General features: G+C 45.5%; 1 protein-coding gene and 1 pseudogene across 3 annotated transcripts; both read left to right on the top strand.

The window, feature by feature from the left end:
• The first annotated feature begins 19,545 nt into the window (after window positions 1-19,545).
• aldh1l1 (aldehyde dehydrogenase 1 family, member L1) lies at window positions 19,546-54,856 on the top strand. Of its 3 annotated transcripts, none has more exons than XM_056604838.1 (23): window positions 19,546-19,678; window positions 20,287-20,428; window positions 23,239-23,473; window positions 23,559-23,724; window positions 25,984-26,085; window positions 29,849-29,938; window positions 30,135-30,272; window positions 30,651-30,776; window positions 31,182-31,273; window positions 31,866-32,013; window positions 32,708-32,827; window positions 33,661-33,788; window positions 34,055-34,205; window positions 47,529-47,599; window positions 47,999-48,104; window positions 48,193-48,280; window positions 48,480-48,573; window positions 49,699-49,798; window positions 49,902-50,000; window positions 51,003-51,168; window positions 51,781-51,886; window positions 53,451-53,650; window positions 54,391-54,856. In XM_056604838.1, exons 2-23 carry the CDS (start codon window positions 20,302-20,304, stop codon window positions 54,444-54,446), a joined length of 2,709 nt encoding a protein of 902 aa, XP_056460813.1. In that variant the 5' UTR covers window positions 19,546-19,678; window positions 20,287-20,301; the 3' UTR covers window positions 54,447-54,856. The 3 variants fall into 3 exon arrangements, with proteins under 3 accessions (XP_056460813.1, XP_056460822.1, XP_056460805.1); XM_056604830.1 differs by lacking the exon at window positions 19,546-19,678 and adding an exon at window positions 19,686-19,835; XM_056604847.1 differs by lacking the exons at window positions 19,546-19,678; window positions 25,984-26,085 and adding an exon at window positions 19,685-19,835.
• A 6,424-nt stretch (window positions 54,857-61,280) lies between these two features.
• Window positions 61,281-70,513, top strand: LOC130390997 (solute carrier family 41 member 1-like; annotated as a pseudogene).
• The last annotated feature ends 1,576 nt before the right edge of the window (window positions 70,514-72,089 follow it).

Raw genomic sequence — 72,089 nt, 5'->3', positions numbered from 1 at the left:
ATTTATTTATTTAATTTCAGTTTTTGAGGAGGTGCTTCAAACATGCAAATGTTTCTGCAATAATCGGGTTAGAAAAATCCAATGGCAAAACTTGTTGGCTTTTTGTCGAGGGAATCCAGGGCGACGCTCACTTCCGGGTTGGCCAACATACGTCATCCCTCCACCACTCTACTGTAAAAACACATGTTCAAGTTGAATGAGAATAATAATAATAATAATAATAATAATTCTGCCATAGTATTTATTTAAGGGGGGGGGGGGGGGGGGGGGATACAAGTCTTTTGGCCATTCGTAGTGTTGATCAGCAGAGAAATAATTTGTCCGCAAAGAAGGTGACGTCTCTTAGCAACGGAAGACGCTGGGGTAGACAAGTCACCGGACTACTACCCATGCAAGTGAACGGAGCGTTCCACGGCATTGAGAAGACCTGTGTAATAAAGGCCTATAATATTTCTGTTTATGGCATAGATTTCTCCTCAGATTAGGCCAATAAACCAATGGTAAAATAAAAAAAAAAACGCTCAATCAAAGGCCCGGCCCGAGTATAGTGGTAGGAAATATCGGCCCGACCCGGCCCGCGTCGGGCTCGGGCTCGGGCTCGGGCAGAGAATCTAAACACTGACTGGAACTACTTAGCAGGTGTCTGTAGGGCTATATCAGGAGTTAAAGGCCCACTATGCAACTTTTTTAGCCAAAATTACATTAATTATGCTGGTTGAGAGTTATTCTGATGGTTCTGCAACCATTTCTGGGTCGTTTGGTGGGTGTGTCATTGCCCCATGTCGCCTCTCCAAGGAAAAGGCGCATATGCAACTTTCTCTGTTCGGACCGACACAATCCGGATGTGACGCAGCGGAAGTATCCAATCGCGCCTCGAAAATGTAGTCAGATTGTAGTTTCGAAAATGCTTTACGGCACAGACACACACCCAAACATGGCACCGGCTAGATATAAACCAGTTGCGAGGCAATTGTTGCATTCATCATGGATCAATCGACTGATAAGGGACCCAAGAGGCGACTGTCGGTGGAACAAAAGAAGAATGGACCAGAAAAGAGATCTGACACGAGTGAAAGGGGAACTATGCAACTTTTTTGGCTTGATTTACCTTAATATAACAGGCTAAGAGTCATTGCGATGGTTCTATTATACATTTTTGTTCGATTGTTCGTTGTTTCGACTCCCCCTTGCGCATCTTGGCGGAGAAAAGGAATATGTTTCTGCCGGCGACCCGTCGCCCACTCTCGCGGGAGTCTCGGGTCTCGCGAAGTAACGAATTGCTTTACGGCACAGACCCCCAACCACGGAACCGGCTCGATATAAACACAAGTAACTAAGGGATTGTTACATTCATCATAGATCAGCAGACTAAAAAGAGACAGAGAAACCCAATGTCGGAGGAACAGAAGAAGAGAAAAGGGAGACTGACCGACAGAGAGGCCAGACACGAGTAAACGTTGGGCAAGCTTTTCAGGAATAGCGTGAACTGAAAGAAAAAGAAGACTGCAAATCAGACGCCGACTTGGCGTGTTGCTTTTGAAATTGAAAGTACCCTTGGGTGAACTTTGTCTTCGTGGTATTCTTGATATTGATAGTCTCTGTACAAATGTGTTTGCTCAACCATTTTGTTGTGAGCCCTGTAAAAAAAAGAATCTCGACCGTTTTGTTGTGAGCCCTGTATGTTTCTAGCTTGCTTGGTTGCAACCATATAAACACCTTTGTTTCCATGGGTGTTTTGCTGTTCGTCTGTCTCGTCCCGCAGATACAGACTGAATCCCCGAATCCAGGTTCTTGTTTATTTAGATTATTATGTTGGCCAACACTCTTACACTGATTGTTCTGTTCAACCTAAGATAAAACCAGGGGCGGAGTGGGACACTAATAGCCACCGGGAGAATCCTCCCCGGTCCGGCCCTTCCCGCCCCCCCCCCCCCCCCCCCCAACAACGGGGTTTTTTGTTTGATTTTTCAGTAATAAAAGAAAGAAAATAAAAATGTGTAAAATAGGCCACAGTTCTGCTCTGTGCGGAAGAGAATTGGCACTCCGAGAATTGGCGTACTTCCTTACAAGACCGGTAACCATAGCAACGCCGGTAAACAAAAGCAAGCAACCACGAACTCTCTCGCCTTCTCTGTCTGACGTGTCTATAGGGTCATTCCATTAGGCGTGGGGCCGCTCATATATCCCCCTACATTTCCGAAAATGGACTTGCCCTGCAAGCTGTTTATTGGATAAACGCATTTCCCAATCCCAGGAGTCTTTGCTCCATTCTACGTCAATTCAAGAACAAACCAATTAAAGTAAACTGTAGTTCGTATTATTTATTTATGGCTATGAAACTTCTGTAACGCCTGAATAATGAAGAATTAAATGAAGTAAAAAAAAAATAATATAAAAAAAACCATGAATGAGACATAGAGAGTAAGCAAGTGGTATAAATATTGGTTGGATGTTCACAATATATATATTGTATATTTTGGGGATTTCGCGGCGTCTTGACGGGGAATAAATTATGTTCAGGGCCGGCTTGCAGACGCTTCGCGGCCGCTCACAACTGTGGGCCGGTCCAACTGACTTCGCAGGCCGCTACACAATTGCGGGCCGGTCCACCTGACCTCGCCGGCCGACCGGGAAATCTCCCGATCGTCCCGACGGCCACTCCGCCTCTGGATAAAACAATTATAATCTAGGATATAAATTCTCCCCGTCAACTATAAAAAAGGATGGATATATGTTTATTGCAATACAAATACACCATTTTAAAAATGTATAACCTTGCCTACACTTTATGAACATCTACTTCGGACATGGCTCCACGCATTCGCCGGCTTCTTTGAAAACAAATGCACATGGCTCGCGTAGAAGTGCATGGGGAAGGGTCGTCAACGAGTTGTTACGACAGTGTTGTAAAATATCTACTATGAAGCTGTGGGGGGCGCTGTGTAGAGAAATGTGCATGCCAAAAACAAGACAGAACAAACAAGACAGAAAAAACAGCGAAGAAATGCCCGAAGTTGCATAGTGGGCCTTTAATGCACGCACTGCAGCCAATCGGAATACGAGTATTCCCCCAGACCGTGGTCTAAACCCTCGGTTCTCAAAGTGGGGTCCCCGGACCCCCGGGGGTCCGCGGCGCGTTGCCAGGGGGTCCGTGAAGAGCTTGTTGTTACAACATAAACATACTGGTATTTATGGAAAAAATGTTGGGCCGGTCGTCATTACTCCCGTCGGCGTAACATTGAACCAATGAACACTCTGCTTTTACATTACGTCCAACTCCCTCAGGCTTTACCTTCACATCTCGCACCTAAATAACTAAATAAAAGCCAATTAAACAGGCGCATTGTGTTCAGCCCTCCCCCTGCTTTAATTTTCGGCCAATAGTAACTCTGTTAACATTGCGTCAACCTGTCAACGCATGCTCGAGTCTGCCCTGCGTTCACACCAAAAGATGCAAAAAGATGCCGCGCAGCATGATCCCATTCAAAGTGAATGTCGAGACGCGTTGCGGGTTTGCTGCCGGACCACTTGCTGCCGAGAAAACCGGCAGCAAAAAGAGTGTTCTCAGACAATTAACGTGCTCCACAAAACGGTGAGAGAGAGAAAGAGAGAGAGGGAGGGACAGAGAGAGAGACTGTATTTTTCTAGCCCTACATATTGTTGCCATGGCGCTGTGGGAGACGGCTGCCTCTCCAGTAGCTCTCCCGTTTTTTTTTAACTTCTTTCTTCTTATTGTGTGTTTAATATATATACTGTACTATACTAATCTATATACTATATACTATAGATACGTCTATTCTATTTTTTTTCTAAAAATGCAACCAAGAGTCAGCTCTCTCACTTACTCAAGAGAGGAAATACTGGCTCTGCAAACAAACGGACAAACGGACAAAACAAACAAACAAAAAACAAACAAACGGACGGGCTGGGATACGACACCCAATCCCAGCGGAGCTGAGGAGGAGACCCAGGGGCTGCAAGGCTGGAGCCAAGATAAAGGCTGAGCTAGCGGATAATCGTAGGCGCTACAAACCATCTATTCCCTTCCGTAATCATGGGGAATGTGAACTCGCTGCTGAACAAGATCGACGAGCTGTCCGCGCTGAACAACCAACGGATCTACCGTGACAGCAGCTTGTTCATCTTTACGGAGACATGGCTAAGCCACCTTGTACCGGATACTAACGTGGACCTGCTGGGATTCACTGCCGTGAGAGCCGACAGAGACACTAAAGCGAGCGGAAAAAGCGATCGTCCCGACGGCCACTCCGCCTCTGGATAAAACAATTATAATCTAGGATATAAATTCTCCCCGTCAACTATAAAAAAGGATGGATATATGTTTATTGCAATACAAATACACCATTTTAAAAATGTATAACCTTGCCTACACTTTATGAACATCTACTTCAGACATGGCTCCACGCATTCGCCGGCTTCTTTGAAAACAAATGCACATGGCTCGCGTAGAAGTGCATGGGGAAGGGTCGTCAACGAGTTGTTACGACAGTGTTGTAAAATATCTACTATGAAGCTGTGGGGGGCGCTGTGTAGAGAAATGTGCATGCCAAAAACAAGAAAACAGCGAAGAAATGCCCGAAGTTGCATAGTGGGCCTTTAATGCACGCACTGCAGCCAATCGGAATACGAGTATTCCCCCAGACCGTGGTCTAAACCCTCGGCTCTCAAAGTGGGGTCCCCGGACCCCCGGGGGTCCGCGGCGCGTTGCCAGGGGGTCCGTGAAGAGCTTGTTGTTACAACATAAACATACTGGTATTTATGGAAAAAATGTTGGGCCGGTCGTCATTACTCCCGTCGGCGTAACGTTGAACCAATGAACACTCTGCTTTTACATTACGTCCAACTCCCTCAGGCTTTACCTTCACATCTCGCACCTAAATAACTAAATAAAAGCCAATTAAACAGGCGCATTGTGTTCAGCCCTCCCCCTGCTTTAATTTTCGGCCAATAGTAACTCTGTTAACATTGCGTCAACCTGTCAACGCATGCTCGAGTCTGCCCTGCGTTCACACCAAAAGATGCAAAAAGATGCCGCGCAGCATGATCCCATTCAAAGTGAATGTCGAGACGCGTTGCGGGTTTGCTGCCGGACCACTTGCTGCCGAGAAAACCGGCAGCAAAATTTGATTTGCGGCGCGGCAAGATTTGATTTGCAGCGCAGCACGCCCGTGCCCGCGCTGCAGGCGCGTTCACGTATTTTGCGGCGCGTCAAATGCTGCTCGAGTTGAAATATTTCAACTTTTCAGCAGCAAACGCGTGATGACAGCCAATCAGCGTTCAACAGCGTTGCCAAAGCTGTGTTTTGCGTCCCCTTCAAAGCTTCATCCATATATGCATGGCATGCCAAGCAGGCGATTTGTTACGATGGACCATTGGTAACAGTAGGTAACGTGTTTACGTGGGTGAATAATTTAACTGTTTTGCACCACTTTACTATCTCTCTTGTAAACCAATCCTTGCAAACATTTGGAAATAAACATGTCCTCTGCCGTTGACCCATGTCCATTGTGACAACATTGGGCAATGTTGCCGTGTCATGTTTTTGCTGGTTTTGTTTGGGTTGGGTAGTGTGTGTGTGTGTGTCTGTGTGTGTGGGCGAAATTTTTATACACACATTTATAAAAAAGTAAAATCTATTTACATATTGTAAAGTTATGCCAAAATACAATAAAATGCTTATTTAACACTATTGTGGTATTAGCACTGAATGATTGAAGCATAAAAGAGTTCAAAAGCATCTAACAGAAAAAATAGACATGAGCCTATATGATTACATTTGTGTTGTGGTTATGAGGGGGTCCTTGAAATAATTTCTGCCCTATGGGGGGGTCCCCGGCCCCATATAGTTTGAGAACCCCTGGTCTAAACAATATTATTCACGAGTTATAATCAACCCCTACACTTCAATATTAATGATAACCCTGTGGAAATTGCAATAAGTGAGAGATACAATTTCGCACGTTGAGCACACAGTTGTGTGACTCGTTTATTTAGTAAGAGAGAAACAGGAAAATTGCAAGTAAACAAATCCCGCATGGGCTCTGACGTCATGAGACGCTCGTAATCCTTAAAGGGACAGCGATCCCTGAACCACCAAGACAGTAAACGACATGCCTAACACAATTGAAAGAACAACGCATAACAAAATACTGTAGGTGAATTATGTTACACTCACAACAACCCATAAAATACGGTATGATTTCTAGATGTCATGGCAACGTCCGCTCTCGACACTGGACTTGCGAGGCATCGACGCGGACGTTCATTCACATAGCCAAAAACAAGAGAGTAGATGGCTAGATAAAATAAACATCAAGAGATACAATTCTAAAAAGAACAGTTGACGCAGCTACCCTTTTTTCCTTCGCGGTTTGCCTACAGAGCAGCGCACCTGCATTTAATATATCCGTGTATTGTCACAATTTCTCAGTATCAAAGGTGAAAGTAGAAACGGGTGGCCAAAAGCTGTCATATTGTTAGTTATCACAGACAATTTTAAGTAGAAAAGGGTGGCAAAAAGCTGTCATTTGTTAGTTATCACAGACAATTATCAACAATGAATGATCTGTACGGAGCTCCATAAGGGACATTAGGGAGAACGCTCCGGGACAGAACCTTAGTTTGGAAGTCGTGCTAGTGACACGACATATTTAGCCTACTTCCAATTGAAATACAAAATTTATAAAATAGGCCTACGTGTCCCTGATCACGTTTCAATTGATTAAATAATAGTAATAATAGTATTTTCGTGAGACCAGGTTCGAGCGTGTGCATGGGTTGAATTGCGTGAGTCTCACGCCGAATGCGTGAGACATGAGAGCCCTGTACTTACGTGACACAAACCAGCACCGCAAACGTTCTCTCCCGCTTGAGATTACGTCTTTCTTTATAGGTTCATGGGTGTGATGCACCGATTTCCCATGCTGATATCTCCGGAGATTCTCGGGCATCTTCGACAATTTGGCTATAGATTGTCTCATTACATGCTAAATAATATAATTATATAGCATTTGAGGTTTTGGCATAAACATAACTAGGGTGCACTGTACTATCTGCGCACACCCTTTCTGAAGCCTCTCTCTCGCTCTCTCTCTCTCTCTCTCTCTCTGTCCCTCCCTCTCTCTCTTTCTCTCTCTCACCGTTTTGTGGAGCACGTTAATTGTCTGAGAACACTCCCATTCAGAATGCATGTGTAGCACGAGAAAAGTCGGACTATCGTGCTCTGGAACACGCTTCAATAGATTAACGTTTGTGCGCATGAGCACGCAATCGCGTGATACCGGGAGACCTACGTAATTTTCATAATATTGTTAATAGTCTAATATTAATATTTCAGTTGCGTTTGTATTTCAATTTAATTTGCTTGTTTAGCTATGGATGACAGTTAACAATGTTGGTGTATTACAGTTCATATTTTGGGTAGGCAATTCCAGCTGGTCGATATGTAACTATTAACTTTTATGTAAATTATTGATTGCATTTTTCGTAAATAGTTAGTTGTAAGGAATCTGTTTCTTTAGCAATAACATTGAACTGTATTTTTCTAGCCCTACATATTGTTGCCATGGCGCTGTGGGAGACGGCTGCCTCTCCAGTAGCTCTCCCGTTTTTTTTTAACTTCTTTCTTCTTATTGTGTGTTTAATATATATACTGTACTATACTAATCTATATACTATATACTATAGATACGTCTATTCTATTTTTTTTCTAAAAATGCAACCAAGAGTCAGCTCTCTCACTTACTCAAGAGAGGAAATACTGGCTCTGCAAACAAACGGACAAACGGACAAAACAAACAAACAAAAAACAAACAAACGGACGGGCTGGGATACGACACCCAATCCCAGCGGAGCTGAGGAGGAGACCCAGGGGCTGCAAGGCTGGAGCCAAGATAAAGGCTGAGCTAGCGGATAATCGTAGGCGCTACAAACCATCTATTCCCTTCCGTAATCATGGGGAATGTGAACTCGCTGCTGAACAAGATCGACGAGCTGTCCGCGCTGAACAACCAACGGATCTACCGTGACAGCAGCTTGTTCATCTTTACGGAGACATGGCTAAACCACCTTGTACCGGATACTAACGTGGACCTGCTGGGATTCACTGCCGTGAGAGCCGACAGAGACACTAAAGCGAGCGGAAAAAGCAAAGGTGGGGGTCTCATCATGTATGTCAACAACCGCTGGTGTAACCCAGGACATATCTCCGTAAAGACAGTCATGTTGCCGGGACCTCGAGCTGCTTGCTGTTAGCCTGCGGCCATATTATCTGCCGAGGAATTTTAGTCATGTGATCACCGTCTGTGTTTACATTCCTCCGAGAGCGGACGCAGCCACCGCCTGTGAGAAGATCCACTCCGTCACAGCAAGGCTGCAGACACAGCACCCTGAGGCATTTATGATCATCTCTGGGGACTTTAATCACGTAACTTTGGATTCTACTTTGGCAGTTTTTTACCAGGTTGTAGACTGTACTACCAGAAACAACAGGACAATTGATCTCCTCTATGCTAATGTGAGGGATGCATATATAGAGCGACTCCCCTCCCCCCACTGGGGAAGTCTGATCACAACCTGGTTCACCTACAGCCACTGTACATCCCCCTGGTCCAAAGACAGCCGGTGACAACTCGCACCATCAGGAGGTGGTCCCCTGAGATGGAAAGTGCCCTGAGAGACTGTTTCGACACCACAGTATGGGATGTGTTGATCGACCCGCATGGTGAGGACATAGAGGGGATGACACACTGTCTGACGGAGTACCTCAACTTCTGCGCAGACGTGGTCTCCCCTGTCAGGACTGTCTACCCTAATAACAAGCCATGGGTAACGCGGGAAGTCAAGGCTGTCCTCAACAAGAAGAAGGCTGCCTTCAGGAGCAGGGACAGGGTGGCCATGAAGGCAGCACAGAAGGAGGTGAAACACTGTGTGAGGGAAGCTAAGGACAGCTATAGGAGAAAGGTGGAGCAGAAGCTGAGGGAGAACAACATGAGGGAGGTCTGGGAAGGTGTGAGGACCATCACAGGTCACAACACAAAGACCAGGGGCCGTATTCACAAAGGATCTTAGGGCTAAAAGTAGGTCCTAACTGGCGAATTTAGGAGTAACTCCTAAAAATAATGGGCGTGTCACTCTTAAATTTAGGACTCCTAACTTTTTTCACTAAGAGCAATTCACAAAGTATTTTAGGACTAAAAGTAGCACCTAAGTCTAGTAGAGCTTAAAAGTCCTCAAGAGGACTCCTAACTCAGTAAGACCTATTCACAAAGAATCGTAAAATGCCTGCGAGACGAAATGTTAGGGTATTCAACTTATTGTGGAGTTAATGCGCGAATGCAATAACATCCCCGACTAACAGGAATAATCCGATTAGTCCCGAAATAAAATGTTATAAAAATTATAAGTTATAAAAAAATATATATAACTTATAAAAAATAAAAAATAATTGCGCCATCAAAAGACGAGGACGTGTTCGTCAATAGGAAGAAAGTGCATTCCATCAACACGCAGGTTGTTTTTGATACAAATTTTAACATAGCCTACTGGATGTTGTTGCAAAGTGGCCTGGATCTTCAGCTACCCATGATTCGCGCATTTTAATGGTGAGCGGTCTGAGGCAGCTTTTTGAGATGTACCAGTTGGGTGTCACTTGCTGGGTGACAGTGACTAAGACGTGGCTCTAGACACCCTACCTCAATCCACAACCGGGAGCACAGTTAAATGTAAGTGATTACGCAGATTACGCTTAGTCCTATGCGTAAAACACATCGTATTGGCTCTTTGCGAGCACACAAACATACACGAAATGTTGTGGAGAGAGGAATTGGGCAGATGAAACGTCGGTTTCATGTCCTCCACGGCGAAATACGCCTCACCCCAGAGAGGGCAAGCACAGTAATCACTGTATGTGCCATTCTACACAACCTCTGCAAGCGGAGGAACATTCCACAGCCAGACGATGATGACGATGATGATGATGATGATGATGGCGATCAACATGACAATGAATTTGGCCGTGTGGAACTGAGTGGACAGGCATTTAGGGATCACTATGAAAACACATTTTAGGTAAACACCTTGGCACAAATCAGTTAACAGTTGGGTAGTTCACAACATTTATTTTCTTTTAAATTTTACGTATTTTTATTGTTTGCTTTCTCTCTCTCTTGAACGTGCAGGCTACAACGTCATTATCGTGGTCTGCACAAAATTGTCATCATGCGTGTATTCTGCTAACTGCACAATAACTACTTAATAGGAATTCATTTCTAGCCTAGGCTATTTCCTTGTTTTTCGGTGATTCAGTGGGCTTGTCTGAACAACCAATCACCGAACTGACCGCCTCTAAACTCGTGCACGAGAATTGACGTAATCCATAGCAACGGCGCGTCACTCTTAGTTCACTCTTAGTGATTTATCCTTAGTAAGAGTAGGTCTCAGCGGCTTTGTGAATGAACTTTTAAGAAAAAACTCCTACGTAAAATGTTTTAGCGCGAGTTAGGAGCACTCCTAGCGGTAAGATAAAATGCTTTGTGAATACGGCCCCAGAGCTACAGGGGGGACAATGCAGACAACGGAGAGGGCGAACGAGCTGAATGACTTCTTCAACAGGTTCAACCAGCCCTCGTCCCCCCCACAACCACCACCACCACCACCACCACCACCATCACCACCACCCCCACCCTCACAACAGCCATCTCTCCTTCTTCCCTCTACACACCTCCCCCCAGACACCACAACATCCCCCTCCCCCCCACCCACCTCAACACAATCCCCGCCTCACATCACCATAGACCAGGTCAGAGGACAGCTGAGGAAGCTCCAGCCCAGGAAAGCAGCAGGCCCGGACAAAGTGTGTCCGAGACTGCTGAAAACCTGCGCTGCAGAACTGGGAGAGCCGCTACAACGGATCTTCAACCTTAGCCTGCGGCTAGGGAGAGTGCCCACGATCTGGAAGACATCCTGCATCGTTCCGGTTCCGAAGAAGAACAGGACCAGCGAGCTGAATGACTTCCGACCGGTGGCACTCACTTCACACCTGATGAAGACGTTGGAGCGGCTCTTCCTCAACCTCCTCAGACCCCAGGTACAACACGCCCAGGACCGCCTGCAGTTCGCGTACCAGCCAGATGTTGGTGTGGAGGATGCCATCCTCTACATGCTACACCGAGTCCACTCCCATCTGGATAAGGGAAGCGGCACAGTGAGGATTCTCTTCTTGGACTTCTCCAGTGCCTTTAACACCATCCAGCCCCCTATGCTTCACGACAAACTGAACAGGATGGGAGTGGAACCCTATTTGGTGGACTGGATTGATGATTACCTCACTGACAGGCCACAGTACGTCAGGCTGAAGGACATCACGTCTGACACTGTGGTCAGCAGTACTGGAGCCCCCCCAGGGTACAGTGCTGGCCCCTCTTCTCTTCACCCTGTATACCTCCGATTTTTGCTACAACTCTGAGCTGTGTCATCTAAGTACGCCGATGACACAGCCATCGTTGGGTGTATTAGGGGTGACAGAGAGGAGGAGTATCGGAGTCTGGTGGGGGACTTTGCTCTCTGGTGCCACACTAACCGGCTACAGCTCATCACCGCTAAGACAAAGGAGCTGGTCATTGACTTTGGAAGATCCAGACCAAGTCCGAGACCAGTCCTGCTAGACGGAGCTGAGGTGGAGGCTGTGAATTCCTACAAATACCTCGGGGTCTGGCTGGATAATAAACTGGACTGGAAAACACACACCAGCTACCTGTATGGGAAGACACAAAGCAGGTTGTACTTCCTGAGGAGATTGCGGTCATTCAACATCTGCAGCAAATTGCTGTGGATGTTTTACAAGTCTGTGGTTGCCAGCGTCCTCTTCTACACTGTGGTGTGCTGGGGAGGAAGCATAAACAAGAGGGACACCTCCAGACTGGATAAGCTGATCAGGCGGGCTGGCTCTGTGGTCGGCATGAAGCTGGACCCACTGGTGACGGTGGCAGAGAGGAGGACACTGGACAAACTGCTGGACATTATTGATAATGCCAGCCACCCCTTGCACACCGTCATCAGCAACCAGAGGAGCCTGTTCAGTGGAAGGCTGCTCCTTCCCAAAGTAAAGACCAACAGACTCAAGAACTCCTTTGTCCCTCATGCCATCACACTATACAACTCCTCACTCGGAGGGAAGTAGGAGGAAATAGTATAGAAGTAATAGAGTAAAGAGGAGATATATAACCTATTCCACTGCTTAATTTGAACTGCTAATTTATTTAATTTAACTGTCAGCCACCCCATGCTCACCGTCATTTCATTTTATTTATCCAATATATTATATGATATTAATCCACAATGTCGTATGTGTATATGTATGTGTATGTATATATATGTGTATGTACACTAGTATAATAATAATAATAACTAGAACTGCAAGCAGTTATGCAGGGGTCCAAGAAGTGTGCATTTCGCCGGCACAACGCGAAAAGAAATGTGCATTTCGCCGGCACAACGCGAACCAAGTATTCAAAACGCTACCGTGAACAACCTGTGGATATAAAGGTTTTGACTGTGAGAGGTTCAGTGTGGGAGTTTCGGCCCCAAACGCATTTTCCGCTACCGTTTAGTCGTCGACGGTTGGATCAAAATAGTTTTTACTGATTTGCAACGCAAAACATATATTCAAAACGCTACCGTTTCGTCAACGATGGTCGGATCAAAATAGTTTTGCTGATTTCTTGCAGTGTGCGTCTGAAGATGTCGTGTGCAAAGTTTGGTGTCAATTGGGCAAGAAATGTGGGAGGAGTAGCGAAAAGGCAGTTTAGCTGTTTTTGCGATTTTGCATAAAGAAAATACTGACGCAAATGGGCCTGGCCTATGCCAAAAGATGCAGCTGACTCCAGTGAATCTTTGCGTATAACGTTTTTGACTGTGGGAGCTTCGGTGTGGGAGTTATAGCCTAAAACGCGTTTTCAGAACATTCCATTGGCCAAATAGGAGATATATTATTTCGTCGTTTTTTGGCGCCGCCCTGTTGGCGAAATTTTCCAAAGACAATTTTCCTTTGCCAAATAACTCCCGCCTACATTATTAATTCTTGGCCATATTTTTTATATAGACTCGGGTTTGCCCCTTGATGGTTCCCTTATAGTTTGAAGAACATTCCTTTGGCCAATTAGAAGATATACAATTTCCTCGTTTATTGCGCCCCCTAATGGCGAAATATTCCGAATTCTTTATTGAACGCCACTAAGGGTAGCACCGACATGTGTCTAAAATTTGGACTTGATCCGACGTCTACTTTTGGTATTCTTTGAATTTTTGCGTTTCGACGTAAAACGTAGCCAATAAACAAATATTCAAAACGCTACCGTTTCGTCGTCGAAGGTCGGATAAAAAAACTGTATATGATTCCTTTGCGTGTGCGTCTGAAGATGTCGGGTGCAAAGTTTGGTGTTGATTGGTCAAGAAATGTGCGAGGAGTAGCGAAAAAACAGTTTTGCGGTTTTCGCGATTTAGCGAAAAATATTCATAGACGCAAATGGGCGTGGCCTAGGCCAAAAGATGCAGCAGACTCCAGTGCATCTGTGTGTACAAGTTTTTGGACTCTGCGAGGTTCGGTGTCGGAGTTATAGCCCCAAACGCGTATTCCCTGGTATAGCGCCACCTAGTGGCCGGCGTGTCTGGATTTTGTCGTCTGCGTAGTCCGAAGAGATCTGGATCTAGTCATGTAATTGGCGTGTGTGCACCATTTACGGTTTGGGCTGTGGTACCACTTTTAGGGGGGTAAGTATAAAAATAATAATAACTAGAACTGCAAGCAGTTATGCAGGGGTCCAAGAAGTGTGCATTTCGCCGGCACAACGCGAAGCATGTGTTCGAAATTGAGGAACGGCGTATGCCAAAAGATGCAGCTGACTCCAGTGAATCTGTAGATATAACGTTTTTGATTGTGGGAGCTTCGGTGTGGGAGTTATAGCCTAAAACGCGTTTTCAGAACATTCCATTGGCCAGTTAGGAGATATATTATTTCGTCGTTTATTTGCGCCCCCTTGTGGCGAAATTTTCCAAAGACAATTTTCCTTTGCCAAATAACTCCCGCCCACATTAATAATTCTTGGCCATATTTTTTATATAGACTCGGGTTTGCCCCTTGATGGTTCCCTTATAGTTTGAAGAACATTCTTTCGGCCAATTAGAAGATATACAATTTCCTTGTTTATTGCGCCCCCTAATGGCGAAATATTCCGAATTCTTTATTGAACTCCTTTAAGGGTAGCACCGACATGTGTGTAGAATTAGGACTCGATCCGATGTCTACTTTTGTATTTTTTTGTATTTTTGATTTTCCACGTCTAATTTAGCTAATAAACAAATATTCAAAATGCTACCGTTTCGTTGTCGAAGGTCGGATCAAAAAAGTGTTGATGATTTCTTTGCGTGTGCGTCTGAAGATGCCGTGTGCAAAGTTTGGTGTCGATTGGTCAAGAAATGTGGGAGGAGTAGGGAAAAAACTGTTTTGCGGTTTTCGCGATTTAGCGAAAAATATTCATAGACGCAAATGGGCGTGGCCTAGGCTAAAAGATGCAGCAGACTCCAGTGCATCTGTGTGTACAAGATTTTGAATGTGGGAGGTTCGGTGTGGGAGTTATAGCCCCAAACGCGTATTCCTTGGTATAGCGCCACCTAGTGACCGGCGCGTCTGGATTTTGTCGTCTGCTTAGTCCGAACAGATCTGGATCTAGTCATGCAATTTGCGTGTCGGCACCATTTACGGTTTGGGGTGTGGTATCACTTTTAGGGGGGTAAGTATAGGAATAATAATAATCCTTACAAAAACAATAGGGATCCAACCTGTTGGCTTGGACCCCTAAAAAGAAAAATCCTTACAAAAACAATAGGGATCCAACCTGTTGGCTTGGACCCCTAATAATACATTTTATTTATAATGCACTTTATATTCAAGAATCTCAAAGTGCTTCAGAGAAAAAAATACCAAAAAAACTATTAAAAAGGGGGAACCTCAAAGAAAGTTTAGCTAAATGCTCTTTTAAGAGATGGGTTTTGAGGTTCCGTTTAAAAAGAGCTGTAGTCTGTGGAGCCCTCAGGTGGTCAGGGAGGGCGTTCCATAGTCTAGGGGCAGCAGCAGAAAAGGCCCGATCACCCATGGTGCACAGCTTCGTATGTCGGGTTTGGAGGGTGTGAGTGGATCCTGAACGGAGTGTACGTGAGTTTGTCGGGGGGGTGAGGAGTTCCTGAAGGTAGAGGGGGGCAAGTCCGTGAAGGCACTGGTGGGTGAGGAGGGAGACCTTGTACTCAATTCTGAGTGAGACAGGGAGCCAGTGCAGTGATTTCAGGATGGGGGTGATGTGGTCATGCTTGCGCACCCTCATCAGGACCCTGGCAGCACTGTTTTGAATGTATTGGAGCCTCTGGATGCTCTTGCCAGGGATCCCAATGAGGAGTGCATTGCAGTAGTCCAACCTGGAGGAGACAAAGGCATGGACGAGCTTCTCTGCATCAGCCAGGGTGAGTGATTGGCGGAGTTTGGCGATGTTCCTGAGGTGGTATAAAGCTGTCTTACAGAGGTGTTTATGTATATGTTTATGTATATGTATATATATATGTATGTGTGTATATGTGTGTGCACGTGTATATGTATAGATACATGTTTATTTATGTTTACATTTATTTATTTACATACATATATTTATTTATTTAAATTAATCCTCTATACAGTTCTCTACATTTATCTTTTTTTATTTTACTTGAATCCTGTTTTACTTCTATTATTATTATCTCTACTTTCTATATTAGCTAAGAGTTTATTGTTTACTGTTTACTGTTTTTGTTTACTTTTTATAGTTAGTTAGTTAAGAGTTTATTGTTTATCTTATATTATTATTATTATAATTATTGTTTACTGTTTACTTTTTGTTTTACTTTTTATAGTTATCTAAGAGTGTATTGTTTATCTTATATTGTATATAATTTAATATTGTGTTGTGTTTCTTCTGTGAGCTACTGGACAATCAATTTCCTTGAGGGAGTCATCCCAAAAGGATCAATAAAGCCTAATCTAATCTAATCTATGTTTACTATGTTGTTGGTGTTATATGGAGCAATCTTATGAAGTTCCCAGATCAATAAAGATCTATCTCTTTTTATTTGAACTGCCTGTATGTCCTATATTATAGTATTACAGTGTGTATCTTGGTTATCAGCTATCATAGAATGGGGTATAGTTAGGGTATAGCTCCCCCCTGTCTGCCGTGCCACCATCATGCCTCATACATCACCTCACAGCGCCCTGCCCAGCTGCATCTTATTCCGTTACTCCAGCTCTTTCACAAAAGTGACAAACATGAAGGTAAAACACACCTGAACCTCATTAATTTAACTATAAGCATTTCCTTTGCTAATGCTCCCCTCAGTGTTCAAACACAAAAGTGCATATATATTTACATGTCACTTGTACTGTATGAAACTCTCCTCCTTTATTTTTAAGGTCTCCATAACATGCCATAACATCTCTGACCTCCTGCAGAACCTCAGCCCACCGGTACTCTCCGCTCTTCCTCCTCCATGCTCCTCACCACACCTCCTGCACGGCTGTCATCCATGGCGTCCCAAGCTTTCAGCCGTACAGACCCACATCTTCAAACTGGCATATTCTGTGTAATTCTTAGTATTTTAGTCTGTTGTTGTTTGCAATGCTTTTTGCTTTTTGCTCTGTTTTGATGGTGTGCAAGTGTTTTCAATCTTTTATTAATTATACATAAGGCGTCCTTAAGTGGCCTGAAAGGTGCCCATAAATAAAATGCATTTTATTATTATTATTATTATTATTAATATAACATTATGGCTCCATCAGAAGCAATGTACACCTGCCATTTACAGTTATCAGTTATACTACCTAGACATCTTATTTGCATACAGTAGGCCTGATTTCCGCGGAACATTTAAATAAAAATATTCTCACAATTGTATTTCTGTAATTCAGATCTGATGAGTCTGTGTATATATTTGTTCATTTGATTCTCGTTTTCAGAAACAGAAATACAGAAAAATATATATAAAAAACGAGTTGTAATTAAGATTTTTGTTTTGAAACAAAAAGTGTTTTGCCTTATTAGGTCAAATTTGACAAACTAATCTAAAATAATAATAAAAATTATATATATATTTTTTTAAATAATTGCTGCCCAGATGGCAGGAGGACTGTAATTTAAAGAGCACATATAGAGAATCATTGAGTGAGTGTGGGAGATATTTCCATAAAGAAGACACTCTTTTTGTGACTCTGATGCGAGCAGTGTTTAGGGATTTCGATGTTTCAAGTCATTTGGGAAATCAGATGATTAGGAAGTCTCAAACAAATGTGAAAGTGGCTTGGTCAATTGATTTAACTTGCAAAGTATTTCATTTTATAATCAGCCAACATAGGTTTAAATCACAGTTTAGACCTTCGACGGCAGCCCAGGAACTTGAATGTGTAACGTGGTACTGTAGCGCCTCCCTGTGGAGGGACAATAACCACAACTCCATAAGAGGGAAATAAAGAGCTGCATAACATAATATTATATATATATATATATATATATATATATATATATATATATATATATACATAATATAACAATCACAGACACATGACAACAGTTTCAGGCGACAACCCAATATGGCCTGAGCAACTCCAACGTCTTTCACATTTTACATGATCCATTATTCATCTTTCTATGTACACACATAATATAGAAGCTCAAACACGGATGTACATCCAACTCAAATATTACTTGACCAAGGTACACACACAAACACTCAAACACGCACAGACACACACACACATGCATCCTCCCCCCCCCCCCCTCCCCCCAAACACAAAAACACACACAACGAATTGATCATTAACTGAGCCACAAAACCGGTCCAAACCTGCTCCCTCAGACAAATTCCAGCATTGTGACCAAAGTTTTAAATAAGTTGATTTATTTTAGAACTTAAATGATTTGCAACATTTGCAGATTTATGAATACTGAAGCCTTCATTCCAATAGTCAAAGTCACTTTGAAAAAAATTTAAAAAGGTGTTTTTATGTCAACGTGTATTTTGTAGTTTGTTGCCGAATCTTTAGTCATTTGAGAGCAAACATCAGTAGTGAGAGACTGATGCACACAGACCCTCACAACCCATTGACCCCCCTGACCCTCATCTTGCAACACTCATGTGGTTTAGTCTGTGTTTCATAACTATTCATCATATTTTACAGACGGAAGGTGTTGTCTGTGTAAGAAAAAGAAGAAGGAGTTGTGTAATGTATTATGAGTTCCAGCAGTACAGCCATAGGGTGACTTGAGAAGAGGAGCTGTGTACCCTATAGTACGTAGGCATCAGCTGCCAGACTCATTAACCTGACCCCCTCTTGGCAGGATGGCTGATAGAAATATACAAACTCATTACACCGACTCATTTAAAAGATTATAATAGTTTACATTTCAGTTAACATCAATTCAGCAGTCGAAATTTACAGTCAAATATGAATGCATAAACATGTAGCATGAAAGAAAGTGCACATTTCATAACTTTTATATATTTTATATTCATTCAGTAAGAATCTCCCTGACACTGTTTTGTAATCCATTATTTTGGTCTTGTTCCACTGCAGACCAAAGAGTGGATTTTCCATTATACTATTCAGGACCATCATAAGAAGAATAAAAAACCTGAATAGAATCGATCAACTTAAAAATTTGGTGAACAACTGTTGGTGTTTAAGCAGAAACTATGGTTAGATGAGCTCTAAATGGGACCTGGGCTCCACAGCCAATGTAAAGTATTAACTCCCCTTTAGAGCTCAACCTGAACAACGTGTGTTAGCTAAGGTACAGAGAGTCCCTGTGTCCTATGGGGACGTCAACAAGACTTCAGTTCCCAAGGTCACCGCGGTTGTGTGTGTGTGTGTGTGTGTGTGTGTGTGTGTGTGTGTGTGTGTGTGTGTGTGTGTGTGTGTGTGTGTGTGTGTGTGTGTGTGTGTGTGTGTGTGTGTGTGTGTGTGTGTGTTTGATGTCGGCCTCTTGTTTTTTAGATTTTTTTTTTTTCTGTTTTGGATGGTATATTCCAATCAATATTGATGTAATGATGAAGTGCTACAATTACGTTTTTGTTGAATACATAGGATAACAATTCTGATAATCTGACCTTCCATGATGTTATTTAAAATTAAGATAAGATTAAAGATTTCAGCAAAGAGGTTTAAGCCTAAATCAGATGTGTGTGGATTGTGATCAGCACAGAAATCGTTTGCACAACAAATGCATAATCATCGTTTTTGCAAGACCACTGTAATCCTGGGAATTGCAGTGAAATCTGCTTATGACAAATGGTGCCCTTTTAAATAGGGCTGTCCTATAATAAACACAATTGAAATTGAAAAATTGCAGCCTTTGATTTGGTGCTTGTAATTTAGTGATCCTGTTAAATTGCCAGTGATAGGCTGATTCACTCCCGGACCCTCCCCTCCGTCCCATGAACCCATGACCTCTTGTTAGGTTATGCAGCGAATTGACTGTCAGGGGTGCAGCTCCTTCTTACTCGGTTACCGGAAAACAGAGCAGCCGTTGACACCGGGACATCGGGGGGCTGAGACGCGGATTCAAATCTGTTCAGCGCTGCAGGGGTGAGATCACTATGGTTGTTATGGGCACAATGCTTCTTTTCCACGTAGTTAGTTTAACTTTATAACTTGCATCATGAACACCCACTCGTTGGTTTGATCCATGAGGACGACGTTAAAGCCATCGCTATTATCGACGTCGATGGACTTTGAAAACACGGTAGACTTTAAATCACTTTGAGTAGTTTGTTTGTTTCAGCTGTGATAATGATCAATTATTGTAGATAAATTGTAGTACAGACTGAGAACCACACGGATCTGACGACTCTTTTAATTTGTGAATTGGTCTAGCGAAGTCAGGCTGGACGGCATGCACACCTTAAGCAACACTTTTGGGACAATAATTACCACTTTATCTATCTAGGTTAAACATAAAGGTATTAAACATGTACAGCATGCACTATGCACCTGTCAGTGGCTGCAGCGGCTCAGAGACCTGATTGGTCGAACAGTAGGCATGACTGAGCTGTGCTGCGTGATTTGCTGCGGCTGGCTGCGGGGGTCGAGTTTATTGCTATTCCTTATCATTCATTGAGAAATTAATAATGAACGAAATAATTAGTAGACATCCGCTGAGTAACAATAATTCATTAATTCATTATTTTCTTCAGGACTTTAATTCCAACATGAGGATTGCTGTGATTGGCCAGAGCCTTTTTGGTCAGGAGGTCTACAAGGAGCTGAGGAAGGATGGCCACACAATCGTCGGCGTCTTCACAATCCCGGACAAGGACGGCAAGGCCGACCCACTGGGTGAGGAGAGCTACAGGGGAACTCTCAAAGAACATGGTTTAAAAGAGGCAGTAAGCCCTGATAAACAGTGGAGAAACTCTTCAGGAAGCAGGGTTAAGAAGAGGCAGTGAACCTGATAAACAGCCTAGCATGGGGTTATCGCACTTCCCATGGGGCATCATAAACCACACATGGAATTACCTTCATTAAACCGTCAAGATTAAAGAGCTCACACCAATGCCATACACGTGAAACATTGGTCACTTTGTATTGCTGTTCTCTACGTTGTTATGGTTTATTTGGTGAATGAATGAAGGAGCTGAACTGAGACCATAACTTTATCAGCAACTGACCAACAGACCCCCAAGATAAGTCTTCTGTAAAACAAAATGCTTGTTGTCAAAGCAGCAGTCCTTTGTAATGTCTTCATCATAAAAGAGAGGCCGCAATACAATGTTAGCTTCTGAGTTTTATCTCCAGTTTTAACAATGGGAACTATAATAGGGCCTATAATTAGACCTGATTTAAAACACTCGCATGCATGAAGGTTGACATGTGGCAAAGTGTTGGGCCAGGCTTCAGTCAAACTATTTATAGGCTGTTTATTATTTCAGACTGGGTCAACCTTACAAACCTGACCCTTTCGGTTGTATAAGTCAAACAGCAACACTGTTTATCAATGGGCTCACAACCTTGTGTTTATTGTTTCTCAATAGTTATTACTCCAAGGCTGTAATTCCAATATTCAGCTGCGTTTAAATGTCTCCCCCCCCCCCCCAATATTATTATATATATATTTTTTTTTCCTTTGACATTCACACCGCCATCCAAAAAAAACACCTCCGTCCGAAATAATCATTAGCAAATCTAATCATACCAAGGCCAAAATTACAATAATTCTTGGGACAGTGGTGCAGTGTATTTGATATACTGTAAATTAGCCAATGTATGATGGATTTAAATAACCACCTAGAATTGTTGTCCCGCCTTCACATTTGCTGTAAGGTAGACCTCCGTTACTCACGCATTGCATTGTGATGGCAAGCTATATTGTGGCGTTGTTGGCTAAAGTGCCTGGCTGACAACCCAAACGCTCCCAGTCCGAAACCATCTGTGTATTTTTTTATTTGTAGAATAACATGAATTACTAGTTGAGATTTGGTCCCCCCCAAAGTTGACTCCAGGTCTACAGCCTTGTTACCCTCAATCATTAAAGACGACGGTCAGTTCTGCTCTCATCATTAATCCAATAAATATCTTTATATGTTGTGTATTAACCATGGCTGGGTATGGCAGATCAATCACGGAAAATGATCACGGTAAGGTAAATATTTCGGATGTCTGTATATTTCATGGTATGACACTAGGAGGCGCTACACAGAAGGGAAACTGGATGCATGAAACATGTTTATATTTTTTAACAACGCTTGGTGCCTTTGCTTCTGATAAGGACCACCCTGTGTCAATGTTTAAACACACATTACATCAAAACCTTCCTGCTACTTACGACAGACTGAATCAGGTCATTGACTCCGGATGTTATTTTATTCCTTTTCTGCGGATCCATCTTCCAGATTAGTGCTTGTGTTCTTTTCTTCAGCACTGGTACTGCAGTGCGACTTCATTGAAATCTTACACAAAGTACCACCTCTGTGTTTCTAGTAAGGCCAGGCCGAGGTAGTCCTACAGCAATCATGTCACTCAGCCCTGCTCAGACCCTGGCTCCCATCGCAGCAACGTCCTTTGTAACCCATCATTTTAGAGAAAAATCCCTCAAATCGACCACCGGAAGGTTGTTGTTCTCTCTATGTATCTATTTAGCTGCTTTCACACATACATGCAAGTCCTGCTTAGCCCGCTATTCTCCCGACTGGCTGTGTATGTGAACTACATATCCTGACATTGGTATCCTGGAAGCATCCTGAAAAAATACTACCCCTGAGGTAGTATTTTAGCCGGAGGAAATGTTAATTACCTTTTTATATGTGCTTGAGCGGTAGAATGTCGGAATTTCACACAATTTGAGTCGGCGTGTTGATGACATTTCGTCTGCATTTGTCATTGAGTGGCACCCTTTTGCCTTTTGTTCACTGAATGTTATTGAATTGTTGGCGCTGCATTTCAGAGTCATTCGTGGTGAACGCTAAATGATAGGTCTTATCGTAACCCTAAAATTACAATAAATTACCATACATGAGATCAGCTTTTTTTTATTATTATAAAAGAAAAGCTGAACATTATATGTTCCCCTCCTTCCACTCCCTGTTTTTCTCTTAAACACAGAAATGAACTATATTTGTCCCAGTGTTTGTTATACGTGAAATTAAGCAAATAAATAGCAGCAACATTTAAGATGATCGTGATGAGTTCTGCCCATTTTGCCGCCGTGCTGTCTGCGGTCAAACCAAAACAAACTAGAGTGACAGCGGCCGTCCTTATCCCGCCTCTTGCGAACCTCGACCCTACGTCATATGCCGCTCCTTGCAAGCCCGCCCGCCCGCCCCCCTAAACCCCCGTTGATTCGACTGATGTCTGAGCGACACAGATGTCCGCATATCGGGTATCTGGTGTGAATGACCATCACAGTCGAACCTCCTGATATACAAATGCGGAGAAAAGACAGAGGGCATGTGGGAAAATGGCTTATCTATCTATTCTATGGCAGCTTTTGTCTCGTGGTGATTTTATCTCTTTGTTTTTACCTGTCTGATCTGAAGTCAGATGCCTTTTATTCAGCATGAGACCCAAGAGGTTGTTCATATAGTAACCCTGTAATGTGTCTACATGATGTCCCCTTGCCTCTTAACCCTGTGATTCCTCCCCTCCCACAGCCGTCGAGGCAGAGCGGGACAACGTGGCGGTCTTCAAGTTTCCCCGCTGGCGCCTGAAGGGCCAGGCGCTGCCTGAGGTGGTGGCCCAGTACAAGGCCACGGGCGCCGAGCTCAACGTGCTGCCCTTCTGCTCCCAGTTCATCCCCATGGAGGTTATCGACCACCCCCAGCACGGCTCCATCATCTACCACCCCTCGCTGCTGCCACGCCACCGGGGGGCCTCCGCCATCAACTGGTGAGTGGTGGGGTCTAAACTGTGTCACATGGTGGTTGGATGTCATGGTAACGGTCACATGTCTGCTGTCCGCCCCCCCCTCCAGGACCCTGATCCATGGGGACAAGAAGGGAGGGTTCACCGTGTTCTGGGCTGACGATGGACTGGACACCGGACCAATCCTGCTCCAGAGGGAGTGTGATGTAGAGGCCAACGACACCGTCAGCACCATCTACAAGAGGTTCCTGTTCCCTGAGGGGGTGAAGGGCACTGTGAGTCTGCTGATGGAGATCAGCCTGTTGGTTCTTCTTCTGCTGCTGCTGAGCCATATGGCACTTTTCCACCGGCGGGTACGCTTCGGACCCAGAACGCCTCAGCCCAGTAGTGAGGGGGCTGCATATAGCCCAGCTCAGTTACGGCTCGCGTTTCCACCCGCCGACAGTACTCTCATGGTAGGGTGGGGTTTAAGCCGTATGGCAATAGCCGCGGCAGCTACGTAAACATCTTGACCTCGTAGCAGCCCCACACAGTGTAGACCAGAGCCTGCTACAGCCTGCTAATATATCCAAGGAAGAAGAAGAACGCACAAAATGAACAAAGACCAACCAACATTTTTTGCGCGACATTTTCTTCAATAAACGAAGATTTCGCCGTTGTCCAGAAATACCTCGCGGATAATGTGTTTGTTTGTTATTATCCCCCTGTCGCACGGAAGTGCGATTCTGTCGACCAATTAACGGATGGCGTGTGTAGCTCGAACTTGCCGGCATCCTTTCAGACGTCTCAGTACCCCAACGGAGGAGTACTGCGTCACGAGTACGGCTCAATACGGCTCAGTCTGGGTCAGGGCCCCTTTTGGGGGGGGGGGGGTGGAAACGCGACCCGTGCCTCACCTTTGCAGACTGAACCGACCCGCACCGGTTGAAATGCGCCATTAGAGTCCTGAACTCAGAAAACATGATCTGATCTAGTCCGTTAGTCATCACGGACTATGGAGTATGTTTAATGTTCTTTAAATAATATAAGGATAACTAATTCATAATGGAGTGACACAAGAATGCAGGTCGAGACGTTGATATCCATTTTAAGTCGGATTTACTCGCACCAGAATAATGTTACAAGTTATACCTACGATACAGGTGCTGTATAGCGCCCCGAAGGCATGGGAATAACAATGCAACTATCCATTGCATACATAACATTATGAATTGAGTGTTATCCAAGTTATTTTATATTTTATATATTTGACATGGCTTTTGGTGTTGGATCTTTTCGTTAAGAATAAAGTCTGTCTAACACAAACATCCAGTCAGAAAGGTTTGAGACTGCTCTGACTTGTATCCTCTGGACTCACTGCAACCCCACTCTACGTCCTCGACAAATACCCTTAACTGTTCCTAAACCATTTAAAAACCATGGTACCCAGACCTGGAACACTCCTCTCTTGATAGTGACGTTGGTATAGCACTCTGTTCTGCTTTCATGTCTTTATGTGTCTGTGTTATATTGTATTATTATAGTTTTAGTTAAAAAAACCTCTGTGCAAAAAAACACTGAGCACCAAAGTCCAAACGTTGTGCACAGAAACAAAATCAATGATGTCCTCATCAAACCAGGCAGGACACGCCTCCTGTTTCTCTAAATGTAGAAACAATTCCTTTTACTAATGAAACATTTTAAATACAAGGTTCACATGGAAAGACTGGATGATTCTGCAGTACCCCCCCCCCCCCCCCCCCCCCCCCCCCCCCCCCCACCAAAGCGCTAGGAATACGGTACAGCTCACCTCTGCATGAGAACAAAGAACCATTTCAGTTGGACCAGAGTAACTTTGTGCTACGCAGCATTGAAGCGGCAGCATGGGGGGGCTAGCGGGGGCTTAGGCTGAGCCCCCTCTAAGCCCCCCTCCCAGAACCCCCATTCACCTCGGACGCTACATTAAAAATAATAGTATAATATGTATATCTATATTTTACACAACAGGCAGATCGTTCTAGTTGTGCTTGCATTGTTGTAAAAGGCAACATTTAGTAAAGTGCATGGTAATCATGTAGTCTCGCTCACCAGCTTCCACAAAAGCTCACTTATTCAGAGTTCACCTAGACCCTGCATAGTCGCCCCCTCCCATCCCTCTTACACACTTATTGTATGTCTTAATTAGTTATAGTACCTTAGTTGTGTAGCATCTTATCCTAGCTCTCTTTGTTGCATACAGGCAATGGGTTAACCTAGTGATGTGAGTGATGTTCATAGAACATCTTTACTGTATCGACAGCGATATATTGTTTCACAAATGTAGCCTACTTATTGTAAGTCGCTTTGGATAAAAGCGTCTGCTAAATGCCAGAAATGTAAATGAAATGTAAATGTGGCCTATAAGCCGGGGCTCATTGAACTCGTTTTTCTCTACAAATATGGGTCAAAAAGTATGAACACCTGCTAAAAAGAAATTCAGCCCCCCCCCCAGAATTATTTTGCGCCGCTACGACCTAGTCGCTGAGCCGTAACAGGGCAGTGTGTCCCGCTGGCAGGTGGATGCGGTCCGTCTGATAGCGGAAGGGAAGGCTCCGAGGATCACCCAGCCCACAGAGGGCGCCACCTACGAGTGCATCCAAAAGAAGGACAACTCGCAGGTAACCCAACACTGGAGGAGTGAAAACGCCAATACAGCGTTAAAATTAGATAGACACACATCATGAATCATGAACCCTTGAGAAGCTTATCTTTAGTTTTTCAGTTCTTTGCATTCAACCACTGCCCGGCCAGACAAAGCTCCACACATCCACACACACCTTGCCTAGACTATTATGGTCACGATCATATAAGTCATGTTTAAAGCAAAACCAACAAACCAAAGATCATTTGATACACGTTGGTGATATTATGGATGCCCTCTCCAAAAAATACTTTCATAAAATTCCATGTTTGTGATCCCCCCGGCTAGGACTCCCCCCTAAGTTTGAATGAAATCTGCACCCTTGTGTGCAGAGAATACAATGTAGCTGTATGGCTGGTGTTCGAGATACAGCACAGAGCTTCTTCCCGCTGAGAACGCACGTCGGCTTCGGGGAAGAACAAAGGCGGCGGCGTCTGTGTTTACATAAACGTAAGGTTTTCGGACTTTCAGGTGGTGGAGAAACATTGTTCAGTGCAGACCATTTTATATACCGAGGGACTTCAGTGCCGTGTTTATTCTGGCTGTTTACATCCCGCCGCGGGCGGACCGGACTGCAGCGCTCGGACTACTGCAAGACACCATCAGCAAACACGTGACTACATACCCGTACACTGTGTTTGTTGTGGCAGGGGATTTTAACCACTGCAACCTTCGGACTGTCCTCCCCAAGTACCACCAGCACGTGAGCTTCCCGACGAGGGAAAACAACATTCTGGACCACGTCTACAGCAACGTGAAGGGCGCCTACAAGGCTGCCCCCCGCCCCCACTTCGGACAGTCCGACCACATCTCTGTGTTCCTCTACCCATCTTACAGGCAGCTCCTCAAACAGGCCCCTCCAGTAATTAAAACTGTTAAAGTATGGAACGAAGAGACTGATCCTGTGCTGCAGGACTGCTTTAACAGTACTGACTGGGATGTGTTTAAGACTGCTGCTGTGAGAGAGGACTGTACTGTGGACTTAGGAATATGCTACATGCTATAACTTGCTACATCAGCACATGCATAGACAACATTGTCCCCACCAAGTTCTGCAAAACATACCCAAACCAAAAACCCTGGATTAACTGTGATGTACGGTCCATGCTGCGTGCCCGCTCCACTGCATTTGCCTCTGGTGACACTGAAGGCTACAAAAAGGCCAGATATGACCTACGTAGATCCATCAGAGAAGCCAAGAGACGGGACAGAGTGAAGCTGGAGGGATACTACACCACCGCGGATCCACGGCGCATGTGGCAGGGCCTGCAACACATCACAGACTACCAGCAGCGGAGCAGGGGGGTCACAACCAGCCAAAGCAAACTGCCAGATGACCTGAATGAGTTCTACACTCGCTTCGAAGACCTCAACACCAACAGAGGGATTCTACCAACCGGTGACATCAGCTGAGGTGTGCAGGGCGCTGAGGAGAACGAACCCCCGGAAAACAGCAGGCCCTGTCAACATCCCGGGCCGTGCACTGAGGGTCCGTTCAACGGAGCTGGCTGAGGTGCTAACAGATATTTACAATCTGTCCCTCTCACAATCTTCTGTTCCCACCTGCTTCAAGACCACCACCATTGTGCCCCTCCCTAAGAAGGCCCCACCATAACCTGCTTAAATGACTAACTACCGCCCCATCACACTCAGTGTTTTGAGAGGATAATCATGTCCCACATTAAAAAGACCATCCCGGACACCCTGGACCCCCTACAATTTTAATACCGTCAGAACCGGTCCACTGACGACGCAGTAACACCGCCATCCACACAGCTCTCACACATCTAGAGAACAAGGACACGTGTGTTCGAATGCTGTTTATCGGCTACAGCTCAGCATTCAACACAGTCCTCACAACCGGAATGGCTGAGAAGCTCCTCATCCTCGGACTAACACCTTCCCTCTGCAGCTGGGTTCTGGATTTCCTCACAGACAGACCCCAGACAGTCAGAGTTGGTACCCGGACATCAGGCACAAGGACGGTGAGCACAGGGACCCCCCAGGGCTGTGTGCTGAGTCCTCTGCTGTACACCCTCTTCACCTACGACTGTGCCTCCACCCAGCGCAACACCACCATCATCAAGTTTGCGGATGACACAACAGTCATCGGACTGACTACAGGGAGGGTGGAGACAGACTACAGGGAGGAGGTGCCTCAGCTGGTGTCCTGGTGCCACACAAATAATCTCTCCTTAAACACTGAGAAGACTAAGGAGTTGATTATCGACCCGAGGAAGAGGAGAGACCAGCACAGTCCATTGCACATCGTCGAGACTCAGGTAGAGTGGGTGAAAACCTTTTCAATTCCTCGGCACCCACATCAGCGAGGACCTCTCCTGGTCTCACAACACCCAGCACATTGCCAAGAAGTCTCAGCAGCAGCTGTACTTCTTAAGAAAGCTGAGGAAATTTGGACTGTCCACCAAACTCCTCAGCAACTTCTACAGGTGTACAGTGGAGAGCCTCCTGCCCAACTCCATCACAGTGTGGTTTGGGAACTGTACAGGAAAGGAAGGCTCTCCAACGTAGGATTAAAACTGCACAATACATCTGTGGAGCAGCCTTCCCATCACTTCAGGATATTTAATAATAATAATAATACATTTAATTTAGAGGCGCCTTTCAAGACACCCAAGGTCACCTTACAGAGCATATGGTCATCATAAATCGTTTAAAAAAAAACAAGACATTGTGGCAAAAATAAAAAAATAAATAAACATAAAAAATAAAAAATAAATAAAACAAAAACAAGACAAAACAAAACCAACAAACAATCAAAACAGTGATCAGTTAGACGTTGTGTGCGAGTTTGAACAGGTGAGTTTTGAGTTGTGACTTGAAGGTTGTAATGGTCTCTGACTGTTTTATGTGTGGGGGGAGGGAGTTCCAGAGCCTGGGTGCTGAACAGCTGAATGACCGGGCACCCATTGTAGTGAGTCGTGATGTGGGGATACATAGTAGTCTAGCAGAGGTTGAGCGGAGGGAGGGGAGGGAGTGTATTCTTGGAGGAGGTCGCAGAGGTAACTGGGGGCTAGATTGTGGAGAGCTTTGTAGGTGACACTCATTTACATTTACACATCATAGATACATTTACAACACTCGGGTCACAAAGAGGGCACACAGCATCACCAAGGACACTACACACCCCCAGCACACACTGTTCACACTGCTACCATCTGGCAGACGCTATAGGAGCGTGAAAGCCAGAACAACCAGACTTAAAAACAGTTTTTATCCACAGGCTGCTGAATGACTCTATCAAACACTGATGACAACTTTGTATTTGCACTATATTCAATACTGTGAACTATATTTATTTTCAACTGTGAACTACATTTGCATTATGTACTATCGAAGAATAATATTCAATATCCAATGTATATATTCAAACTTCTTATATTTCAATTTCTTTCAGTGCCTTGTGCTGTATGCAAACAATGCACATGCTAAACAGCACCTTATATTTAACTGTTGTTGTTTTAACTTAATTCTGCTCTTTGTACAGATTTACTTGATTTTAAGTACATTTTTTGTGAAGGGAACTTGCAAATTAAGAATTTCATTGCCCGGTGCAAACTATGTTTCCATTGTGTATATGACAATAAACATGATGTATCTTGTATCTTACGTTGAGAATAATACGGGCAGGCAACGCTGCCATTTGTTTGACTTTCAAGTTCCCATTGAATAAGACTGATGGCTGACTGACCACTTGACACTGGTTTGTCTTGTATTAGATCGACTGGAACCAGCCGGCTGAGGCGGTCCATAACTGGATCAGAGGAAATGACAAGGTCCCTGGGGCCTGGGCCACGGTGGACGGACAGGTGGGGAGAGCAGCGTTCTCACCAGATGTTTTGTTCCATATAAACCTAACCCTAACCCTCACTAGATGGTATGCCCCATCCAATTGACTAATTGTTTAAAGCGTGAATAGTCAATTTATTCAATTGTTAGGACAAATGACATAGAAGGAAGTCTCATTGGAAACAAAAGCTAACTCTTTGGTTCTCCTGCCACTAGAGAGTAACGTTCTTCGGTTCCTCTCTGGTGGCCAGCGGTGCGTTGCCCAAGGGACAGCCTCTGGAGATAGAGGGGGCCAGTCGCCCGGGCATCGTCACCAAGGCAGGCCTGATGCTCTTTGGCAACGATGGGAAGGCTGTAAGTCACACACACAACGCATATGCACACGTATTGTGCACTCATGCACACACACTCAAGCACACACCCATTTGACGTGTGATCAATCTGTTTCCATAGCTACTACTGTACACATTGACTCCGCTTTGAAAGGTTTGGGCCTTTGCTATGAAAGGTATTGGGTGCCAGTATTGGGGGGGTCATATTGGGGCCAGTGATGAACCACTCCCGGCAATGTTACTGATTTCCTTCACAACACAGCCACACCGGCATCTGGTCAAATTGCCAGTGCAGATTTCAAAGAATTACAAGCCCTGTTCCAACTCACACCAAGCAGGAGATGTTCTGTGAGTTTTCTGGGTAAGGGGGCTCATGTCTGTCTCTCCTCTCTCCCTGCAGCTGCTGGTGAAGAACCTTCAGATGGCGGAGGGGAAGATGATCCCGGCGGGGCAGTACTTCAGCTCAGGGAGCAGCGCTGCTGTGGAGCTCACTGTGGAGGAGCGGGCCTTCGCGCTGCAGATGAGGGTAGGCCACTGTCGTCTCCTCCTGGTCGTCAGAGGGGTCCGCAGTGTGCCCTGATATACAACAGAGCCGTATTTGAAAAGATTTGTTTGGAGATGTGAACATGTTCAAACTGTGAGAATGTTAGGGCATTGGCCTGATTAGAGATGTACTCTTCATTTCAACAGCGTAAATGTAGTGCAGTTCAGACGTGTGTACGTAAATACGTACGCATGTGCATACAGACCGACGGACATACATACAGTTTGTTAGGTTTAGACAGTTTGTGTCATTATGACCAGAAAATGTATTTAAGAAATTAGTATTTCTTCAGCTTCTGGTGTTGCATGTGCAAATAAAGTAATTTGTAAAATAAGTAACACTTTATGAGAACAATGCTACATAATGCTATATTTTTCTTATCGGCAGGCTGTGTGGCAGAGCATCCTGACCAACGTGGCTGAGATCCAGGACTCCACGGACTTCTTCAAGTCCGGGGCGGCGTCCATGGATGTTGTCAGGTTACCGTGGGAGGGCAGGGAGGGTGCGGTCGCGTTGAGCCTGGAACTCACCGAGAGGCCATGCTAACCTTCCAGAGAGGTTGTGTGTATCTGTGATCAGGCGTGAGAAGCTAACGCAGACAGCCGTCCTCCCCTGGGGCTGATCACGTCTGCTCCTCTAGTGTCCCTCCTATCCTAAAGGGAACTACAACCCAAACACTGATGTGTTGGCTGAGATCATCATCCAACAGTTGGCAGCGTCCCACAATAAGCAATTATCGCCAGTATAGGAACCGGTTGTACTTAAGAAATAAGACCTTCTCCGACCTTTGATTTGCTTAGAACCGCCAGTGGGATGATTTTATTTAATTAGCTAGCTCACGTTTAGTTATGGTTATCAGAAGCATTAGTTTAGGACTGTCCCCCCCCCCACAGAGCGCTCCACAGCTCTCGTTCAATGCACAAGCTTGAGCTGGCTCAGTTAATTTACCAGCCACAACTCAGTAATGAAGAGGCATTTCAGATTCTTCCACTTAGTCCATTTAACTTTATGTCTCCACAATAATCGAAATATATAATGTTTAATAAATTCAACCTTGAACTCGGCTCCTAGGCTGGTGGAGGAGGTGAAGCTCCGTGCAGCGGGCTGCCATCTGCAGAACGAGGACGTCTACATGAACACCTCCTTCCAGGAGTTCATCCAGATGTGTGTGAGGAAGCTGCGGGGGGAGGACGGAGAGGAGGAGCTTCAGGTGGACTACGTGAGTCTCTCCTCCGTCACCTTCGTCGGCTCTGTCTTTTCTTTGTGTCACCCGTGAGTCTCTCCTCCATCACCTCCGTCTTTAGCTTAGCTTCACGGTGGCTAGCTTCCTTGCGCGGCTGATTTCTGTGAAAGCTAAGCAGGACTGGTCCTGGTCCATTCTAGATAGGAGACCACAAGGGGCTGGTAGAGATCTCTGAAGGCCCGTAGGTGGCGGTCTTCCCTTTGTCCTTTAGAGAGCCGAGCCACGCCCATCGCATGCGATACGCCTGGACCTAAGAAACCAAAGAAAATGGAAATCGCTATGTGGTACTAACGCCTCCCCCGAACTGCTGGGCCGAAATTAAGAACCCAATGGGGTATTGTAACCACTTGTTAACTAATTTGTGGTCGTGGATGAAGGATTTGAACATCTTTCCTCACCCTCCCTCGTCCCTTCCTCCCACCCTCCCTCCCTCCCTCTCTCCCTCGCCCCTTCTTCCTCCCTCCCTTCCTCCCTCGTCCCTCCCTCCCTCTTTCCTCCCTCGTCCCTCCCTCCCTTCTAGCTCCCTCTCTCCCTTCTTTCTACTTCCCTTCCTCCCTCACTTCCTTCTCCCTCCCTCGTCCCTCCCTCTCTCCCTTCCTCCCTCGCCCCCTCCGCCCACTGGTCTTGGCGCACCCTATCTCTGATCTAAACTGTTGTGTTCTGACCTCAGGTGGAGAAAGAGGTGAACAACATGACGGTCAGGATGCCCCACCAGCTCTTCATCAACGGAGAGTTTGTGGATGCCGAGGGAGGAAAGACCTACAAAACCATCAACCCAACCGACGGCACGGTAGGACGGGAGGGTCACACTAAGGGACCCCGCATGTCATGGTCTCAGGACCATAGAGGTCATGGTGCCAGGACCCTAGAGGTCATGGTGTAAGGACCCTGCAGGTCATGGTCTCAGGTCCCTAGATGTCATGGTGCCAGGACCCTAGAGGTCATGGTGTACGGACCCTGGAGGTCATGTTGTTAGGACCCTGGAGGTCATTGTGTCGGGACCCTGGAGGCCACGGTGTCAGGGACCCTGGAGGTCACAGTGTCGTGACCGTACCATGCTACATCTACCAGGGTTATGGGGCAGAAAGCTCTGATCCCCGTGGTCTGAGTCAAGCTGTAGGCATCCCTGGCAGAGATGAATAGCCTCTACCTGTCATTCATGTCCCGTATCTGATCGATCATGTCAACCTCTACAGCGATGGATTTTAACCTTCAGTGAAGCTTAACCCCTCACCCGTTTGACACATGCTACGTCATATAAAATGTGCATGCTAAGATTTAACACACCAGACTCGAGCTGAGGGTCTTCCAGTGTTATTAACCGTATCAAAACCAAAAGGACGCGAGTCTTAGGCTTGACCCCCGATAAAGGCTGCTCAATAAATCATTATAATTATTTGATTCAAATAATTAACGTTTGCTGCTTTAGTTGTTGTTATTATTATTATTATTATTATTATTATTATTATTATTATGTGTACCCTTGAGATTAAGTTCTCATTTCCTCTCATCTCACATATCAAATATTATATCTCATATAAACTGATGCCCTCAGTGTTGTCCTCATGACAGTGAGTCTGAGGTTCAGAGGATGAAGTGTTCCTCCTCCCTCCGTCTCCCCAGGCCATCTGCGAGGTGTCTCTGGCCCAGGTGGGGGATGTGGACCGGGCCGTGGCGGCCGCCAAGGAGGCCTTCGAGGAGGGGGAATGGGGCCGGATGAACCCCCGGGACCGAGGCAGGCTTCTCTACAGGTCAGAACCACTATGACCTCTGAACAGGAACCACAATGGCCGACTCTGACCAATGAACAGAAGGCCATCATCACTGTTTTGTTTATTAATATGATTCATTGCGGGCCAACATTAAGTATTCCAGAAGGGCAGACAACAGACGGGGTTTATTGCTTCACTTTTTAAGTTTAAAATGTGTTATTATACTTGTTGAAAATATTTGTATGTATACACACAAACCTCCATATGTACCCACCTCCACCCTCACACCCTGCCCCCCTTCCCAGGCTGGCGGACCTGATGGAGCAGCACCAGGAGGAGCTGGCCACCATAGAGACCATGGACTCCGGGGCCGTCTACACGCTGGCCCTCAAGACCCACGTGGGCATGTCCATCCAGACCTTCCGCTACTTCGCCGGCTGGTGCGACAAGATACATGTAAGGAACTTATTCTATATATATATATAATCAAAATTAGTCAGTTATTTTATAAATATTATGTGTTATGCATTAGGTTGTCTGCCTTGGATGTGCATAGTGGGTTTGAAGTCAACTTTTTTTAAAGCCAGAGCTTCCAGATCCAGATGCTAGGGATGAAACAGTGCCTGCTCGTAGCAGAGCCTCCCCGCACACACAGCGTCTCTCTATTGGTCACTGAACATACTACTGTCCCTCGCTTCCACCACCAGGAAAAACTCAGTGTGTTGAGTTGACACTCAAGAAAATCAAATTATTAGCTTAGTCCGACTATGATTGGATTTTTTTATTTTTTTTACTATTTCACATTTCTATAAGCAATCATACAAAGAACAAATATACAACAATACAAAACAACATGGCCTATGTTCACTCTGCATTGACCCATTAAATTAAAATCATATTACACATACAGCAGGTACCCAATTCAACTAATTCAAGCCCATATGCAATCACCAATGTATTTTTACACCATCACGTTTTCATCTGGAGAAATGTCCTCCCTGTTGATGTTATTGAGAGTTTATTTCCTTAATCAGTCTCTTTAGCTGCATTATTACAGGTGCCCACTTAACAGTGAAAGCATCAGTCCTGAGTTGGAAATTGGCTGTAATACTCTCATTTTTTTTACTCCTACCCTCCATTGTTGGACAGTTGGTGGATTAACATTCCTCCATAATACAGTTATCATCTTTTTTGCGATCAACAACACCCTGATTAAATACGCCTGATTTATATTTATTGTATTTCCTGGAGTCTTTCCCAATATAAACATTTCTGGCTCCAGTGTCAGGCCTACCCCCATAATTAGCTTGATCTCAAGCTGAATGTCTTTCCAGTCTGGATCCAGTTTGGGGCAATCTCAGATGATTGGATTATTAAGATGCATGTATACACCTTAATCGGATCGGGTTACTCATAGTCGGATTAAGACCCCTAGATTATTCGATTGATAGTCGCATTAAGCGTGCATTTATACGTTCAATTCGATTGGAATCGGATCTTGCATTCTGCACATGCTCGAGATCTTTTCCCGGGGTTGTGAGCTGGAAGTATAAGGAGGCGATGGTCGTGTTATTGTCACCGTCGGAAAACGAGAAACGGCAATTTATTTAAAAAGGTGGCGAAGAAGATGGAGGAAGCTGATGTCGTGCCAATGTAGATACCCCCTATAAGAAGTGTATCATCATCAACATGCATGTAGGAGCCATATTCAGTTTAGTATTATTTGTGTGCAATGGTTGTTTTTCGTGACCTCTACAGGTCTTGAATGCCTGTGTGCATATAATAGGAGATCGACAGAGTGCCAGGTGTGGCTGATTACACAGCAAAAGTTTTTCTACAATGGCTTGGCCCACATCCTGCTCTCTGTTTGTTTTAAGTATTCTCAGTCAGTTTTCTTTGATTTTTGTACAAAATAAACCACAAGACCTTTTTTGCAAACCCAACAAACTTCTGGACATTATCGTTTTTGGACTCATGCATTGTTAGAATCTAGTCTGCAGTCAGTCACCAGTGATGTTAATTGGAACTAGGAAAATCTGAGAAACGTCACTACAAAGGTAGAAAAACTTTGCCACTAAAATGGATTAATGGAAAGCCTGGACATGGAGAAAGCAGCAACAAAGGAACAATGGATTTCTCTGCAACATGATGAAACAGCATGAGGCCCAGTAGCATCAAGGAGTGGTATGTGAAACAAAGGATTGAAGTGAAGGACTACCCTGCTCATTTAAACTGTGGAATTGGAAAAGGAAGTTGTGCATTGGAAAGCATAACAGAAACATGGAAGTAACTTCGGAATTGAAAGCCTGCTATTGGAGTGGAGCCTTTTGAAATGCATGAAGTTGACTGGAACAAACAAAAAGGAATGTTAAATGAGTCAGGACCTTGACCCTTTGATTTTTAACCTGATGCTATGTGGGCTGGCAAAGTAAGAGTTACACTGAACATGATTATAAACTGACACAGCAATACTGCCTTAATGTACTGTTCCTGTGAAAAGAGAAGAGTGACATATGTGATATGTTAAATATGGCTGAAAAATCTCATCTGAAGTCAGCTGACAAAATGGCTTCTCAACTGGAGGATGATGTCCAAGGGGACCTTGGATCTTTGGAAAAGGCCCCATTAGAAAATGTTTCCAAACTACTTGCAAACAGAAAGTATAAACTGTGCCAAGTTACAAGACGAATGAACATTGTGAAGGAATTGATGAAAGACATTACAAATGAAGAAGAGGTTAATGAAAGTATGACAAAGTATGGACAACTTGTGGAAGAGTTTAACAACACTCATAAAGCATACCAACTTCTATTATCAAAAGAAGAATGCGAATTGGATACTGAGAAGTGGTATATTTTAAAAGTGGGTGATATGACTGCATTCATGGCCTCTGTCACAAAATGGAAAAATACCATCATCCAAGGAGAAATTGATCATGACAATATTGGACTAAATGTTGATAATGTGGCACCTGAGGACAGTATCTCTGCAGTATTAAGTCACAGATCAAGTCGCTCAGCCACATCCTCCACATCATCAGCAAGGATCCGAGCTGAAGCTGAAAAGGCAGCTATTCAAACAAGGATTCAAGCACTGAAGCAAAAGCATGCTCTGGAGGAAGAGGAGGAAGAATTAAATGTGCAAAAGGAACAATTACGGAAACGAAGAGAGACTCTTGAGTTGCATACAGAATTAGCAGCTACAACAGCAAAGCTCACTGTGTATAAATCTGCAGGGGAACAAATGGACTCAACTCAAATGGATGGTATGAATGCTTATTATGACGACATGGTTGACAGGTATCGACCCAAAGGAATGGACCTTCTTGTGAGCCACACAGGGCAAGAGCCCATTGATGAAATGCCAAGTGTGCGTCCAAAGGAAGGAGTTCAATTCCAACCTCCCATCCTGCTCAGTAGACCTCACATCTCAACTCAAACAGCTGGTTGGGACTTTGAGATAAGTCCAACACAAAATGTGAGCCCTGTAACCCAAGTACTCTCCTCTCCTAGACAAACCCAAAGTATGCAGACTACAACGCAATCACAGGACGGTGAAAGTAAAGACAACGTATGCAGTATTCTCCAAAGGCAAAATGATATATCGAGTATTCTTGTTAGACAGCAACAACTCTCTTTATTGCCCCAAAAGGACATTGCTATTTTTGATGGGGACGTATTACAGTTCCAGTCTTTTATACTGTCATTCGAACATGCTATTGAGTCTAAAACTGATAACAACAGAGACAGGCTGCATTTCCTCCAACAGTACACTAAAGGTCCGGCACAAGAACTTGTGAGAAGCTGCCAACTTATGAGTGAACAGAGGGGATATCCTAAAGCAAAAGGTCTGCTGCATGAACATTATGGTAATGAGTACAAAGTTGCCAGTGCCTATATTGACAAGGCGCTCTCATGCTCTCAAGTCTGAAGACCCAAAGGCACTGCAAACATTCACTTTATTCCTCAGAAGTTGCTGCAATGTCATGGAAGAAATGAACTTTATGGAAGAACTTAATCTCGGCTCAAATATAAAAGCAATAATCATGAAACTTCCGTACAAAATGCGGGAAAGATGGAGAAACATAGTATGCGAGCTACAAGAGAAGCGGTGCAGTAGAGCAACACTAATGGATCTGGTCAAATTCCTGGAGAAGCAAGTGAGAATATCCACTGATCCAGTGTTTGGCAACATTCAAGATCAAACCGTCGACGTAGCTAAAAGAAAAGTAAACCCCCCCCTCAAGTTAAAAGCAACAGGTAGTTTTGCAACAAATACTGACGCCATTGAACCAAAATTCACATCCAAAATCCCCAACCAGTCACAAGGCCTTTGTCTCTTTTGCAACCGAGGTGGCCACACATTAGAGTCATGCTATGCTCTGAAGAAAAAGCCACATAGAGACAAAATTGACTTCTTAAAGGAAAAAGGAATATGTTTTGGCTGTCTTATGAAAGGACATATGAGTAAAGATTGCAAAAGGCGTCTAATCTGTAACGTATGTGACAAAACCCACCCTGGACTCCTCCACATTACAAGAGAAGAAAATGGCAAACCAAGAGAGCAGTCGTCAGAGGAAATGGTGAGCTCTCTTCAGGCATGTGGTCATATTGGGGCCTGTAGTGATGAATGCAGACTTTCTATTGTGCCAGTCAAAATCAAAAGTAACACCAGTGACAAGACCATAGAGACATATGCCTTCCTTGATAATGGAAGTACTGCCACATTTTGTACCGAAGGCTTAATGGAACAACTCAACATCAATGGCAAGAGGACTCGCATTCTACTTCGAACCATGGGCCAAGATAAGTGTGTTCCATCACATATCATAACAGGACTAGAAGTCTCAGGACTTGAACAAGACAAATTCATCCCCCTGCCAAAAGTATTCACACAGAAAACTATACCGGTGACAAAGAATAACATTCCAAAACAGGAGGACTTGGCAAAATGGCCTCACATGGATAAAGTTCATATTCCAGCTATTGAGGCTGAAGTGGAGCTGCTGATTGGGACCAATGTTCCAAAGGCTATGGAGCCCTGGGAAGTGATCCATAGCTCTAAAGAGGGACCCTATGCTGTGAAAACCATGTTGGGCTGGGTAATTAATGGTCCACTAGGTATCAGCGACAACAGCGACAAGGACAGCTGTCCCACTGCCACTGTGAATAGAATATCTCTCATAGATGTTAATGAAATGTTAATCAATCAATACAATCATGATTTCAAAGAGATATCAGCAGATGACAAGCCAGAGATGTCAATAGAAGATAAACGATTCATGAAAATTGCAAATGAATCAATTGTACTTAAAAATGGCCATTACCAACTAGACTTGCCATTTAGAAAGGAAAACACTGTAATGCCAAATAACAAAGTGATCGCAGAACAGCGTCTGGTGAATCTGAAAAGAAAATTAAAAAGGAATGAACACTTTCAAAGTGAGTACACTGATTTCCTTTCAGATGTAATCGATAATGGATATGCTGAAGTGGTGCCGCAAGAGCAACTGGAAAGGAAAGATGGAAGAGTGTGGTATATCCCACACCATGGGGTTTATCACCCACAAAATAAATCACTAAGAGTTGTGTTTGACTGCAGTGCAACTTACCAAGGAATGTCATTAAACACAGAACTGCTACAAGGACCAGATCTGACAAATGGACTTGTCGGGGTCATTTCCAGATTCCGTCAGGAGCCAGTCGCAGTCATGACTGATATAAAGGCAATGTTTCACCAAGTAAGAGTGTCCCCAAATGACGTGGATTTTCTTAGGTTCTTATGGTGGCCTAAAGGTGATGTGAACCGTAAACCAGTTGAGCATCGTATGCTTGTGCACCTGTTTGGAGCCACGTCCTCCCCCAGTTGTTCAAGTTTTGCATTGAAAAGAGTTGCAGAGGACAATAAGAACAATTTTCCCCATGCAATAACTGACACTGTCAAAAGAAATTTCTATGTCGATGACTGTCTAAAAGCCCTACCCTCTGATCAGGAGGCCATACAGCTTGTCACTGATCTCTCAACTATATGCCACAAGGGAGGATTTCACCTCACAAAATGGATGAGCAACAGCCGAGCAGTGCTCTCCGTCATTCCAGAACAAAACAGGGCAAAAGGAGTAAAACAACTGGATTTAGACAAAGATAAACTTCCCACAGAAAGAGCACTTGGTTTGCAGTGGTGTGTTGAAAACGATGCATTTAAGTTTCACATCAAAGTCAAAGAAAAGCCACAAACCCGAAGAGGAATGCTATCTGTAGTGAGCTCAATCTACGACCCTCTTGGGTTCTTGGCCCCCTTAACACTGCCTGCCAAGTGTCTCCTCCAAGAACTTTGCAAACAAAATCATGGCTGGCATCAACTTATACCTAAAGCGACGTCTGAGAAATGGCTAAAATGGACTTCTGATCTTGTCAAGCTGGCAGTCTTTAAAGTAGACCGCTGCATTAAGCCAATACACTTTGGGAAACCAGTTCATGCCCAACTACATCATTTTTCAGATGCAAGTGACTATGGCTATGGTACAGTTAGCTACCTTCGGTTAACTAACAAAAGAGGAGAGGTCTCTCTGGCCTTTATGATGGGAAGAGCCAGAGTTGCGCCGCTGAAAAATATCACTATCCCAAGAATGGAATTGACAGCTGCTATGTTGTCAGTCAAAGTGGACAAAATGCTCAGAGCAGAATTGCAATTGCTACTGGAAAATTCTGTTTTATGGACTGATAGTCAAGCAGTAATCAAGTACATTGCAAACGAGCATACCCGATTCCATACTTTCATTGCAAATCGAGTGTCAACAATCAGAGATAACACAAAGGTATCACAATGGAAGTATGTGGAAACAAAGTTAAATCCAGCCGACGATGCATCTAGAGGACTTGGTGCTGGAAGACTTGTGGATGGAAAAAGATGGATACAGGGACCAACTTTCCTGTTGAGGCCAATGAGTGAATGGCCAAGTGCAACCCTGAAATCCCATGCACTTAATCCAGATGATCCTGAAGTCAAAGTAAGGTTGGTTGTGCATAATATTGTTTTGAAGGAAACGGAAAACCCTACCAACCAACTGCTCTCTTATTTCTCCTGTTGGCTGAAGTTAAGAAAGGCTGTGGCATGGATATTAAAGTTAAAAGGTGTCTTGCAATCTCTACTAAAACAGAGAAAAGAAAAGGAATCCTGTGTCAATCGCCCATACACACGATCACAAAGTAAAGTGACTCACTCACAGCAGATGGGAAGGAAGGCTATAAGTGAACAACACATAAATATCGATGATCTTGAAACGGCAGAAAAATGTATCATCTGTTTCTGCCAAAGACAAATATTCCCAGAAGAGATGACCAGATTGGAAATGGCGCCATCTGGGGTCAAAAGGTCAAGTCCCCTTTACAAGTTGGACCCAGTAATGGAGGATGGGATTTTGAGAGTGGGAGGTAGACTTGACAGATCAGCTATGCCTCAACAAAGCAAACATCCTATTATTCTGTCAAAGAACATGCATATTTCCTCTCTTATCCTTCGCCAAATCCATGAAAATGTTGGTCATAATGGAAGGAACCATGTTCTCTCGCAGCTGCGCCAGAAATACTGGATTACAGGTGCAAATGCCGCTGTAAGAAAGATCATCTCAAAATGTGTTGAATGCAGGCGCGTAAGAGGAAGACCAGGAGAACAGAAAATGGCAGGTTTATCTGTTGAAAGACTAATACCAGATAACCCTCCATTTACAAACGTTGGACCTGATTATTTTGGGCCCATCGAGGTAAAGAAAGCAAGGAGCCTCGTGAAAAGATACGGTGTCATATTCACCTGCATGTCAAGCAGAGCAGTGCATTTGGAGGTCGCTCACTCACTTGATACAGACTCCTGTATAAATGCAATAAGGAGATTTATCTCCAGAAGAGGACAAGTGGAACATCTAAGATCAGATAATGGAACCAATCTGGTTGGAGCGGAGAGAGAGTTAAAGAAAGCTCTTTTAACATTGAATCAACACCAAGTCCAAGATTCCCTGCTACAACATGGAGTGAAGTGGAGTTTCAACCCCCCTGCTGCCTCTCATCACGGTGGAGTGTGGGAGCGACTTATCAGAATGGTGAGATGCATACTCTGTTCAGTTTTGCATCAACAAACACTCGATGATGAAGGCCTGTGTACTGTGTTTTGCGAAGTGGAAGCAATTCTTAACAGTCGGCCTATAACAATTGTCTCAGCTGATCGACACGATCTTGAAGCACTGACACCTAATCACATTCTTCTCCTGAACACCAAGCCTGCTTTGCCCCCAGGACTCTTTCAAAAATCAGACCTCTATGCTCGACGTCGCTGGAAGCAGATCCAGTACATAGCAGAACTGTTTTGGAAGCGCTGGACGAAAGAGTACCTGCCCTTACTGCAGGAGAGACAAAAGTGGTGTGCAGTAAGAAGGAACTTTCAAGTTGGAGATGTGGTAATGATAGTGGATTCAACAGCACCCCGTGGCTCTTGGTTGCTTGCCAGGATAAAGGAAACCATTGCTGACTCAAAGGGTCTCGTTCGCTCTGTCAAACTACAGACGAGGACAAGTGTTCTTGAGCGGCCTATAACCAAGATCTGCCTGCTGTTGGAGACAGAAGATTGAAATGAACTTGAAATAATTTATTATTTTTGATGTATTTCGGCACATATAGTAGTTCCTTCTTATTTAGATTGATATAATTGTAATTGTTACACACCTATACAATTAGGGGCCGGTGTGTAGGAGCCATATTCAGTTTAGTATTATTTGTGTGCAATGGTTGTTTTTGGTGACCTCTACAGGTCTTGAATGCCTGTGTGCATATAATAGGAGATCGACAGAGTGCCAGGTGTGGCTGATTACACAGCAAAAGTTTTTCTACAATGGCTTGGCCCACATCCTGCTCTCTGTTTGTTTTAAGTATTCTCAGTCAGTTTTCTTTGATTTTTGTACAAAATAAACCACAAGACCTTTTTTGCAAACCCAACAAACTTCTGGACATTATCGTTTTTGGACTCAAGCATTGTTAGAATCTAGTCTGCAGTCAGTCACCAGTGATGTTAATTGGAACTAGGAAAATCTGAGAAACGTCACTACACAGTACACGCTACGCTTCTGTTACGAGAGTAGCGTATGTGTGTGCGTGAGAATGGCAGTGTGTGTTTGAGTGACCTCAGTGAGTGAGTGGACGAGCGAGGAGAGCGAGCGGTAGAGTGTAGTGTAGAGTTAGTGGAACTATGAATAAAGTATCCAGCTTTTCAAGAATCGGTGGCCGCTTCATTCCGACCTATAAGCAGACCCACTGCCGGTCAAAGTGAAGGGTGTTACCCCCGAGAGAACATCGGCCCTGGAGGGAACGTCTCTCCTGTGCTCCTCAACTACGGTCTGGGAGCCGACAGCAGGAAAGGTGTAACACTTCGATTAAACCCAAGGCTGAATTAAAAGTACATGTTTTTCTAAATGTTGGTCATCAACTTTACGTTTTTTCTTCCCACGTTCTTAAGGGAGGGCGCACTCACAATAGGCTATCTGTACCGTGCCCAAGTACTTTTTCCCCCTAAAGTCGAGATCGTTTGGCTAGTGTGAGCACGGCGCCATCCTTACTCAAGTGCAGTTAAATTCCTTGGCCTCAGTACACTTTTGAGAGGTGTGCTCAGGCCACGGTACGGTGCTAATGAGCCGACGCACAAGAACGGATACGCAACCTGAGCTGGATGACGTTTAGTCCATGCGAAACGTGCTCGGGCCCAATTGAGATTGCCTAGTGTGAGCACAGGCCAGCGGCACAGTGGGGTGGGGGGAATCATACTTAGCACCATAGCACTGTGATCCCGCCCCTCTCTGCCCAGTGGCCAACCATGAGGTCAGTTAGATAACAGCCAAAGAGGAAGAAACCGTCACACTGGCACCCCGATGCAGATGGCCTCTGTGATGGGCGGGCCCAAGAATCGCTCAGGATCGAGACAAAAATACAAGCAGTACTTTAATGTTTCAACAATACGGGACGAGATGAAGCAGAGGCCTTTTACCTTTCCCATGAAGTCTCCAACAGCAGCATGAAGTCCCCAACAGCAGCAGCACCTGGGGATTCCCCTAGACCAGCAGGCCTGTAGGTATCTCCGTTCTTCACCGTAGATGGGCACAGTCAACCCAATGTCAATCAGGTCAAAGTTCAGCTGCTGGTCTCGCTGGTGGACCAACAGGATGAGGTCACCTCTTAAGTCAGCCTGGAGGATCCCTGTTGCTTTCAACGCCTGGAATGAGACTGACATCTGTGGTTACAGAAACAGAAAGAAGGGTCATTGTTTTCCATGCTGGTATTTAATATCTGACATATTTCTCCAACTTCAATCAGCGCTTACACACATTATTAGAGACCGAGTGGACCTGATGAGTAGTGGCACTGATTCCCAAAAGGCTCAGAGGTCGTAGGTTTGCATTCCAATAATCACAAAGTCCTGCATCTGTAAGACAAACAGGACCCTGTGCTCAAACCAGCGCGGGTGTGTAGGACGGTCCTGGTCCAAGTCCTGGATGAGATCGGTATCCCAATCTGTACATGGACTGACAAATAAATTGGGCTATTCGAAATACTAGATTTTCCACCTCTAATTTTAATTAAACCCATAGCAATAATGTGGAAACCCCAGTCGATAATGTAACACATTTCTGACATTTCAAGCATAATAATTTCCTCCTTACGTATATGAAGCAAGCATAATAATCTTTTCTGAGTTTTCAAAAAAAATTGCCGCAATCTGTGTATCAGGAGATTCTATCCTGAGGGTGATTCACACATAATGCTTTATATGTGGAAATCGATGTCGTTTAGACATCAGTAGAATCGACGGGGGGTTTGGGGGGTGGGCTTGCAAGGGGCGTCATTGACATAGGGTCGAAGTTCACAAGAGGCGGGATAAATGTGGCCGCTGTCACTGTAGTTTGTTTGACCATAGACAAAATGGAGGCAGAACGGGCAGAACTACTCGTGATCATCTTAAAGGTTGCTAAAATGATGCTTCATATATTCTGTTGCATCCACAAAATCCAAAGCATCGTTCGATGAAAGATTGCAGTCATGAGTTAGAGACAAATAGAAGAAACGACGAAGAAGAAAAGCGTTGCAAACGTTACCAAAGTATTTTTTTTGCTTCATTTCATACATAACTAACACCTGGACAAATATAGTTGATTTCTGTGTTTAACTGAGAAAACAGTGTAACGTGGAAGGAGTGGAAGGAAGGGGCTGTATAATGTTCAGCTGACATTTTCTATACACGTGCAGCTGTGAACTATTTTATTGTAATTTATTGTAGGACGTGTACTTTTAGGGTTATGATAAGACCTATCTTTTAGCGTTCACCACAAATGACTCTTGACAGTGCCAACATTTAAATATGTTTTAACCATTCAGCGAACAAAAGGCAACCGGCTGATTATCATTTAGGGGGCCACTCAATGACATGCAGAAGCATCATTAACACGCCCACTGAAGTTTCTACTCATTTATATTTCCTACGGAGAAAAAACTACCTCAGGGGTAGTATTATTCAGGAGATTTTCAGCGTACAAATGTCAGGATATGTTGTTGACACATACGGCCCATCGGGAGAATATCGGGACTTACACGTGTGTCTGAAAGCAGCTAGTGTGTGAGCATTTGTTTAAATTATAAAATGAGTCAATTTATGGTTAACAGGGTTAATTGTTCAATGGAAAGTGTAGTATACTATGCATGCAAATCAATTATTAAATAGCTTTTATTGTTATTCAGGGCTGAAAAGTGCATTGACATTTTAAAATGCATGGCAACTATGGTAAGTTAATAATAATCATCCTGTCCTAGCCAAGACGGCAGCAGTAGCCTACAGTCTCACATAGCATACACACAAAACATAAGAAAAATAAAACAACTGAAACAGTCCGCAGGGGAGAGGGACGATATCAATATCGCAAGACATTTCGGGAGGCTCAAGGAGGAGGGTAATATAACATTTGAGCAACAAAGTGTAGTCCTGTGGTGGACGCGCCTAAGATCATGTTTGAATTTAGGCGCGATGTTTGAATTTAACGTTCTTTATATGACAAAATTAACAACTTGCCGTTGCTTGTCAACTGAGAAATTGTCTCTTCACTTCTTTTATCGCAATTTCTACAGTCTATAGACAGAATGTGTTAAGAGGGAGAGTTTGTCGTGGCGACGCCGTTAAAACAGACAGAAGGGGGGAGGGGGGATATCAATATCGCAAGACCATTGCGGGATGCGGGATCGATCTTGCCGTTGTCTTTCAACGCGTGTGTGTGTATGTTTGCGTGAGTGCGTGCAAGTGATTGGTGTGTGTGTGTGTATGCGGTGTCCTGCGCTGCCTTTGTCTTGAAACGTGTGTTTGTGTGTGTGTGTGTATGTGAGCGCGTGCAGTGTATGTGCACGTTCACGTGTGTGTGTGTGTGTTTGTGTGCGCGTGTGTGTGTGAGCTGCAGGCCGCTTGGGGTGCATGTGTGTGCGTGTGTGTGTGGGGTGTGTAGGCCTATGTGGTGTGCTGCGCTGCCTTTGTCTTAGTTTTAGTGTGACCACGCCATCCGTATTCCAGCACGGAACAGCCCCTTGGCCACGGCACACTTGGGAGAGGTGTGCCGTGGCCAAAGTACAGATGCTAATGAGATGACGCGCGGATACGCAACGTGAGCTGGATGACGTAGTCCTTGCACGACCCTTCTTTCTTTATAGGTCCATGCCCTTCTTTCCCAACACAATCATTTCAAACAATGGCGGCAAGCAGTTCACGAGGGGGTTTACGTTGGTGCGATAGTGAAGTCGAAGGTTTACTGGAAATTTGGGCCGATGACAGCATTCAGTCGCAGCTGGACACCACGCTTGGTGATGACGTATTTATCGTATTACGACGTGATGACGTATGTATGAAGGAGCAATCATGCCCAGGCCACGGCCTTTGGGAGCAGTGTGACCACGGGCCAGCGGGGGGAGTGGGGAGGGGGGAATCGTGCTGAATCCGCAGTCTCTTTAAGAGGCCGCAGTGTCTTTAAGAGGCCTGGGTCTCTTTAAGAGGCCAGGGTCTCTTTAAGAGGACACGGTCTCTTTAAGACCCGGTTGGGTAGTGAGACGAGGTGCCAGCCTCCTCTTCCCAGAGGTCAGGATGAGACATCCTTTAGTGGTAGTTTTGACTGGACATTCTGAGGTCATTTGTGAGCTACGGACAGCCACTTTCATCATTACCCAATGAAAAGGTACTTGAAGTGCTTTCCAAGTTTGAGGTCCCTGGGCTGCTCCGAAGTGGATTTGTAATTGATTTGGATAATGATGGCTTATTTGCATAATGGTGTTTGCTCAGCTATTTTTTATTGTAAACAAACCTCAAGGTCAGCCTTCTTATGGATCATGTGTAGGTTTAATTTATGTTCAATGTTATATGTACCATTGTATGATTTTCTGTAGTTTGGGTTCACGGTTATTATTTTTGCAAGGATTTTAAAGCTGATTAAATGTATAAAAAAGCTTATACAATGTATTATCTTTAAAATACAACCAAAGAAGTATACAATGTTTGTTCTAACAGACATGCACTGAAACCATAGAGCAAATATGTCAGAAGAATAATAATAATACAAACTAATCCTGATCTTCCATCTGACCTCGTTAACCCTAGCCTTAACCCTAACCTAGTTCAGTAGAGCAGGTGTTCTGAGGGCTCAGAGGTCCTGAGCGGTGTCCCATGCAGCCACGGCCACATCCCCTCACACTGCACTGCTCTCTTGTCTTGCAGGGCAGTACCATCCCCATCAACCAGGCCCGACCCAATCGGAACCTCACCTTCACCAAGAAGGAGCCAATAGGGTGAGGAGATGAGGCTCAGGATGGCTGGAGCACTCACTAAAACAACGGGTACAACCGTTGTTTGCTCTCAATTCAAAGACAGGTTTCAATAGTAGAGTCCTCTAGATTGAGTGTAGCGTACACCAGCTCCAGAGGCGGGGTTTACCAAGCTAATCTACATCACACGTTCAACCTTTTTGTTATGACGGAGGAAACTCTCTGCACCACCCTCTAACAATCATTTTTAATGCACGATTTGAGGAGCGTTTCAAAACAATAATAATTGTTTTGAATCAGCTTTAATGTTGAAAAGGACGTCACAGAAGTGAGTAAAGGGTGCCTTTTGAAACTGCCATGACACACAAAGCATGCCGGTGATGTTGTCCATGCTAAGCTAACTTTGTCCCCCATGCCTCTCAGCGTGTGCGGCATCGTGATCCCCTGGAACTATCCTCTCATGATGCTGGCCTGGAAGACCGCGGCCTGCCTGGCGGCAGGGAACACCGTGGTCCTCAAACCAGCTCAGGTGTGAAAGTACTTGAACCAGAGACAGTCGGAGAACCAGGAAACGGATGTTAGCCTGATGTTAATACATGGCTAACTATTGTCCTCAGGTCACGCCCCTGACTGCCGTCAAGTTTGCGGAGTTAGCCGCCAGGGCGGGAATACCCAAAGGAGTGATCAATATCCTGCCTGGATCAGGTTGGAACACACACACACACACACACACACACACACACACACACACACACACACACACACACACACACACACACACACACACACACACACACACACCCCTTATGCCCTCACATCATGTGTATATTGTTGTCGGTCTAATGAGTTGTGTCATCTGTTAAATCTGTTAAATTAGCTCCATGTCTACCTCCTCGCTCTCCAGGGTCTGTGGTGGGACAGCGTCTCTCGGACCACCCGGACGTACGCAAGCTGGGCTTCACTGGCTCCACAGAGATAGGAAAACACATCATGAAGAGGTGCGTGGTTTCAGCGTGGCTAGCTTCCATTCAAAAGCTTCCCCACTGTAGGAAAACTACATTGTTATGTCCTCATTTCCACTTAATAATGAGTTGTGTATTTCAAATAATTTATGTTTAAGCTCTGAATATATATGGGGCAGGAAAGGCTAGTACCTAGGGTGTTGGTCTCTCAGCCAAAAGGAACTGGGTTCGATACCCGATGTCCACATTGTAGCTGTGTGCGTCTGTGTAAACAAGACACCATGACTACCACTGCTGGCTCTTTCACCTGAGTCTCCTTGGAAATTAGGGTTGCAAAGGTGGGGGAAATTTCTTGTAAACTTTCCGGTAAATGACCATGGGATGTTAAGCTTGGGAATTTTGGAAATGAAAATAATGGGAATGAATGGGATTTAACTAGGAATTTAGGGTAATTTAATCGAACTATATCATATCCAAGCATATATATATATGTTTTAGTAAGTAGATACGCCATGCAAAATAACACTATAAAAAACCTTTAAAAGACTACTGAAAAAAGACTTGAAAAACATAATTTTAGCAGATTTATTTGTAAGTAGAACTTTCACAAGTTCTAATTATTTCATTCTTTCATTGAAGAACAAAAACATGAATTTTGAGTTAAATATGCTCTGGGCTCAAAAGTGTGGTCCAGGGTTCTAGGGGTCATCAGTGCACATGTGATGGAGGAATACAGAGTGCATGTAGGGGGCGTGGTCTCAATAGCCCTGCAGCAGGCAGTGTGCTAGCGTGATTGAGGAACAGCATATAGATATTCAAGTTTACTTGCATGAAATCTGGTTGTGTTAGTCAAGATTATGCTAAAATATATTTTACCTAACTATATTTAAGTCCCCTGTTAAGAGCAAACCTTACATTTTGTAAATTCCCGTTTATTCCCTTACATTCCCGTTAATTCCCATGGAAAGTTTCTAACTTTGAAAATTCCTTGAATTTTGCAACCCTAATGGTAATGATGTCCTCCGTCTCCTCTTGCTCTTCCTTCTCCTTCTCCTGCTTCTGTTCCTGCTCCTGCTCCTCCTCCTCCACAACCTCCTGCTCCCCCTCCTCCTCCTCTTCCTCCTCCTTCTCCTCCTCCTCCTCTACCTCCTCCTCATGCAGCTGTGCGGTAAGCAACGTGAAGAAGGTGTCTCTGGAGCTGGGAGGGAAGTCCCCCCTCATCATCTTCAGTGACTGTGACATGGACAAGGCCGTGCGCTCGGTTGGTCCTGTTAACATGACGTCAGCCTCTCCTATTTACCTCATTACCATTACCGACTGCTGACTTGTGTGTGTGTGTGTGTGTGTATGTGTGTGTGTTACAGGGCATGAGCTCAGTGTTCTTCAACAAGGGAGAGAACTGCATCGCCGCCGGCAGACTCTTCGTGGAAGATACCATTCACGATGCCTTTGTGGCCAGAGTGGTATGGTCCTCTTGAATCTGTTAGGCACGGTGTATCACCACGCAGACATTTCTTTACTTTGAGCAGAAACTCTATAACAGTTTAAATAGCTAAATGCCTTGCCTGGTTTGAGTAGAAGTAAAGGAAACATTTACATTTTGACATAATCAACTCAGCACAGTACTAGCAGTTACAGCGAGCTTGGCCTGACTTAATGAACATAAGGACATTTAAATATGCACAGTGCCTCCATAATGCTTAAGTGATTCCTACAACTTCCTACAAAAACATAGATCTAGATAAAGCTGCTAGAGCTGTTGTAACTTTATGGTCTATTCAAATCTATTATTTGCTGTGTCACGTTATATTGGACTAGAGTTTCTCAACCTCTAGTGGGTCATGAGTTTGATTCAGATTCCATTGATTGTCATCGCACATATGTACAATGTAATCTATAGCATCTCGGCGTACCAAAAAATGAAGTGTGAGATAAAAGCACAAAATGAATAAGTAGACCCAACCATGTAGTGAACTGGTAACATTATATTGCAAAAGATTTATCCCTTTTTCGTCAGCTGCACTTGGAGCAGTTCTGAATGCACAATGTTGTCTGTCAGGCCGTCCTTGTGGTCTCCAATAAACACCCCTCCACCTCTGGCAAGCTTGCCTCTGCTAAAGGCAGTGTAGAGCTGGCCATGTGCGAACACACTTTGGGGCAGGAACGTGCGTGCGTGCAAATGCTTTTCCGTGTATGTTCGTCTGCGTGTGTGTATGTGCATGCTTGCGGTGTATGTATGCGTTTGTGCGTGCTGTGTGTTTGAGCTGCAGGTTGCTTGGCACACGCGCACTGACCAACTTGAGTAATGACAGGCCTGCTATTATAGTAGTAAGATATATACTCTATTAAGCACTCGCATATTTAATTACAAAACACCAAGAAACACTAAGGACCCTAGCAGGCCCTGATTGTCTCAGCTAACGGGATCCTAGTAAAAACCAAGTGTTGACGCTCCTCCCAATCAGCTGGAGGAGATGAAGAAGATGAAGGTGGGCGACCCGATGGACCGCTCCACGGACCACGGCCCCCAGAACCACCGGGCCCACCTGGAAAAGCTGCTGGAGTTCTGTCGCACCGGCGTGAAGGAGGGGGCCAGCCTGCTGCGGGGGGGCCAGCAGGTGGACCGCCCGGGTAGGTGGCAGAACCCGGTTAGAGAAGACCTCCAGAGAACCTGGTAGAGAGAGGAGCAGTAGAATATATAGAAGGTTACAGTAGGTAAAGATTAACACTAGACTTCATGTTATACTGTAATGAAACAAGCAAGGACTGTGTTAGTCTTTAAAAGTAGGTAAGGACCAGGGATTTTCTCAACCCCTAGACTGTTTAGTGCACAGAATGGGTCATTTGGTATAACTTATTATGAGTCAGTATCTGTTTTGTGCTCAGGTTTCTTCTTTGATGTGACTTATTGTGAGTCAGTGTCTGTTTTATGCTCAGGTTTCTTCCTTGATGTGACTTATTGTGAGTCTGTGTCTGTTTTATGCTCAGGTTTCTTCTTTGATGTGACTTATCGTGAGTCAGTGTCTGTTTAGTACCCAGGTTTCTTCTTTGATGTGACTTATTGTGAGTCAGTGTCTGTTTAGTACCCAGGTTACTTCTTTGATGTGACTTATTGTGAGTCAGTGTCTGTTTAGTACCCAGGTTTCTTCTTTGATGCGACTTATTGTGAGTCAGTGTCTGTTTAGTACCCAGGTTTTTTCCTTGATGGGACTTATTGTGAGTCAGTGTCTGTTTTATGCTCAGGTTTCTTCTTCGAGCCCACACTGTTCACGGACGTCCAGGACCACATGTACATTGCTGTGGAGGAGTCCTTTGGCCCCGTCATGATCGTCTCCTCCTTCAAGGGCGGGTGTGTACGCTGTAAACACTAGGCTAGCATCAACCAAACGTTATATGTTCATCATGACTTTTTTAGGGGTTTAGGTGAGTCACAGTTCAGTCAGGGTTCAGGGGAATCAGGGTTCAGGTGAGTCAGGGTTCAGGTGAGTCAGGGTTCAGGTGAGTCAGGGTTCAGGTGAGTCAGGGTTCAGGTGAGTCAGGGTTCAGGTGAGTCAGGGTTCAGGTGAGTCAGGGTTCAGGTGAGTCAGGGTTCAGGTGAGTCACGGTTCAGTCAGGGTTCAGGTGAGTCACGGTTCAGTCAGGGTTCAGGTGAGTCGCGGTTCAGTCAGGGTTCAGGTGAGTCACGGTTCAGTCAGGGTTCAGGTGCGTCACGATTCAGGTGCGTCACGGTTCAGGTGAGTCAGGGTTCAGGTGAGTCACGGTTCAGTCAGGGTTCAGGTGCGTCACGGTTCAGTCAGGGTTCAGGTGAGTCACGGTTCAGTCAGGGTTTAGGTGAGTCACGGTTCAGTCAGGGTTTAGGTGAGTCACGGTTCAGTCAGGGTTTAGGTGAGTCACGGTTCAGTCAGGGTTCAGGTGAGTCACGGTTCAGTCAGGGTTCAGGTGCGTCACGGTTCAGTCAGGGATCAGGTGCGTCACGGTTCAGTCAGGGATCAGGTGCGTCACGGTTCAGTCAGGGTTCAGGTGAGTCACGGTTCAGTCAGGGTTCAGTTGAATCACGGTTCAGTCAGGGTTCAGGTGAGTCAGGGTTCAGGTGAGTCACAGTTCAGTCAGGGTTCAGGTGAATCAGGGTTCAGTCACGGTTCAGTCAGGGTTCAGGTGAGTCAGGGTTCAGGGGAGTCAGGGTTCAGGTGAGTCAGGGTTCAGGTGAGTCAGGGTTCAGGTGAGTCACGGTTCAGTCAGGGTTCAGGTGAGTCACGGTTCAGTCAGGGTTCAGGTGAGTCACGGTTCAGTCAGGGTTCAGGTGCGTCACGGTTCAGGTGCGTCACGGTTCAGGTGAGTCAGGGTTCAGGTGAGTCAGGGTTCAGGTGAGTCACGGTTCAGTCAGGGTTCAGGTGCGTCACGGTTCAGTCAGGGTTCAGGTGAGTCACGGTTCAGTCAGGGTTCAGGTGAGTCACGGTTCAGTCAGGGTTTAGGTGAGTCAGGGTTCAGGTGAGTCACGGTTCAGTCAGGGTTCAGGTGCGTCACGGTTCAGTCAGGGTTCAGGTGCGTCACGGTTCAGTCAGGGTTCAGGTGAGTCACGGTTCAGTCAGGGTTCAGGTGAGTCAGGGTTGAGTTAGGGTTCAGGTGAGTCACGGTTCAGTCAGGGTTCAGGTGAGTCACGGTTCAGTCAGGGTTCAGCTGAATCACGATTCGGTTAGTTTTACGGTATTTGGTTGGGTTAAGTACTATTTATATGTATCTGGTTACCTTTTATAAACCAATTGTTGGCTATGGCATCAAATGCTCCGCATGTTATCTGTCTCATTACATGAATGAATGTTACGGTAGTATATTTGGCTCTTTATTTTTTCTTTTGTACATCTGTCCATGTTTCTGCCCCCCCCCCCCCCCCCCCCCCCCCTCCCCCTCTCCAGGGACGTGGATGAGGTTCTGCGGCGGGCGAACGCCACAGAGTACGGCCTGGCATCGGGCGTGTTCACGCGGGATATCAGCAAGGCGCTGTACGTCAGCGAGAAGCTCAACGCCGGCACCGTCTTCGTCAACACCTACAACAAGACGGACGTGGCCGCGCCCTTCGGGGGCTTCAAGCAGTCGGGCTTCGGCAAGGACCTCGGTGAGCCCTCCCTTCTTCTGATGTGTCTTCTGTGTGTGCGTGTGTGTGTGTGCGTGTGCGTGTTGGACGTGTGTGTGTGCGTGTTTTTGCAGGTGCGTGTGTTTGGTGTTTGTTTGCATGCGGATGTGGAGTTATTGACTTGGCTGAGATGGGCTTGATGTTAGGAAGAAATTGGAGCTCAGATCCATAATCCCCCCCCGGGTAGTGGACCTCAGGGGACGGGAGACGCAGAGCCGGCTCATGCTGATTAGCTAGGAATCTACAGTTTGTTGGGGCGGGGTACGGGTGGGTGGGAGAAGGGTCAGTGTGAATATATCTATAGAAGATATTACAGATATTCAACGCAACACACCTTGGTGAGATGATTTCAAAGGGCATTTGGAGTAAATATGGTTACATCATGATGGTCATCATAAACAGTAATCTTGATATTGGGGCGACGGTAGCTCAGGAGATAGAGCGGGTTAACTTGCTAGTTTGATCCCCGAGTTGTCCATGAGCAAGACGCATAACCCTCCCCCTGACGAGCTGGCTGTTGCCCTGCGTGGTTGACTCCGCCATTGGTGTGAGAATGTGTGAATAAATGTTTTAGAGCTCGATTTGGATAAAATAAATGCCTTAAATGCATAACGAGATTTAACACAGCAGCTTCACTCTGTTCATCTTTCCGTGGAGGCCCAGGTAAGCTGTCTCACTGTTACTCATCATGCCACATTGACTCTCGCCGCCTCTCCCCACAGGACAAGATGCTCTGAACGAGTACCTGAAGACCAAGGCGGTCACCATCGAGTATTGAGACGACGTCGAGGGCTCTGAAGACATAATTCATAGAATAGTTTCATAATGATGTGGACACTGATCTTATTATAGGGCAAAACACAGTTATTATTAATGGAGTCTTATATTCCTCGTGACTAATGGCCATTGCTCATGAGTGACATGAGTAGGTGAACCAGCCACACACTCGGTCCACTATGAGCACATCTCAACACACACTTCCTCCTGGGCTGCTTTGTAATCACTGTGACTGTCTTACAAGAGACGGATTCAATCCCATGCGTTTTTCACGTAATGTCTATGGCTTACATTAGGTCAGAACATCTTATGAAATGCAGCATCTCTCACAAACCTTTTATACTCAATGTTCCCACACTTGGTTTTCTCTGTTTGCTGAAAAATATACAAATAAATCACTTTAATTCTAACAAAATGACATGTGTCCCTTCTATGAATAGATACTTTATTTCTTGCGTTTGTTTAACAAGATTCAGTTCATTACTTCTTAAAGAGTACGTGTTGTATCGCTGAGAGAGATTAATATATTATTTTAATATATCCCTTAACAGCAAATAGAAATGTTAAAAGATGGGCAACAGTCAGAGAACATGAATGAGACAAGAATGAAGTGGGCCCCAGCTCCGGGCCTGGTCGGTCACTTGTAGCTGCAGGAGCCCCTCTTGACCAGGGGTCCCCTCCTGACCAGGGGGCCCTCCTGACCAGGGGCCCATCCTGACCAGGAGCCCCTCCTGCCCAGGGGGGCCTCCTGTCCAGGGGGCCCTCCTGACCAGGAGCCCTTCCTGAACAGGGGCCCATCCTGACCAGGGGGCCCTCCTGAACAGGGGGCCCTCCTGAACAGGGGCCCATCCTGACCAGGAGCCCCTCCTGACCAGGGGGACCTCCTGTCCAGGGGGCCCTCCTGACCAGGAGCCCTTCCTGAACAGGGGCCCCTCCTGACCATGGGCCCCCGTCTGTCTGTTTCCTCTTAAAGAGAAATCCTGCTGAGGGAGTGGTTTGTCGGCCAGAGACCCTTTCAAAGAGGTGTCATCGTCGTCTTTAGCCGTGTTCCAAATTGTTCCCTATCACGGATACAGTGCACTATATAGGGTGCTCGCCATGTTGTAGTGGTATTCGAATTCTCAGTGGTTTATTTCACGCACTATATAGTGCACTTAATATATCCAACATTTGAGTGTACATACGATGTTCCCTACATGTTACTCCCGTACACCAATAACCGCGAAAACAAACTCATGTAATGATGGAGTCTCCGGCTTTCGTTTAGAAATGTCAACGATTTATTTAGGATTTAACATAGAATATTTAACATTCAAAATGTATTTAAAAAAAACTTGATCAAGGAAATGTAACATTCAACATCAATACAACCTCCAGCTTTCCTCGTGAGTGCCGGTTTGTTTACATGATGTGTCTTACCGACGTGTTATGCGCCATAACGACAACAGCAGAGCGGCTATCCAAATAACAGAAGTGTAGAACACTTGCGTTACAGTTACACACACACAGACATGTGGTGCTCGCACGGTCGTATCTCATTGGCGGGCCAAATTCTCTGGGCTGGCAAGTCAGAGAAAGGGGAGGTGGCTCCCCTTATGACGACGTACGGGGAAAATTCCAAAACTGCGCATCTGAGCTTTGGTTTATTAAAGGCGGAGCATAATGCCTAGTGCTCGTTTTACACCCAACAAAATTTCTAGCTACTGGGGGGGTATAGGTAGGCTAGGGGAACTCATATTAATGTTAGAAAACCTCAGAAAGTGACCTTATTTTCATGCCATGGGACCTTTAATGAGCCCTTATAGTAATAGTGAACCCTCCACTTCTGGTTGGTATTGTTGTTTGGTACATCTTTACTCATACTACTACTTCTCTTATTTCAGCTACTGCTATTTCAATTTTTTTTACTTTTAGGGCAGAATCTCAGAAGGTATTGTCTGCACCTTACAGGCCACAGCTCATGTCAAACATCACAGTAGACCGTTGACGGACACAAGCTCTGCCAGGCCTGTCCTTTAGGACCAGAGAAGACCTCTACCTCAGCATTGGTAGGCTCCTATCATGGACCACCAATAAGGAGCATGCGTGCTTCCAGAGAAAAGCAGACTTATTGGAGTGCATCCTAATCCATTAAGTATGAAGGTCATCCATGGTATCCTTGATGTTGATGTCATGCAGGGGGTTGTGTTCAGAGAGTGAATATATGTATCGATAGATATAGATCTGTATAGCTCTGCTGTGCTGCTGGCCGACTTGTTCTCTTTTCAATATGCTAGATGGCAAAATGCCAGGCGGAGGTTTGGGCTGGTGGGGTTGGTCGGGGGAGCGGAGCGAATCTACATCACGTCCCAGGGACACGTTTTAGCTGAGTCATTTACTGTGTGTGTGAGTGTGTGTGTGTGGGCGTGTGTGTATGTGTGTGTGTGCGCTGTCAATGTGTGCGTAATACATTATGAATAATACATATTTTCAACACTGCAGCTACACCACTACACCTACTAAGTAGCACTTAGTTGGTTACACATAGTTAGTTACAGAGTGTTAGTAACATTTATTTACAAAGTTTTAGTTCCACGTTGTTAGATACATGTTTGTTACATGTGAGTGATGTGATGTAAATGACATGTAGTTAATAACATGTAGTTAGCTGCACCTAGTTAGAAACTCTTCGTTAATTACGTATTGTTAGTTAAGCATGGGAAGTAACATATTGTTGGTTAAATGTACTTAGATGTAGTTACTTACATGTCGTTAGTTGCATGTCGTTAGTTACATGTAGTTAGTACTTGGTTGGATGTATTTAGTTACACATTGTGTGATAGAAAGGTACTGTATGTTCAAAGGAAATATAATAATTATATATTGTACATATAAAAAAAACCTGATCATTATCTTGCCTAAATGCTATATGAATGAAAATAACTAATGAGGAGGATCATGAGGGCCATGAGGAGGGTCATGAGGGCCATGAGGAGGGTCATGAGGGCCATGAGGAGGGCCATGAGGAGGGCCATGAGGAGGGTCATGAGGAGGGTCATGAGGAGGGCCATGAGGGCCATGAGGAGGGTCATGAGGGCCATGCGGAGGGTCATGAAGAGGGCCATGAAGAGGGTCATGAGGGCCATGAGGAGGGTCATGAGGAGGGTCATGAGTAGGGATGGGAATCGAGAACCGGTTCTTGTTCAGAACCGGTTCCGAGTCAACCGATTCCTTGGAATCGTTAGCAAGCCTGCTTAACGATTCCGCTTATCGGTTCCGGTCGCGGCAAATGCGTCGTGACGTCACACACACGCTGCTTTGATTTGGTTCAGAACGCAGCAAACATGTCGCCGCCGAGGAAGAATCGCATTGTGCATTCACACCAAACGCGACGGGGCGACAAGATCCCATACAAAGTGAACGTAGAGACGCGTATAAGGGCGAGTTTTTCGCGGGAGAAAACCGATGACAAGTTTTTGTCGTGATGACAGCCAATCAGCGTTCAACAGCGTGATAACTGAGTGACATGTGTAACGTAACAGCCAATCCGCGTTCAGCCGTCAAACTCAGTGCAGTGCAGTCCGGGTGAACCGCAGAATGGAGGAGAAAGTGATTGTTGCAGTTTGCGACTCCCGGAGCTCTATATATAATAGTATATAATATATTATATACTATATTATAATTGTATATATAATATCACGGCCAACAGCTCTGTCGCCTCCGGATGGCCGTCGCGTGGGGAGCTCTCATAGGGATTGGGCTTCTCGGGGTTTGTTTACCGGCATTGCTATGGTTTCCGGTCTTGTGTGTTCCAACGGTTTATTAGGTAGGCCCATCTAATAAATCTCTGTCTAATCAATGCTTCATTTAGTTTATGTCAGTTTAATTTTGTTACAAGTTGAATGCAAATGAGCACTGTTAGAATTCCAAAAGGCACAAGCTCTTACTTGGCTGTTTTCAGTCTGTGTTTTTAGTTGTATGGCACATAATGATGGCATTTGGGCTTAAAAAGCGAAACATATATCTTTTCGTCTAGACCAATTGATTTGAAAATGTAAAATGTCCTAATACTAGAAGCACTTCTGATCAGATATTAAAGAGATGTAATGCAAACAAACACATTTATACTTATTTTCTCACCCAATGAGAATCGGAAGGAATCGGATCGATAAGCAGAATCGGAATCGGGATCGGAATCGTGAAATTCTTATAAATTCCCATCCCTAGGACTCATGAGGGCCATGAGGAGAGTCAACAGGAGGGTCATGAGGAGGGTCATGAGGGTCATGAGGAGGGTCAACAGGAGGGTCATGAGGAGGGTCATGAGGGTCATGAGGAGGGTCAACAGGAGGGTCATGAGTGGCTGATGGAGACCAGACTGTACGGCAGGAGCTGATCCACGGTGACGGCTTCACCTCTGGTGGATGCCTGGACTCTTCTCATGGATAACCGGCCAGAACCCCATCACCATTTTAATATGATGTGCATGTATTTACCTGTATGTCAATTGTGGCACCCATTGCACTCCTGACCATCCCTGGAAGAAGGGATCCCCTACACTGCGTTTCTTCTTAAGATTTCTTCCTTGTTGATTCAAGGGAGTTTTTTCTTGCCCGTGTGGGGGCATGGGTAAAGGGGGGTGTTCCAAATATTTGGCCTGTTAAGCCCTTTGAGACTGTAATGGTGATTAAGGGCTATACAAATAAAATTGAATTGAATTGAATTGAGTAGCAGGTTTTCAAGGTACCACGCCACTACCTATCAGAGTTTACCATAGTTATAGGTTCATCAGAGTTTACCATAGTTATAGGTTCACTACCTATCAGAGTTTACCATAGTTATAGGTTCACTACCTATCAGAGTTTACCATAGTTATAGGTTCACTACCTATCAGAGTTTACCATAGTTATAGGTTCACTACCTATCAGAGTTTACCATAGTTATAGGTTCACTACCTATTAGAGTTGACCATGGTTATAGGTTCACTACCTATTAGAGTTGACCGTGGTTATAGGTTTAGTACCTATTAGTGTTGACTATGGTTATAGGTTCACTACCTATTAGAGTTTACGTCGTTTTAGGTTCACATCCTATTAGAGTTGACAATGGTTATAGGTTCACTACCTATTAGAGTTTACATCGTTTAAAGTTCACATCCTATTAGAGTTTACCATCCTTATAGGTTCACTACTTAGGCTAACAGAGTTTACATATTTTTAGGTTCACTACATTTTAGAGTTTACATCATTATAGGATCACTACCTAATAGAGTTTACATCTTTATAGGTTCACTACCTAATAGAGTTGTTACCTAATATGAGCATTTCCTTCTTTAACTAAGCTCTCCTATTGGGTGTTCAACAGTATAAGCATCTGTAAAACCGTGTTCATGGCTCCCTCTGTAAAGAAGTACATTTATGCAACTATAAATAATCCTGTAATCTCCAAAACATTCCCTGATCTCTTTTCTTGTTGGAGTTTGAGGGTTGTACTTTCCACGACAGTACTAAGTGACCTATAGGGAGGAAGTTGCACGTAGCTAGTAAGACCTATTAAGTTGTTGTTATCATGGCAGACTCTACAGAGAGAGAGAAGCAGCTGCTGCATTGTCCTTGGTGTTTGCACAGCCAGAACACGGTCCGACAGATCTCTGGTCCATCGAGCGAACGACAAGACAGAGTCGTCACACACTAACAGACCATCAACCTGGTGGGAAGAAAGACTGCATGCATACAGACAGATGGACAAATAGAAGGACCGAACGATGATGAAGGACGGACGCAGAGAATGGGATCAGGGGATGGGAGAGTCTGTGTGTGTGAGAGTGTGTTTCTGTGTCCATGTGTGTGTGTGTGTGTGTGTGTGAGAGAGTGTGTTTCTGTGTGTGTGTGTGTGTGTGTGTGTGTGTGTGTGTGTGTGTGTGTGTGTGTGTGTGTGTGTGTGTGTGTGTGTGTGTTTCTGTGTCCGTGTGTGTGTGTGTGTTTCTGTGTCCGTGTGTGTGTGTGTGTGTTTCTGTGTCCGTGTGTGTGTGTGTGTCTGTCTGTCTGTCTGTCTGTGGGGGGGTGTCCTTCTCTGACTGCAGCAGCAGCACCACGTGGTGGGACCAGGTGCCCCCCTGCTGTCTTTAACAGTGCGTCACACACACTCAAGAGGGGGTGGGAGGGGGGGATGAAGTACTTGGAGGACCAATCAGGAGAAGGATGAAAGCAGCTGTATTGGGAGAGCTCGATTTAGGGGGAGCTGCACATTTGCAGTTGCACTTTGTAAGGCACAAGGAGAGAGGGAGACAGAGAGACGGAGACAGAGACGGAGAGAGAAACAGAGAGTGACAGAGACAAAAAGAGAGACAGAGACAGAGAGAGAGAGAGAGAGGCAGAGAGACGGAAACAGAGAGAGAGACAGAGAGAGACAGTAACATAGAGAGAGTCTAAGACAGGGAGAGAGACAAAGACAGAGACAAAGAAACAGAGGGAAAACTTCAAGCAAGAAGCAGCAGTATCGCCCAGCAGTCTGCTACCTTCTCTCCTCCTCCCCGACACAAAAACATCTCCATCACCTGTCTGTCAGCAGTCGGAGGTACCCCCCCCCCCCCCCCCCCCCCCCCCCGCCACACCAACAGCGGGCGGTGGTGTTCCAGGTTGCTTCTGGCTTCATCTTCAGCAGCATCTGCCTCAAGAACATCAGAACCTTCAACCACTCCACAACCCGGGACATCGCTGCCTCTCCCCTGACTGAGAGGATGAGGAGGAGGCTCCAGCCCGGGCCCACCGCAGGCTCTGAGGAGGAGGAAGAGGAGGAAGAGGAGGAGCAGGAGGGGGAGGAGCAGGAGGAGGGGCTTGGGCAGGTGGAGGAGCAGATGGAGGAGGTGGAGGGAGTGCAGCGGATGGAGATAGATAGCAGCAGGAGTGTGGTGGAGATGCAGAGGGCAAGGCAGCGCGAGGAGAGGATGTCGCAGCAGAAGAGGAGGGCGGAGAGGAAACTCCTGGCCTTCTGGACGTGCCTGTCCCACCGGACACGCTGCTTCTTCCGGCCCAGGGGGCGCCCCGCCTTCCAGCGGACCTCCTCCTCCGCAGGCCTCCTCAAGGGCGAGGCCTGAGTGTGTGTGTGTGTGGGGGGGGGGGGGGGAGGTCCCGTACCGGACTGGAGGAGTGTGTGTGTGTTTGTTTCTCTTTGACTGTGTGTGTGTGTGTGTGTGTGTATGTGTTTTTGTGTGTCTGTCCTTTGTTCCAGATGACAGTGCATACTGTCACCAGCTCAGCAATCACCTCGAGGCTTACTGAGGGTGGAGGAGGACACAGGAACACATGGAGGTCCTCTCCTCTCGCCTCGCCCGGCATCGACACTAGCAGAACAGCTACGCGTCAAAGCTCCACCCGCTCTATGTTGCTCATGCTTTAAACTGTGCAGGATTGGCTTGGAATAGAATCCAATTTTTTTAACAATCCAACAAAGAATCTGGATTAAACCTCAAGAAATCTCTCTGGATGTCTCTATTGTCGGCCATTGTTTCCCCAGGATCCAAAGCGTAAACAATCCATCCGCATCACACCGGTCAGAACAGCCCTGCAGCTGGCTCACAGCAGGGGGGTGGGGGGTCCTGTCTGGAGCTGCAGCTCAGATACCTGGGGAAGAACCCGTCGAGCTCCACCTGTATGCAGAGCCGCTCTGGCCCCTGGGCCCTGGAGAACTGCTGGCTCCTCACCAGGACTGGAGTCCTACCTGCGACCTGCGACCTGGCCTGGGCATGGTGGGGGACTCATGCTCACCGAAGGCCTGCAAGTAGGTGAGAGAGAGAGAGAGAGAGAGAGAGAGAGAGAGAGAGAGAGAGAGAGAGAGAGAGAGAGAGAGAGTCATGCATGCCATTGTGTGCTATGAGGGGCAAAGTGAAGTACGAATGTCTCTATAATATCCCATCACAAAATCCTGCTAATCAAATGAGGCTCATGACCTAAGTGTCCACATGTTTTAGCCCCTCTGTGAGGCTTCATGGTCCCCCTTCATGGTCCATATTAAAAAAAGATAGGATAGGCCAAGCTCTTTCTCAATAACATTTCCCCCTGTATGTCGTCCCTGGCTATCTGCTCAGTTACGCTTCGTGCCCATTGCACCGTCAGTCAAAGGACGTGGGAAGGCGTGGCTGACGGATGGGGGAGTAGTCTTTGCAGAGGCATCCGTCAGCCAATCAAATCGCTTCGCCGGGTTCTTCCCGCTTCTTCCTGCTTGTTGCGAGGCAAGATGACCCGCTTTCCCGCTTTCCAGTATCGTCAGAGCCTGAGTCGCGTCACAGTGCTTAAATTTGCATACGTGATCTGATTGGATGACGGATCCGTCGCTGCCGAAAAAGTTGAAAATGTTTCAACTTTTTGACGGAGCCGAAGGCTCCAACTGAACGGACGGATCCACAATGCATTGCGCGTCCGTCCCCATTCAAAGTCAATGGGGATCAGTCAACGGACGGAGGTAGTGGGCACGAGGTGTTAGGCCCCGTCCACACGAAGCCGATTTCATGGCGAAACCGCAAAGGTCTTGTAAGGTTCGGCCTTCCGTCCACACGAAGCCGGTGAATCCGCTGACCGAAACCGTAAACTTCTGAAACCACCCTCGGAGGTGGTTTCAAATCTACCCGGTTTCGTTTTGGATTCGTGTGGACGCCTGAAACCGACTGAAACCGTAAACCATGACGTCATCGCCCCACCCCTCGACCCTCTAGCCAATGACTGTTAAGCCCGCGGAGTCTCAGAACTCACAACAAAAAAGATGATGGCGGACTACAGGCTTGTAATCGTTCTGCAGCAGACCATGTCCCTTGTTGGGTTGCTAAGCCATTATTTATTGAGACTGTTGACTGACCGTTTGCTTGTGTTGTTAGTGGTTCGGGGATCAGCCTTTATGCGCATGCTCGCCTCTTCTTCTTATTTAATTTTCTTCTGGATTTCTGTAGCAAAAGCAGCGCCTCTTATGGGCCTGGCATGTGTACTACAGCATTTCTACAGATCTACCCGGTTTCGCTTGACTCCGTCTTTACGGAGATACTCCGAAACCGGATAGATCGAAACCGGAACGGTTTTGCTCGTTTCGGCTTCGTGTGGACGGGGCCTTAGACAACACGGTGGTGCTGAGATGAGCCATTCATCAGATAAGAAGCGGGTTCAGCAATGACTGATGAGTTACCTAATGGGAGTCGAATGATTTGTTTGTTTTAGTAAGTGTGTGTGTGTGCGTGCGTGCGTGCGTGCGTGCGTGCGTGCGTGCGTGCGTGCGTGCGTGCGTGCGTGCGTGCGTGCGTGCGTGCGTGTGATCAGCACAGGGAGGTGTTCCAGCAGATCACGGAGGTGTCCGTCTTGGTTCCGGCCTCCGTGGGACTGAAGGGGAACCTTGAGATGACCCTGGCCTCCAGACTGTCTACGGTTGTGAGTGGAACACAGCTTTGGCTAATCCTTCACCCACACTACCATGGGGAAGCTATCTCAGTATCTTCGAAGGTTACTCAGCTCGACATCTAGTGTGTTGTTGTCCATGGTTCAAATGAGACCAAACACACAAACACAATAATGCACGGCGACACAATACCAAACATATGATTTTTTGCATTTTGACAAATGAAGCCAAGAAAGATGTCTCTAATGGAAAACATGCTATTTCAAATGTCTCTATTCTTATATCTCTACTCAATATATTTATGTTACTGATATAACTTCTGCTGAATTAATGCTATGGATCATCTTCATCCGAGAATCCATGCCATACTTAATGTTTAGGGGATCAGCATCCGTCTTGTCAATGAAAGTGGGATCCATGCTGATCTTCTCTTCGACGGTCAATAGCGGCTTATACTGCGTTCCGATGTGTCTTTATGGGCCTCCTATAGGCCAACACGGGGCCGATGGACGACCCTGGGCAGCAGTGGGCGATGGGGTGGTGTAGCAATGTTAACCCTCATGTTAAGGCTCAATTACACCATGTAAACCACTCTACATGGTATCAAAATACACTGACACATGGCTCGTTATATTCTACCCTACATATGCTGCAAGAACACCAGCTATGGGACTCTACCTAAATATAAATCACATGCTTTCTACTTACTTATAATTACTACATGATCATATCTTAACTACCAACACATAACTCTCTAATTGACTTCACTCTGTTGTAAAATACTGTAAGTTCATTTCTTAATGTTCAAGCTACTGTCGGAAACACTCCAGAGCTTTGTCTTTAATGTAATTTTTAAGAAAAGTCCTAGCTATTCGTCAGCCATTACTGAGCTACTGTTACAGTCTCTGAGTTTACCGCACCTGACTTTGTACAAGTCAATCACCTTTTAGACCAATCGCAATCTCTACCAGTTTATTCTGCTCACTACTCAATCTTCATAACTCTCCATTCCTCACTACAGCAGCGGTCATTCATGGTAATGAGGATAAATGCTCATATTACAACGATCACTGCGTAGAATGCACCGTGGTAACGACAATATGGACCTGTGAGATCCATTCATCCATCCCCTCATCGTCCATGGAGCTCTGACTCTCCCAGGGTCCTCTCTGTGCCCCACCCCAGGTGCAGGCCACCTTGGTGGGCTTCCTGGCGGCGGTGGCTGCCGTGCTGCTGGGGGTCCTGACCCGGGGCCGCCTAGACCTGGTCCAGGCCTCGTCGCTCAATGCCAGCAGCGTCTCCACCGCCTTCATCACCGCATCATCGCTCTAGGTCAGCAAACGATGTCTTAAGCATACTCCTATTCATTCAGTCATCATTACTGCTCTGTCTCTAGGACAGCAAACCATGTCTTATTCATACTCCTGTTCATTCACATGAATATATACAAATTAATACTATTACTTCTACTAGCCACCACTACTACTATTACTACTAATAATTATGTTATACACCAGTTCTCAAGACACTCAAATACACTTTATAGAGGCAATGGCAAGAGGCAACAGATATCAATCAAGTCCCAATCAAACCGTTTATAAAGTAAATTAGGAAGCAGGACCGAGGTGGGAGAACTGGGGAGGGATTCGGTCTCTGATAGGAGGGAGAGAGGTATGAACTATGATTCTGAGAGCTATGAACTATGATTCTGAGAGCTATGAACTATGATTCTGAGGGTTTTAACTATGATTCTGAGAGCAATTAGTTATGATTCTCAGAGCTATGAACGATGATTCTGGATGTGCTGGGAACTTGTAAAGGAACTTTAAAATAGAAATGATAAATATATAAATAGATGTGATTTGAACAGTGCGCTGACCTGGTGACCTGCTGGTGTGGTTAAGAAGGGCTGGTGATGGTGGGGTTTCAATTCTGCTGGAATTTGTTGTGAAGGGCTGGTTATGGTCGCCGTGATCGTGGGGTCCAGGAAGTTGGGGGTCAACCCGGACAACCTGGCCACGTCCATCACAGCGAGCCTGGGTGACCTCATCACCTTGTCACTGCTCGCTGCCATCAGCAGCTTCCTGTTCCACCACAGAGGTAAGAGGTCCCCCTCTCCCTGATAACACCTCTTAGTTCAATGCTGCTATAATACACTGTAGTACATTAAAAAGTCCTGTAGTGGATTCAGAAAGATCACAGAAACTTACACAAGAAGAGGGCTGCAAAGTGAGATTTTGATATTTCCATACATTTACTTATTGAACACTCTAGACCCCGATCTTATTGAAACATTAGAATTTGGTTAAGGTTTATATTAGCATCACACTAGTGCCCAGCGATGACCTGTGTCTCTCCCCTGTTGGCGCTGTCTCTGCGTTGTGACTCTGTGGTTTTGGTCCATAAACCAAGAGTCCGAGAGTATTATTCTCTGACTGTGGCTGTGTTGCCCTCCCAGACCTGTGGTTCCTGCCCCCTGCGGTTGGCCACCTCCTTCTCCTCATACCCCTCTGGGTCTCCGTCACCCGATGCTCCCCACCAATCAGAGAGGTGCTGCAATCGGGCCTAGTGGGCATGGCCCTCAGCAGGTACCCACAATGCACCTCTTCACCGACACACCAACCAGGATTTCACCACCTGACTTCTCATTGAAATGTTGACCTGTGAATCAACAACTTGCTCAAAAGTTGAACATTAAAAAAATGTGTGCATGTGTGTGTATGTGTGTTTGTGTTTGTGTGCATTTGTGTGTGTGTGTGCATTTATGTGTGTTTTTGTGTGTGTGTTTTTGTGTTATATTACTCTGTGTCTCTAGCATCGGCGGTCTGATTCTCGACAGAACAGTGAGTGATCCCAACTTTGAAGGTACGGCGATCTTTACACCAATGATCAACGGTAAGCCAGGTTCATTGTAGGCTAGTGGGTAATAAAGTGCACATGGGTTTTTCAGACACTTGGTGTTGCAATAAAGAGAAAAGGCCTCCCTCAGTCGTATTGAGCTCCTGGACTTACAAGGAAGAGTGTCATTTCATGCTTTTCGACTTTTCCCTTGGCTTTAGACTTTGATGCATGTAGGGCTATACATGTTTTATGCATACATAAACAGAGAAATCAAAGTCTGAGCCAGGGGAAGTATTCACGCCCACCGAATACGCCCCTCCATAAGTGCCTGAAACAGCTTGTTTGCTCAAACTTTACTTCAGTAATAGTGCGATTTCAGACAGTGTGCAGTGGGGGCTGAGGTGCAAAAGTCCTGCCTCCCGGCTATCAGCAATGTTTACAAGTTTTCGGGGTTTTGAATCTGCCAACCAATGCGCAAAAGTGTTTCAGCAATCACAGACTGGGCTGCTCGGGAGGGGGACTTAAAGGGGACATAATATACCACCAGGTGTGAGTGTGATTAGTTAAATCACATTCACACCTGGTGTGTATATGTATAATATGTCCCCTTTAAAGTGACATGATAGGAAACAGACATTTTTGAAAGATGCTGAAATTTGTTCGGCAGAAATGAACAGTGTGAGAATGATAGGGAATATTTTTTACAAACAGGCATCTAACCCTTTTATAGTAGTTCACCCAAATGCAATTATTAACCATAAAAAAGCATGATATGGGATCTTTAAAGTTTGTGTGCAGCCTTTCTATCTGAAGGTGGACAGATTTCTTATAGTTGGTCTCTTTTTGGGGTTCATGTTGAGAGTCTTCTACGGATGAGGGGGCAGTCACTGCCTGTGTCTCCAGAAGCAGGGTCTACTGTGGCGTGTTTCCCTCCCCACAATGAGCCATACAAAGTAGAGCGGCCAATAATAATGGGCCTGAGTTCAAGCGCACGCCTGTGGAGAATGTAAACTAAGCAGGCCCCTTCAGGGTCTTGCTTAGCCTGGGCACAATGCAGGACTACAGCACAGGAAGTCTATTTGCATTATATTCAGCGCAGTGCTCACTGCTGAAACACCCATGATTTACCCTCCTGTCTTTAAGGCTAGTAAAAAATCTCCAAACCTCTGACCAATGAATATACTGGTGCAAGGTTAAATTGCACCAGTTTTTATGAGCATTTTATGAGGTCAGAGATTAGTGGGAATTTTTGCCTATTAATTTACTTTCATACTTCATGTTTTTCCCATTTTAACCAAAAGATCATCCAGACCAGTTAAACAGACGGCTGGAAGATCAATGATGTCCTGATCAGTTAATAGGTCAGTGACCAGTTCAAAGTCATCTGGAGGCTTATGGTACGTTCCAGAGCCCATCCAAACCAGTGGGACGTGGGACTTATCCTACCTCCAACTAAGAAAAGTGCACTGGAATGCCTGTCGAAGTGGACCATCCCACCGTCGAAGTGGAACCTCCTACTATTGAACTGGGGGGTGATCGACCTACCCCACTTCACCAAGTAGGAGCTAGTACAGTTCAGGAAGGATAAGTCCCACATCCCATTGCTTTGGATGGGCTCTGGAATGCACCATTAGTGGTGTCCTGACCAGTTCAAAGTCAGCTGGAAGCTTAATGGTGTCATGACCAGTTCAATCCAGCTGGTACTTAGTGGGGTCCTGACCAGTTCAATTCAGCTGGTACTTAATGGGGTCCTGAACAGTGGTCTCTCCCCAGGCGTTGGGGGAAACCTGGTGGCCATCCAGGCCAGCAGGATCGCCGCATACCTCCACCCCTGCAGCGCTCCGGGGACCCTGCCCCCCGACATGGCCAGCAACAGGCCTGACCCCTGCACCACCTTCTGCTCTGAAGGTGCTTCAGCCATCGCCACAGGACACACCGTCAGTCCTGAAAGTTGAAACTACAGCTGGTGCTGTTCTGCCATTCTGTTGCTTATTTGTCTGCTTTCATTATGCTCAGAACAGTGAAATAATTATATGCAACTATTATTTATTAAAATATATTATTTAACTTCTTTATAGATTGATGATAATATTGTTCTTTGTGTTTGTATTGCCACACAGCTATAGGCAGGGGGGATATAGACAGACTGATAATTGATACAGGTGCCTGATGAGGTGTGTGTTCAATGTTTGGGTCGCTTGAGGTTATAAGCTATGCCGTGGCCATCTGTCCCGCCGCCCCTTAGAGATCCTCCTTCCTGAAGACGCCGGGGGGGGGGGGGGGGGGAGTATTGAGCTCTGGGGAGGGGGCCGCTGATGTTCTTTCTGTTCTGCTATGTTAACTGCAGGGTGAACTCCAGGTCGGGCAGGTTCCTGCTGTTTCTGGTGGGGCCGGGTCACCTGCTGTTCCTCTACACCACCTCTCTTCCAAGGGGGCCATGCCACCCTCACCCCTGCCTTCAACCTCTGGTCCCTGGGGGCCCCACTCCTCCAGGTCAGACCTTCACCCTCGGGTCCCTGGGGGCCCCCCTCCTCCAGGTCAGACCTTCACCCTCGGGTCCCTGGGGGCCCTCCTCCTCCAGATCAGACCTTCACTCTCTGGTCCCTGGGGGCCCCCCTCCTCCAGGTCAGACCTTCATCCTCTGGTCCCTGGAGGCCCCCCGCCTCCAGGTCAGACCTTCACCCTCTGGTCCCTGGGGGCCCCCTCCTCCAGGTCAGACCTTCACCCTCTGGTCCCTGGGGGCCCCCTACTCCAGGTCAGACCTTCACCCTCTGGTCCCTGGGGGCCCCCTACTCCAGGTCAGACCTTCACCCTCTGGTCCCTGGGGGCCCCCTCCTCTAGGTCAGCCCAAAGCTGCGTTCGGGATTCGTCCCAAGCTAGTACAAAAGGGCCCAACTTTGTCAGAAGATGAACCGTCATCCTCCATGTGCGGAATTTGAGCTGAATCATATCAGAACCCAGATCTCTTTCAACATAAGCACGACTATACACACTGCAAAGTAAAAACCAAACTGTTAAAATTATGATTTTATATAATGCCTACTACCTTCTACAATATATTAGACTCTAGCTAACTTGCCAGTTTGACCTTGGATTGGCGATCTTAAGAGGCCCTCATTAATCAACATGAATCCTAAGCAGCAGCGATCACAACAGCAGTAGCAGGAGCCTGTAGTCAGTGAGAGGGATCGGACGGCTAAGTATGGGGTGCATTCCATTTCACCCACTGGCAGAGGCCTATAACTACCCCGCAGGACACAGACGTTATGCACAGCACTATGTATTTTTCTTCAAGCTCATTTTCTTTAAATACATCTTCAGCGGCACTCCAAATTAGAGGGATGGCCCCGTGGTATGACTATCTTTAGCTCTTGTGAGTTAGAACAGACGTTTACTTTGAAAGAGGATGATTTGTGCATTGGCTGACGTAGCTATGTGTTGGAGGTTCTTCCAATGACCCAGGTGGTGCTGCTGCTCTACAGGGCCGACCTGATGGTGCGCTGGATGTGGAGCCGCAGGGTGGTCCCTGATTCCTCCTCCATCCCCTACCTGACCACCCTGGGGTAGGCCTGCAAGATTGGGGGAAATTAATCACGATTTTTTAGCTTAGGTATCAGGATTTGATGTCACGATTTTTTTCTCACACAATGTAATTTTTATTGCAAACATGAACCATAAACAAAAAAGAAAAATAGGAGTACCAAAATAGTTTTTTGGCACCTCTAGCACGTTGCGTTTCATATGGCCCTTTATTTTATTGATTAAAGTGCAGCATCAAAAACGGAATGATTTATTTTGTACATATAGCAGCAGATTGTCTTTAATTGCTGGCCTTTTATAACTACTGAACCAACTCTACACACCTGTAAATTAAGGCTTACATTATATAAAAAAATAAATAAAATAAAATATAAAAATCGAATCCACAGAGGTCTGAATCGAGAACACGATCTTATAACGATTCATCGTGCAGGCCTACCCTGGGGCACCTCCTGGGGACATGCCTGCTGGCTCTGAGCCTCAGGCTTGCCCCAGGACCCAGGACCAGGGCTCTGATGGGTGACTGGGGTGTGGGTGGCGGGCGGGTTGGCCCCTGAGACTCTACTGCTGACGCTCCTCCATTGGCTCGGCCCCTCAGCAGGCCAGGAGCAGACAGTGCAGCACAGAGACGTGGCATGGGGGACTTCAGGAGGCGTGAGGGACCAACTGTAGGAGATACTACGGCACAAACACACGGTGTCCAAGCTCTTGTTTTCGCTCGGTGTACTCACACTTTGACCTCAGCGTGTCTGATCACTCACTTCTGTCAACAGCCGGTAAACTGACCTGACGGTCAAAGGGAAACAACCTCCAGACCGGGCAGTGATCCTGGTGTCATATTACCCTGGTATACAGAGCTATAGTGGTGATCCTGGTGTCATGTTACCCTGGTATACCTTAGGGCTGGCCCGAATAATTCGAATATTCGAATACTCAAATACTTAAATCAGTATTCGGAACTTTTTTTTTCCACATACGTGACGTTACCAGAGCGAGGGAGGCAAAATATAAGCGTCAGCGACACCAAGCAGAGAAGCGAGAGAGGTGGAGGAAGAATAGATATCTTGTTTCCCTTTACTTTATAACACAACATTAGCTGGATCTCTGGAGGAAACCCTTAGCTTAGTTGTTTGTTTACGTTCGCTAGCGCCGCGCCAATCAACTGTGACAGAGCGTGAGCGTCTTGCGAATACCCGGTCAATATAATGGATATAATATGGACACATAAGACAATCAATATTCGGTATTTGTTATGGATTTATTGTACAAATTCCCTGAAAAGATGCACGTTCCAGGATGAATTGAAAAGCTCCCGTAAGGGCTGAGATGGCAGAGAACAGCTGATTTGGAACGGAGCAACAGCTGTTCGCTTTCACGGGGGAAAACTATAAGGAACTTCAACCTACTTAGGCCTACTAATTAAGGTTGAAAAGCTATTAAATCTTCAACAAAATATGCAGATACTGTCAAAATCGGTTGCAGGGAGTATATAGGGATTATTAATGTTGTTTTTGATGGTGTTTTTTTCTGGAACGAGTATTCGAATATTCGTTCGGAAAAACCAACGAGTATTCGAAGCCTGAAAAATGGCATTCGGGCCAGCCCTAGTATACATGGCTATACTGGTGATCCTGGCGTCATGTTACCCTGGTATACATGGCTATACTGGTGATCCTGGCGTCATGTTACCCTGGTATACATGGCTATACTGGTGATCCGTGTCATGTTACCCTGGTATACATGGCTATACTGGTGATCCTGGTGTCATGTTACCCTAGTAGTCTATGCTGCTATACTGGTGATCCTGGTGTCATGTTACCCTAGTCTATGCTGCTATACTGGTGATCCTGGTGTCATGTTACCCTAGTCTACGCTGCTGGTGATCCTGGTGTCATGATACTTACAT

This window comes from Gadus chalcogrammus, chromosome 1 (assembly GCF_026213295.1).
Source record: "Gadus chalcogrammus isolate NIFS_2021 chromosome 1, NIFS_Gcha_1.0, whole genome shotgun sequence".
Classification (NCBI taxonomy): domain Eukaryota; kingdom Metazoa; phylum Chordata; class Actinopteri; order Gadiformes; family Gadidae; genus Gadus; species Gadus chalcogrammus.
This window is presented reverse-complemented; position numbering and strand designations above follow the sequence as displayed.

Bases quoted from the DNA above. Each gene is read 5' to 3' on its own strand.
- aldh1l1 (XM_056604830.1), top strand. From the start codon at position 19,779: ATGAGGACGACGTTAAAGCCATCGCTATTATCGACGTCGATGGACTTT. The intron at 31,274-31,865 runs GTTACCGTGGGA...CTCGGCTCCTAG, and splicing joins GCGTCCATGGATGTTGTCAG to GCTGGTGGAGGAGGTGAAGC. The intron at 32,828-33,660 runs GTAGGACGGGAG...CCGTCTCCCCAG, and splicing joins TCAACCCAACCGACGGCACG to GCCATCTGCGAGGTGTCTCT.